Source organism: Camellia sinensis, chromosome 9 (assembly GCF_055761805.1).
Source record: "Camellia sinensis isolate YWXY chromosome 9, ASM5576180v1, whole genome shotgun sequence".
NCBI lineage: Eukaryota > Viridiplantae > Streptophyta > Magnoliopsida > Ericales > Theaceae > Camellia > Camellia sinensis.
The window spans coordinates 127,689,558-127,761,646 of NC_138969.1; the positions used below are offsets into that span (position 1 = coordinate 127,689,558).

General features: G+C 39.5%; 3 protein-coding genes and 1 pseudogene across 3 annotated transcripts; 2 read left to right on the forward strand and 2 right to left on the reverse strand.

Moving 5' to 3' along the window:
- Positions 1-12,146: 12,146 nt before the first annotated feature.
- On the reverse strand, positions 12,147-13,218 carry LOC145799742 (uncharacterized). Its single transcript, XM_082889373.1, has 2 exons — positions 12,832-13,218; positions 12,147-12,254 (listed from the first exon to the last, which is right to left on the reverse strand). The coding sequence occupies exons 1-2, from the start codon at positions 13,216-13,218 to the stop codon at positions 12,147-12,149; spliced, it is 495 nt and encodes a 164-aa protein (XP_082745499.1).
- Positions 13,215-17,335, reverse strand: LOC145799743 (uncharacterized). The gene is made up of 8 exons (XM_082889374.1): positions 17,303-17,335; positions 16,308-16,818; positions 15,707-15,768; positions 15,230-15,427; positions 15,079-15,119; positions 13,800-14,473; positions 13,382-13,720; positions 13,215-13,276 (listed from the first exon to the last, which is right to left on the reverse strand). The coding sequence occupies exons 1-8, from the start codon at positions 17,333-17,335 to the stop codon at positions 13,215-13,217; spliced, it is 1,920 nt and encodes a 639-aa protein (XP_082745500.1).
- A 9,576-nt stretch (positions 17,336-26,911) lies between these two features.
- LOC145799744 (putative pumilio homolog 8, chloroplastic) lies at positions 26,912-27,949 on the forward strand. Its single transcript, XM_082889375.1, has 2 exons — positions 26,912-27,137; positions 27,225-27,949. Exons 1-2 carry the CDS (start codon positions 26,912-26,914, stop codon positions 27,947-27,949), a joined length of 951 nt encoding a protein of 316 aa, XP_082745501.1.
- Positions 27,950-28,143: 194 nt separating this feature from the next.
- Positions 28,144-28,713, forward strand: LOC145799745 (putative pumilio homolog 8, chloroplastic pseudogene; annotated as a pseudogene).
- Positions 28,714-72,089: the final 43,376 nt, after the last annotated feature.

The window sequence follows — 72,089 nt, forward strand, 5'->3', positions numbered from 1 at the left end:
GGCAACGTTACGGCCACATCAGTATATCCGTCCTCGATATCCGGAATAGCCTTTACTCCTTGTGATTTCTTGAAAAGCTTCTCGAGCTTGCTCAGTTTCAGAGCTGTATGGTCTATTTCGAACTCGAAGGGAGAGTCCGGGTGGTTGGGTGTATGGATCTTGGACAGTTGAGGCGGAAGCGAGAGCGGAGCTGGCCCCGTTAGAAGGTCTGTGTCCTCTTGGATGTTCTGGACATTGGGTAAGGTGTTCTGGGTGTTTGACAGGGCATTTTGGACAGTAGGTGCCTGCTCGGGTAACGGGACCCCTGGTGGGGGAGGAACTTGATGTGAGGCAGATGCTGCATTTTGCTGTTGCAGTCTAGTGATTAGCTCGGCCTGCTGACCCATGACTGTGGCCTGCTGTTTAGAGAACTCTGTTTGGCGGGCAGCGTCCTCCTGCATTTGTTTCATGCTCTCTTGGAGCTGGTGCATCATTTCTTCCATCCTGGTAGTATTCTGCTGATCTTGCTGACTGACTGGTATGTGTATCTCTATGGCAGAAACTGACACCTCAACCCGGCTATTCGCTGCTAGGGTAGACCACTGCTATGGTAGCCTTTGTTCAGACGCACTACGCCTTGTCGGCCTTCTCCTGACAACGGGGGGTAGAGAATGGAACACTGGCTGTCCATCAATCAGATCCTCAGATCGATTGAGCCGACGACCTCTTGTCCAAAGTGCTTGGGGAATATCTACTGGGTCGGAAGCAATTGTGCTAAAACTGCCCCTAGTAAAAAGATAAATAAACAGATAAACGGACAGTATAACAGCTAAAAATAAATACACAACACACGGCTGGACATAACAACACACGGTCGATAAGCTGAATACACACTGTCCTCAAACACTGATCATTATCCCCGAATCGCTGTCCTCGAAAACTGAATCTCTGATACCCGCAGATAACTGATTCTCAAACACTGACTGATGCCCGCAGGCCTGGTGCCCAAACTCATAAACTATACATGCATTTTCCCTGTAGAGGCGCACTCTTACAGCACATAACAGATAAGTGAGAGCCAAAACACCCCTATGTTGGGGTAGGGTTTCCCTGTCCTATTTTGTCAGGAGCTAGGGTTTCACTACACACGTAGCGGTTTCAAACAACCTAAATCGGGTAAGCAACCTGTCCTAGTTTGGAATGGTCACTATGGATTCCGAATATGCACTAGGTCGAATGGTCAAAAAGGGTGCCCCGGTAAAACCGGGGTTTGTGTTCCCATACTGGCAGAGCCCACAACCGGTCAGCCTTATGGTCATGTCTTGACAAGACAAGCCTCTGGCAAACCGTTCAGGAATAGCAGATGGCAAACACGGTGTCCTAGGCACACCAATGCAAATGCAATGTAAAGAAACACACAACTGTAGTAAAAAACAGATATCATGAGTTCGAGTCAAGTTCTCTAACTCCCCAGCAGAGTCGCCAGAAACTGTAGACGTCCCCGAACGCCCCGGGAGGGATGAGTCCCGTTCCGTTCGTATTGGGGTTCACTACAGTTCGGACTCTCAAATTGTCACGGTTCTAAATCTGAACCAAAGAGTCCAAATCCGGCAAATCGTTTTGAGAAAACAGATTTTGAAAGAAGTGCCAAACATGGACTGCTTTGCCAGATACAGAGTCGCCACCTAAATGTTTTATTTTGGGAAAATTTAGGAAACCCTGACTCATTTGCCTAAGGCCACGTGTCCGTCATTACCAAAGTTGTCTCGGCTCGGGAACTTGGGTACGATTGGGGAAGGTCACTTCGTGAGCACCCCAGCTCGCCCGATCAAAGATCGGCCTCTACTAACCATGATATCTATTTTTGAAAACATTATGTGTTCTTATTCCGGTTATTAGCCTAGATTACTATGTGATGCGCACAGCATACAAGTATAGACTGGATCGTTTGAATTGGAACAAAACATTTCATGTTTATTTTTGAAAGTGGTTTGATGGTGCTACCCGCAAGTAGGCTAAGACGTGGATTTGCCACCCTCGGATGGGCTTAGAAAAACATGATTTTGCCACTATCTAGTGGGCTTAAAACACACATTTGATGAATTGTTCCAATTCAAATAACCCAACCTTCACCCACAGGCATTCAGGCAGTTATATCACATAAGCATATAGCCTCATGGTAAGCATGCTATTCATGGCAGTCACTCACACGCATGCAAGGATGCTAAAGCATAAAAACTTACCGAGTACTCCAAGCCAAAACAGAAGCTAATTAGAAATCCATGCACGATCCTAATTATACGGAAATGCCTAATGCAACACAAGCAAAAATGCAACTATAGCAGGCTCAGCTATTCTAAACATGGCATATGAAATGCTACAGCTAACATGTATTCAACTTGGAATTGAAAATACAATGCAGTTAGTATGATGCGCCGAGCCCGGTGCATGCAAAACAGATGAATGAATGCAAACATGCTATCATATTGTATGCTAATCAAAACATGCCCTAATCTAACCATCATAAGCGGGTAAATAAAAGGGAGAAAGATGTGGGGTTGGAAGACATACATCACACACACGCACACTTATTACAATATTGGCCTCGCGCAGAGGGTCCTAATAAATAATATACAGTCCCAAATGAATAATTACAGTCCAAATATGTACAAAACCCTAATTAATTAACAAATTAAATTAGGAAAGCAATAAATTGGCATGCAAGCCAGGGACTACCTCAACTCTGATCCGGATGATGAATGATGCATGTTCGGGTTGCCTTGCGCGGAAATCCCTTGCGATGCCCCAATTAGCCTCTATTTGCAATTGCTCTTGGGATGCGTGCCAAGCTCTGGAAGGCTGCTGACTCTTGATTTACTGTAACAGAGAGCAAGAAAGGGGCATGGCAAAGTATTTTCACGTATGTATGCATGACTACCCTTCGGGGAGTGTAGTCCTCGATCCTCGTGCCACCAATCACGCATCTCGATGCATGATGGCCGAGAAATCGATTTGCACGACTTGATATGAAATGAATGCACATATAAACATAACAAGACCGAGGCTCCATCATGCATAATCCGGAGTGTCGGTGACTGGGAATTGAGACACGATCCGTCACTCGAAGTACGGAACGTCCCTTGTTTCCCGTGCTCGGGCTAACTCTTATCCCAAGTATGATGCAATATGCATGACATGCATTAAATGCAACTAAGATACAACCTATCATGCACAATGCTAGGAAATGGCATACACGATGCACGAGATAACATGGCATACACAATGCGCTAACATACGGCCTAGCATACACAATGCTATGAAATGAAATGGCATACACAATGCAATATGGGCTTACACCAACGTGAGTGGACCTCAGCCACACTCACATAGGAGGCCATACGATGAAAATGAGACAACTCGAAATGCGTACACACGTGCACGCAAACCGAGGACTGAACCTAAGGCACAAATGCCACTCTAACAAAACATGGCAGGGCATGGAATATGGCATACAAGAATTCAAATTTCAGTACCGAAATATGATGCAAAACACCCCCGAAACATGGAAATATGGTACCCGATGCATGAAATGAGACCCGAAACGCAAAACTAGGCACACGCAATGGCCTATAGCTATACAAAGAATGCATTATTTGAAAGTGAAGTGTAAGGACAGAATCAAGGCAGTCCCAAAACATGAATATTTCCAGTTTTATGCAAGGCCAAAAAGTGAACACAAATAGGGCTAAGTTAGCATGCAAAAATGGCCCCGTAAGAGAGATAATGAAGCAAGTAGCATCTTCTGGCCCTAAATGGCCAAGATACCTTCAATAAAGTTGAAGAGGGGCTCAAAATGATGCACTTCACAATTTACAACAAGCCACGAAAACAAACACAAGTATGGCTAAACTATTGTGCAAGAAATGGGCCAAAAGGGAGACAAAGAAGCAAGTGATGGTTGCTGGCCTCAAACAGAGGAGGGCCCTTCAACAAAGTTGAAGAGGGGCCCAAAACATGGTGTTTTACGGTTAGTGACCAAACCCAAAACAGTGCACATACAAGCTTAAAATACTAAGCAAAATAAGGCCTAAAAAGAGGTTTAAACACAAAGAGTAAAAAGGGAGCTTCAAACAGCAAAGGTCCCTTGATCAAACATGAAGAGGGGGTCAAAATAAGGCTATTTACAGTTTGGACTAGAGCCCAAAGATACAAGAACAAGGGGCTAACAAAACATGCAAAAATAAGGCCAAAAGAGGGATAAAGTGGCAAGTGACAAAAGGAAGCCTCAAATAGTGAAGATCCCTTCAACAATGTTGAAGAAGGGCTCAAAATAAGCCACTTTTCAGTTCATAACCAAACTCAAAACAGTTTACAAATAGGCCTAAAATACTATGCAAGAAAGAGGCATACAAGAGAGGTAAAGAAGCAAGTGGTTGCTAGAGACCTTAAACATGGAAGGACCCTAAAACAAACATGAAAAAGACCTCAAAATAATGCTATTTTCAGTTAGGGTCGGAGCCCAAATATGCAAGCAAGTATGGCTAATATATTGAGCAAAATAAGGCAAGAAAGAGGGAGGCGAAGACTTACCCTTGAAGACCAAATCTTTGACAACTCTTGGACCAAGTTTGGAGGCTCCTTAGCTCTGGAAACAGCTCCAAGTGGCTGGAATGGATGGTGGTGGTATGGTGCTAGGTGGTGGTGTAGAAATGGTGTAGGGTTTGGGAGGTTTTGAGGGTTGGAGTGTAGAGAGAGAGAGATACAATGTAAGAGCTCCAAACCAAAATTTCTAACCTCCCTAATGGGAGCTGGAGGGCCTGGATATATAGGCAAAAGAGGAGGGAAAATGGGGGGAATGGAATTCAAGTTTCCCCCCAAAAGTTGGCCCCCCCGGATACAAAATCTGGGGGGAAACAGAGGGCATTTCTGTAAAGTACCTGGAGAGAGGATCATGGCCGGCCGGTTTCCTAGGGTTTAGGTGGCCGGTCGGCCAAGGGTCAAAAGGGTCAATGAAGATTAATGGCCGGACATGCCAAAAAGAGGGCCTCTTATGTGTGCACAACACAACCATGTGGTCAAAAACTGGAGAGAATGAACCAGGAGAGAGAAAAGGCCACTTTTAGGAGGGGTTCAAAAGGGTTAAACACAATTACTGGCCGGCCATGTGATATTGGTGGCCTCCTAGGTGTGTACAACATAAATATGTGGTTTAGGGCTGGAAAAAGTGGCCTTAGGGTGGTCAACATTGGCTTTCTAGTGAGAAAAACGAGCGACGGAGGGCGATGGAGGAATAAAACTGGTTGTCAGAACAATTACTAGCCTCCCACCCTTCTACGACCTTCTTAACAAAGAAACAGAGGTCCTTGCCAAAAATAAACCCAAACCGATGCAAAATGAAGGTTTGGGGGCCGAAATGCGCAGCCCGAGGCCCCGAAAACTGACTGTTAGACACTGGAAGTGGTGTTCGACCACGAAGTTGGTTTTCGGACCTCAGTGTCCTTCAAAAGGGAGCAAATAAGATGCATGCCAAAAACTGGAGCAAACAGAGGTGGTTAAGCGGTCCCGAACCGAGGCACACGACCAATGGCTCCGAAAAATCGGAAACCGGACTCCAAACGGGCAAAATGGCCTACGACCACGAAACGTAGCCTACGGCCACTGAGAGATGATCTACGAGACCTCTCCCTCCCTTCGGGAAGAGAAAACAGAGAAAACAGAGCCTGGTTCGCAAACTGAGGCAAAACATGAAAGAGACCGGAAGTCCGGAGGCAAGGCTCGCAGCCGAGATTCTGAAACCTCTGAACGAGCACGACATGCAACATCACCAAGCGCTCAATCGGTAACGTCTGAGTCTTAAGGTCGGTCAAAAATGGGGTGTCTACAGAGAGTCTATTTATATAGGACTTCAGGAGTATTATAAATGGTTTAGTATTTGTGTTTAAATCCAAAACTTTTTAAATTTTATAGTCCTTTAAAAAATTGGAATTCCACTAATGTATTTAAAGTCAATTTTGATTGCTTAAAAGCCTCTATCACCAAACAAGAAGAGGATACGCCTTTAGTCACACAAACCTGTTTGATTTGAAATTATAATTGGAAAAATTGATTTTTTAAATTTTAAGTTACAATAAGAATAATAATAACAACAAATTATATTATGTTATACTTATAAATATTTAAATATGAATGAAATTCTATAATACAAGTTTAATGGCTAAAATAATTTTAAAAATTTTAAAGGTAGAATAAAAATAATAATGAACATAAAATTGTATTATATTGCATCCACACCTAATTGGCGGTGCCTGTTGTAAACTTTTTTTATTTATTTGTTTTGATTAACAAAAGTAAACAAATGATTTAAATTGAAAACAAATTAGAAGATTATAATTTAAATTAATAAAATTTTTATAATCACTCCAAATATTTATATGTTTATTATACATTAATGAAGAAAACTTGAAAATTTAGAGAGATTGGAATTGGTTGTTTTATTCTTATATTTTATTTTGTTTAATATGGTTGCTATAGTTTTATTTATATATATATTTGGTAGTGACATATTATATTTTTGTTTGTATTATATGATTGCTATAGGTTATATAATTGAAGTGTTAAGTATTTTTATTTCAACATTAGTTTGTTTTAAAATTTGATTTTACAAAGTGATTTTGAATCAAATAAAAATATTATATAACTCAATTTTCATACAATTTTTTGTCTTGAATTTTTTTTAGTAATGAAACCCATTGTATTCCCCCCCCTCCCAAAAAAAAAAACTAAACTCATTCAACTAATCAAACGGATTAATGGAAATTGGAGTTGATATTGCGCGAAACACCCATATTGTGAGAGTCAAAATTTTTGTTATTATAATGGTCGAATAATGAATTTTTTTTATTTCCCCTAACTATTTTGTTGCCTCACATGTATTATTGTTTGTGTAAATTTTTTTTTTAATTTTTATATATAGATCCTAGCCCAATTTACCCCCATGATGATCATGTTCAACGATGTACATAGGAGTTTGGTTTTTTTTTTTTTTTTTTTTTTTTTTTTTTTTTTTTTTTTTTTGGAGTTGGCTTTACAGAATTGAGGACAAAACAATATGTAAGACAAGAAATTAAGACTAATCCTAATTTGACAGATTTTCTAACAGTTTGTAAAATCAAAACATCAAAACAAAGAGATGTAATAACAGTTTAGAAAATCATAACATCAAAACAAAGAGAAAGGGTATGAAGATAGCTTGTGAAGAGATGCATGCATCTTGAGATCGAGAATAATGAGAACAGTGAAATCCACAATGCACAACTGTTGCAAACAAGATCCGAAGTCTTTGTTTTATGTGTTTTGATGATGAAAAAAATAGGAGAGGGGGAGTCTATTTATAGAGGACTTCACGAGTATTATAAACTGTTCACTACTTGTATTTAAATCCAAAACCTTTTAGATTTTACAAATGGTTTAGTATTTGTGTTTAAATCCAAAACTTTTCGATTTTATGATCCTTTAAAAAATTCGAATTCTACTAATGTATTTAAAGTCAATTATGATTGCTTAAATGCCTCTATCACCAAACAGGAAGATGATACATCTGGGTTCACACAAAGATGTTTGATTTGAAATTATAATTGGAAAAAATAGATTTTTAAGATTTTTAGAATAATAATAATAATAACAACAAATTATATTATGTTATACTTATAAATATTTAAATATGAATGAAATTTCTATAATACAAGTTTAACGGCTAAAATAATTTTATAAATTTTAAAGGTAGAATAAAAATAATAATGAATTGGAAATTATATTATACTTATAAATAATAAAATATACAGTTGAAATAGATGGAAATTGCAAAGTTTTAACATTTTTAGTATATTTTCCAAATTATAAACATTGTTTTCTTTATTGTAAACATTTCACTGTTTGTGTTTAACTATAAAACCTTTTACATACTATATGAGTTTAAATCTAAAACCTTCTAATTTTTTTGTCATCAATATATTTAAGTGTTTTGTATGACCTCGTGTTTCATATGAGAGAGAAAGGTGCACTTTGAAGATGTGTTTTTGCAATTATAGTTTGAAATCAAACAATGTTTGGTTAATCAATATTGTTTTAAATTGAATACTTGTATTATTTATTTATATATAAATAATAAAATATAAAAGATTTTTGATTGAAACCCATACATTCACTATAGGAAATATATGATTTAACGGCGTTTTTTTAAACGCCACTATTTATAATATTTAACGACGTTTTGTAAACATCGAATTTTGTTTTAATTAAAGCGGCACCGTTTTAAGTAATAGAAGTCGTTTAAAAAGCGCCTTCAAATGTGTTAACAGTGTTTCTCTCTCCAAACCCTCAAATCTCTCACCAACTTATTTCAATCTGAGAAACTCTACAGTCTCAGAGAAATCGATCCCCCAAATCTGACTCGCTCGCTCTCTCTCTCTCTCTCTCTCTAAGTCCTTCTGCTCCTTCAACTCGATTCAACCTTTTTTAGCTCGATGATTCATCATTCGGTCGATCCAATCTCAGAATGATTTTGATTTCGAAGCTCCACCGCCACCGCCACCGCCACCGCCACCACCATCTGCATCGTCTACTAACCATCTGCATGATTTCGATTTGAAGCCAATCTCAGTTTCATCGATTCTTCTCTCTCTCTCTCTCTCTCTCTCTCTCTCTATTCCTTCGGTCGATTCTTCTCCTAGGGTTTACAACGTTGAATCTCCTCCTGGGGTTTGGATCAACTCTCCTCTTGCCTGACTTGCCCCTTGCGATTTAATGTAGTAAATTCTCTCTCTGCTCATGAAGTTCATATTTAATTATAATTTTGTTGTGAGAGATTTGAATTTGAATCCATGTGTTCATTCGAATATGAATTTATAGTTATCAAATCGTGAATTCAATCTGTAATGCTATGATGTTGAACTTGAGTGATTGCTTCCTCATGAATTTGTTGATACAATATTAGCATTTTAGCATTGTTCATATTTTAACTACCTTTGATGTTTGCTCTAAGTTTCTATTGCAAGGCTTCCTATTCTTGACCAAAACAATGTAGACAGATTTTCATAGCAGTTTATATTGCTCATTCTGTGTTTTTGCTATTAGTGGATGCAGAATTTATTCTTTGTGAAACAGGGGCCTTTACCTTTATGATTTTTCTTTGTTCCAGCTGTTCATCTTTATGTATGGTATCCATCTTCATATACCCCTTTTCCCTCATCTATATTTGCTTTTATTTTATGGTGTATGCTTTTTGTACATAGTTTAATTTATTGGGACTAGTTTTTTTAAATTTTGAGTCTTTATTGTAACGACACCTATCAGGTTATGGTTAATATACACTACAGGCAATGAGTTAATAACAGTTTATGCTTATTTAGACAAATCACATAACAGAAATATAAATTGGTGTGAATTTTTTGTACATCATATCCAACATGAACAATATACAAAGTGCAATAAGAAATGATGGAAGTTAAGTTTTGTTTTTAATGTTATGATATCTTGTTAAGTTAAGTTTGTGTGTATTAGCTATGTGTGTATATATCTTTGTGTGTTCAAGAGTATTTGTGTCTTTTGTGGGAGTAGCCAAGGCAAGCAGAGTAGCTACGAAGCTGATGTTGAACTTAGCAAGGAATTGGTATTGTTTTCATGAAACTTTAATGGCCTTGTTTTTCTCTGATTTTTATGGTCTATTTATTTCAAATGGATTTATCTATTTTCTTGCATAGACTTTGTTACAAAATGTTTTTTGCCTAATTTGACTTTGGTCTCTTGAAGGTTTCAAGGAACATTGATCAGGTCTATGGAGGAGATAGCATAGGCCTCATGGTTTGTAAATAGTAATTGTTTAATTCTATAGAAAAATTGGTGGCTGCACATTTTTGACATCTTTTTCTTCACAAATGAAAGTTCTGCATCTAGTTTTTGTTAATTTATTTTGTCTTATTTTTGGGATTGGAGTAGGTAAGAATTTGGGCTCTGCATAAAAAGCTCTTTTCCTCACTTTTTTTAATGGCTAAAGATCTCTGTTTTTTTCCATAAGGTAATTCTGTTTCATTTACTAATCACCCTTTTTTTTTTTTTAAGTGCAGGGTTGTTCTTTGATATTGGAAATAAGATTTGTATTAGTAGATGTAGTGCACCCTACATCTAATGGAAATAAGATTTGTATTATTTATTTTTTTCCCCATTGCAAGTTTGGTTAAACTTAGTAATAACATTCTATACATTCACTATTGCAGGGTTCGGTGAATTACGTATGTCTCCATTGTGTTAAACCAAGTATGGCTATGTCTACCGTTGCAATTCACATCCTCGGTGATGTGTCTTCCTCTCCACTTGTTGGGATTCTCTAGGTTTGCATTCATATCCTCAATAGCTTCCATCTTGCAAACAGCATTACGTATTTGTTTGCTAAACCAATACTCTTTATATTGTTGAATCTTGTTTCATGACTCCCTTTCTTGAAGTAGTGGGGTTCACCAGTAATGACTTAGACGGTCACGATCATGGACACAACAATGGAATGTTTATTTAATTAATGGAAGTTCTATTGCAACTCTTAAGTTTTGACTTTTGATAAGCCATCTATAATTTCTTTGTTTAATTTTATAAATTTCGTAAACTCTTTTTAGAAAATTATTTTTTAAAATTGTTTCAATCACATAAAATTAGGACAATCTTAAAAAAAAAAAAGAAAAAAAAAGAGAGAGGATATCATGGCATTTTGAGAAACGCCACCAAAACTTTAAAATTAATTTTTTTAAAAAGATATGACGGCGTTTTGAAAATGTCACTAAAAGACATTTGGCGGCGTTTACTAAAAATATAGTGACGCTTTTAAAGCGTCATAAAGCTATAGCGACTACCGCATCTTCGACGTTTGGTACTAAACGCCACAAAAACAATTAGTGGCGTTTTTTATATCTATAGCGGCGTTTTTAAAACGCCACTAAAAGCCTAATTTCCAGCAGTGATTATGTAACAGGTTATGGATTTAAACACAAACATTGAACCATTTACGATAGACATGAACTATAATTGCAAAAATATATTTTTTAATTTTAAATTTAGAGTAAAAATAATAATAATAAACGATAAATTATATTAGATATTATACTTTAAATATTTTAATGTAAAGGAAAATTCTATGATACATGCTTTGGAGTTTTTGCAAATATTATTTCTGTGAACAATAATATCATATGCCTTTGTAAGGTCAATTAAAAATTATGCAGTTGAAATGAATGGAAATTGCAAGGTCAATTAAAAATGCTGATATAAAATGGTTTTTAGAATCAACAATTACAGCAAAAACCAAATTTTGATATGTTTAAACTAGCTATATAACAAGAACTAGATAAAAAAACAAATGATACTTAATCCATGATACAATCCTGACCTTTATCAATTCACGAAGCTCATCCAATTGGGATTGTGCTCCATTAAACACACACTGATTCCAACATTTAAGAATTGCATTTTAATCCTGATTATGAACAAATTTAGGCCATGTTTGTTTGGGCGGACTGGATTAGCATTCCCATGACTAATAGTCCTAGGACTATAAATTTGTTGGATTATGTATCCTATCTTAACTAATAGTCAAGTTTAAAATAATTAATTCCTACTTCAATTGTTTAACCAAACATCGGATTAATAATTTTATTGGACTATTAGTCCAATCCCAAGCTGATGTCTACCCAAACAAACATGACCTTAGTTGACATGTATAGAAAAGGCCATATACTTAATACTATCAAGATCTCAGGGAAGCAGCACAAATGGCTGCACATGGTAATTGCCTTCAATTCCCGAGCATGTCAACGAACTTGTTAGGAAAGAAGAATGAGCCATGTGCCTCCACCAAGAGTTTACTCTTTACAGGAATGAACATGAGGTTGCCAATACCTTTCTTTCCATGCGTCAATTGTTCAATTCCATCTTAGAACAAATGAAGTACAACAAAACAATTTTTAAATGACGTGTTACATTAATGTTGGCAAACATATGCAGTACATGAATTAACATTATTGAATTCCAAGGCAAAAAAACTTACAAATGTTTGATTCTGGAGAAAATGTAGATGTATAACTCCCTATTCAAAATTAACAATGCGAACAACCACAAAATATACATCAATAAACTAAAGGCTTCCCCTGCCCTTCCCTTCCATTCAAATCATGGTAGCAACCGTACAACAACTCACAGTAGCAGCCATGGGCTGCCATTGATCCTTCAAGCCACTGCTCCATATGAAAATCATAGCAGGGACACCAAATCATGTTGACAATACAATAGATCAGTCATAGATAGATTCGATAACTCTTGTTTCAGCTTATGTCAAAAAATAAGTCAAGATTTGATACGATCAAACAAGACATCCCAGTTTGGTTCTGTTTCAGAAAATACACTTTCAACTTCAAATTGGGATATGTGAATGTACCTTCATGAAATCAAAACTTCTTTGTAGACTACATTTTTTGTGCAATTCCTTTGAACTTTTTTTTCTGATTCCATTTTAATAAGGATTCTAGTTGTTCCCATTGAAGTTCCATGAGATAATGCAACATATAGTTGGCTATGAGAGAGCATGTGTACAGGTAAATATACTCCTACATAGGGTATAGTTTGTCCTTTTGCCTTGTTTATCGTCATTGCAAAACACAAACGAATTGGAAATTGTGTACGCTTGAATTGAAAAGGATAAGAATCATTCTCAACTGGTAAGAGTGGAATTCTAGGGAATAGAACCTGTTTTCCAGCATGTTGTCCTGAAGTTATTTCTGCATGAATTATATTTGGCTCAAAACCTTTACATACCATTCTTGTCCCATTACATACGCCATCTGATGGATTCAAATTTCTCAACAATATTATGGGGCAATTAAGTTTAAGAACTAATTCATGTGGGGGAAGTCCATCTAGAATTAATGTATTAAGGAACTCCTGTGGATAATAATTATGAGTATCATCAATTGCCTTATCATAACTGGAATATCTCCAATCTTTACCTCGAAAGTTTGATACAAGTTTCTCATTGAGCATGTCAACTGATTCATTCCTTGTAGCTAGGATAGCACGCTTGGGTGTGTGTTCTGTTGAGTATGCATTTTCTTCAAGTAATGGGAACATGGTTTCCATTAAGCTACTTTCACAACAACTACTATCTCCATGGTTAATAAGCATTTCTTTTGGGATTTCTATCATGTCTTCATTTTTGTTGGTTCATCACCATTTCCAACACATAGAAGAAAGTCACTAAATGCTGAGACAAATTGTGCTCACATATTAGTTGATAGATTTAGTTTCTGAATTTAGGGCCAAATATATGATTTAACAAGACTTGCATTTACTATTTTAGCTCTTGTACCTCGTGGCACAACAGGAAGAACTTGACAGAAGTCTCCTCCAAATACAACTTCCTTACTTCCAAATAACATATTGGCAATCATAACATCTTTCAAGCTTCTATCCAATGCTTCAACAGCCCATCGTTTTGCCATTGGTGCCTCATCCCATATAATTAACTTTGCTCTCCATAACAATTCTGCAGTGCCACTATATTTAGGTATATTACATACACTTGATTCATTTAAATCAATCGACATTTTTAATCTGGAATCAGATGTTCGTCCACCAAGCATGATTGAAGCAGCTACACTTGATGTCGCAGTTGCAGTGGCAATCAACCCTTTTGACCTGATTGTACCTAGTAGAGCATGATACAAATAAGTCTTACCAATTCCTCCCGGTCCATCAATAAAAAACAAAAATGCCATTCTTGTTACAGATGACATGATCAAGTCTAATGTTATATGCATTCTTTTTCTTTTCATTTAAAGTTGTCGATGCTAAACAATCTTCTAAAGGATTTTGTATAGCCAATTCATCAAGTACTTCCCTTTTTTTCATTATTTCCAATCCCAGTATATTTGTCTTCAAAACTGGTAAGTCATAATCATTTATACTTCTTCCCATGCTATCTAAGAAATATTCAACACTTTTAAGTGTTTGTAACTGTCGTGGCTCAACAGTGAGGCCTTCAATGTATGAAAAATCTTCAAACATAGCTTCAAAAGTTGCATCCCATAACTTTCTTACATCACCAGGTTGACAATATACTAAAATAGTTGCAAAAAGCCTATGCAAAGCTAATGGCATTTGAAAAGAAGAAGCTTCAACTAAACAATCTAATATCCAATCATCTCCTTGAAACAATCCTCTCTTTTGAGGAGCTTCTTTAAATGAAGAGAATTGAATACCATTACAGCTTAATAAATCAGCAAAAGACGTTGGACTCCTAACATGGTTTAACAAAAGCCTCAAGTAATATATCTTAACTTCAGATGGGTTTGCTCCATTTATACGACCAATAACCTGTATTGTTTTCCTTTCTTTCCAATGCTTCCCTTGTTTGTTCCGTAAAAAATGCTCTGGGAATTCTCTATAAATATTGCCTTTTCTGTTTATCATTCAAACAAAATGTAAAAAGTTCTGTAAGCATTGTTTTTGAAGCTGTTTTAGAATAAATAATGTTCTCCAAGTCTTGGTTTTCCCAATAGGAGACAAATTGATTGGTTGGCAAATGTAGTTGCAAATTTATAATTGCTGGGTATATTTCATTTAGATCAAATTCAAATATCCTCCATATATGGCTTCTTGTGCTGATACCCACTGAGCATCTTGGAATTGTTGTATTTAATCAATAATGATATCTTCATCATTTTGACTAATGTTGACTACAATCTTGTCATGGCCCTTATAAATGTATTTATAAAGACACTTAATTGCTTTCACCCCTAAGCATATCTTAACATTAATATGACAATTATATCGACTCAAAAGATAAGGATTATAAGGTACCATCCATCTATTATCCAAAACAGCATTCTGCACATTAATAGTAAAACTTTCTTCACTTCTCTTATAAATTCGATAATTGTCTTTGCCTTGCATTGTTTTCGGTGAAAAAGAGCGGGGATAATGATTTTTGCATTTCCCTTCGCGCATACAAGGATTTTTTTGATTCAAAATTCCACAGGGCCCATGCATCATATGTTTAGCAACCTTTTCATATAAATCAGGAAACTTTTCTGGATCTGGAATTTCTGCACAAACAATTTTGTCATAATCATCTGGATTTGTAATCTTGCAATCTGCCTTGAAGATGATTAACATGTGTGCATGGGGTAGGCCTCTTTTTTTGAAACTCAATAACGTGAACGTGTGCTGCTACTTTTTCAAAAATGTGCTTCTTAAATAGTTGTTGTTGTATGTCATGTAACTTTGCTTGAAAAACTCTTGCAGTTAAATCAGGTCTATCTTGTGCTACCTGTCCTTCCTTTAATGAATCCCTAATCTCTTTCCAATCAGGATTACATGTCATTGTGATAAGAAGATCTGGCTTTCCAAGCCGCTGTACTAATGAGATAGCATCTAAATACCTCATGCGCATATCGCTTGGGCCTCCGACAAAGGATACTGGTAATACTATTCTTTTTCCCACTTTGTTGCCCCTGTTCTCTCCGAATAATACACTATCTACAATCCCTTGGTAAAGTTCAGCCCTTATTTTTGATTGTTTCTTCCAATAAAAGCCCAACCTTGTACTCTCAAGTTTTATATACATGTCGACAACAAATTGCTGTAATAGTCACCCAGATAGTAGGATGATTGAGTGGTCATCATCTCGTACATGCAATTTATAAAAATAGTATTGCCGACACGATATATTCTTTCTGCCACTATCATCAACATCTGCACCAAACATTAAATTTACAATAAGAAAAAATGAGACATTATAATAGTATACATGAAAAATATGTAATGAAATCACAACTAAATAGGCACAAAGAATTCAAACAATCCAGAACATGCACTTTTTCTTGCCTATTCATTGCAAACTGTTTATACAAATGTAAAAGTAATAATAAATATCAAATTTAGTGTATAAAAAAATAACTAATATTAAATTGTTATCTGAACATTTTTAGTATTTTTAATGAGAAAAGTATTTATATATTAGCAAAATTTAGGATGTAATTATGGTTGCTTTTCATGTCAATCTCATCATAGATGTAAAGTGAATTGGAATGTTCAAATATTTTTTGACAATCTCATCAAATATCTCATTTTTATTTTGGTTCTTGGACTATTCAAAACTTATCATTTCTATTAATTTTCTTATTAGTCCTTTAGTGTCTTGTTCATAAAAATCCAAAAAAATGAAAAATAAAAAATGATAAAATAAAAAATATTAAAAATAAAAAATGATTTCATTAGAAAAGAGTAAGTACCTTCTTGTTCTTGGCTAAAAATGTCTTCAGCTGATGTAAATGAATGCATATTTGAAATTTGTTGCATGTTAATGATACCATTATCTACTCTGGCTCTATTTCTTTTAATGATATTTTGATGCCATCCAATCCCTCCTCTAGGAAATAATAATGGGTATTGCAATGGATCGTAACAACCATGATAGTGTCGCACTCTATGCTTATGGACCGAATTTGAGTGAATTGTAGTATCACATTCATGAGGTACATTTCGGTTATTTCCTTCAATCCAAATTGTAGCTACCTGATCAGCTGATGGTGAGTTGTAAACCTTTTGATCCAACCTCACATCTGTACTTATATGGATTTGAAAAGTATCAATTGGAACATGTTCTAGAGTATGCAAAAACTGAGCATAAGGATTTTCTGAAAGTATCTCAATTAGTTTACCAACAACAACCATACAAAGTGGTGCATCGTTTAGTTTACTCAATCTATTCTGCAGCTCATTGTCTGTATCATAAAAGTACAACTGGAAATAACAAGGATCCTTACTAGATGGAATCAAAGTTGGCAAATCATAGTATATTTGACCTTATGCATGAAATGTATAAACACCTCATCTAGAATTTGCCAATTCCTTGTCTAACTTCATGGCAAATGATGTGAATGCAAAAATGCTATTATATGCTCGTATATGTCTACGAAATTCAACAACTTCTATAGTTTGAGAAGTAAACAAGGTTCTTAGATATTCTGGGAATTCAAGGTTTGCAAGCACTACTTCTCTTTTATAGCAACAAAAGCTCGGAGGTTCATATTCAAACCTTTTAGCTTTACAAAAGGTACAAGGTGTGATTTTACATAAATCATGCAATTCATGTGTCAATGAGCAAAAAATTTGCAATGATGCATCACCTGTTTTTCATATACATTAAATAAATTACATGCATTAGAATTGTTAAATATAATAACTATATAGTCTATTTATCATACTTACGATATATCTATATTACCAAATTAGGCATTACTATATTGTGCATTACCATATTCGCTTATCCTTTTCCTATATAAGGAGTCTTGTATTCACTCATATTAATTATTGAAATATAGAGAGTTATATTCTCTCTCTCTCTCTCTCTCTCTTAGTTTCTTTATTCTCATAACATGGTATCAGAGCCAGGAGGGGCGGCTTAGGTGGTTCACATGGTATATCTCCGTGCTCACCATGATATAGGGATAATAACACTCCTCAAACTCAAATATGGTGGAAGATAGAAACCTATTTGAGGTTCAGGCACAGGGAAAGACGGAGTGCGGCAGAGCTTTGAGGGGTATAATATTTTTGGTGGCTAAGGATAAGCGCGGTTGCCTTTACTTGCAAAAGAAAATCGAGGAGACTGAGATGTTGTTCTTCGAGCTCAAAGATCATGTTCGCGAGTTAATGGTACATCAATTTGGAAATTCTCCCAATCAGAAGTTTTTTAGAGTTTGTAATTCAGATCAGATTACTCAAATTCTTCTTCTGGTGATCAGTGAGGAGCGTTACTTCATGACTATATGTTGTGACACATATGGAACTCATGCAATGTAGAAATTGCTAGAATATCTAACCACCCAAGAGAAAAAATACAGACTTATGTCTGTTCTAGGGTGGTTCACTGTCCACTTGACCAATCACATGAATGGCAATCACGTCATTCAACTTTGTTTGAAAATCTTCTCTGATGAGGATAATATGCATATTCTACATGAATTAGCAGATAACTGTCTAGACATAGCCATAGAAAAATCAGGGTGTTGTATGTTGCAACATTGTCTTGCACATTCTTAGGGAGAGCATGTCAATCGTCTCATTACTAAAATTGTTGCCAACGCACTTGTCCTCTCTAAAAGTCGTTATGGGAACCATGTTATGCAGTTTATACTAGCAATAAAGGAACCATATGTACAACATGCCAAAGCAGACATATTTGCAAGACTTACAGGGAACTATGTCAGCCTCTGCTTTAAAAAATACAGGAGCAATGTGATAGAGAAGTGTTTGAAGATCAAGCCGCGCAAATCATCAAGGAGATCATTAACAATCAGAATTTCTTGATGCTTGTTCAAGATCCTTATGGGAAATATGTCTCTCAATCTACTGTGATGGTATCAAAGGGATGCGTTTGCCAAATAATCCTTACCCTGATTGAGGTTGAAGGAGAGGGAAAGATAGAAAGGAGCAGAGCTCTGAGGGGTATAGTATTTTTGGTGGCTAATGATAAACGCGGTTGTCTTTATTTGCAAAAGAAAATTGAGGAGGCTAACCCCAAGGAGACTGAGATGTTGTTCTTCGAGCACAAAGATCATGTTCGCGAGTTAATGGTACATTAGTTTGGAAATTCTCTCATTTAGAAGGTTTTTGGAGTTTGTAATTCAAATCAGATTATTCAAATTCTTCTTTTGGTGATCAGTGATAAGCGTTACTTCACAACTATATGTTGCGACACACAGAACTCATGCAATGCAGAAATTGCTAGAATATCTGAACACCCAAGAGCAAAAATACAGACATATGTCAGTGCTAGGGTGGTTCACTGTCCACTTCACCAATCACATGAGTGGCAATCACGTAATTCAATATTGTTCGAAAATCTTCTCTCACGAGGATAATAGGCATATTCTACATGAATTAGGTAGATAACTGTCTAGACATAGCCACAGAAAAGTCAGGGTGTTGTGTATTGAAACACTGCCTCACGCATTCTTAGGGAGAGCCTGTCAATCGTCTCATTGCTGAAATTGCTACGAACGCACTTTTCCTCCCTGAAAGTTATTATGGGAGCTATGTTATGCAGTTTATACTAGCAACGAAGGAACCATATGTACAACATGCCAAAGTAGACATATTTGAACAACTTGCAGGGAACTATGTCAGTCTCTCCTTTAATAAATACAGGAGCAATGTGGTGGAGAACTGTTTGAAAAAGGCTGGAGAAGATCAAGCTGCGGAAATCATCAAGGAGATCATTTACAGTTCCGATTTTTTGATGCTTGTTCAAGATCCTTATGGGAATTACGTCACTCAATCTGCTGTGATGGTATCAAAGGGATGTGTTTGCCAAATAGTTCTTACCCTGATTGAGGTTGTAGCATAGGGAAAGACAGAGTGGAGCAAGGCTCTAAGGGGTATAGCATTTTTGGTGGCTAAGGATAAACGTGTTTATCTTTACTTGCAAAAGAAGATTGAGGAGCCTAACCCTGAGGAGATTGAGATGTTGTTCTTCGAGGTCAAATATCCTGTTTGTGAGTTAATGGTACATCAGTTTGGAAATTCTCTCATTCGGATGTTTTTTTGGAGTTTTTAGTTCTGATCCGATTATTCAAATTCTTCTCCTGGTGATCAGTGATGTGTGTTACTTCATGACTATATGTTGTGACACACTTGGAACTCATGCAATGTAGAAATTGCTAGAATATCTGACCACCCAAGAGGAAAAATGCGGATTGATGTTTGTTCTAGGGTGGTTCACTGTCCACTTAACCAATCACATGAGTGGCAATCACGTAATTCAATATTGGTTGAAAATCTTATCTCACGAGGATAATAGGCATATTCTACATGAATTAGCAGATAACTACCTAGACATAGCCACAAAAAAATCAGGGTGTTGTGTATTGAAACACTGCCTCGCGCATTCTCAGGGAGAGCTTGTCAATCGTCTCATTGCTGAAATTGCTACCAACGCACTTTTCCTCCCTGAAAGTCGTTATGGGAGCTATGTTATGCAGTTTATACTAGCAATGAAGAAACCATATGTACAACATGCCAAAGTAGACATATTTTCACAACTTGCAGGGAACTATGTCAGCCTCTCCTTTAATAAATACAGGAGCAATGTGGTGGAGAAGTGTTTGAAAAAAGCTGGAAAAGATCAAGCTGCGCAAATCATCAAGGAGATCATTAACAGGCCCAATTTCTTGATGCTTGTTCATGATCCTTATAGGAAATATGTCGCTCAATCTGCTATGATGGTATCCAAGGGATGTATTTGCCAAATAATCGTTACACTGATTGACGTTGAAGTAGAGGGAAAGACAGAGTGGAGCAAAGCTCTAAGGGGTATAGTATTTTTTGTGGCTAAGGATAAGCGTGGTTGACTTTACTTGCAAAAGAAGAATGAGAAGCCTAACCTTGAGGAGTCTGAGATGTTGTTCTTCGAGCGCAAAGATCATGTTCGCGAGTTAATGGTACATCAGTTTGGAAATTCTCTCATTCAGATGGTTTTTTAAGTTTTAAATTCAGATTGGATTACCCAAATTCTTCTTCTGGTGATCAGTGATGAGTGTTACTTCATGACTATATGTTGTGACACACATGGAACTCATGCAATGCAGAAATTGCTAGAGTATCTGACCACCCAAGAGCAAAAATACAAACTTATGTTTGTTCTAAGGTGGTTCACTGCCCACTTGACCAATCACATGAGTGGCAATCATGTAATTCAATATTGTTTGAAAATCTTCTACGCGAGGATAATAGGCATATTCTACATGAATTAGTAGATAACTGTCAAGACATAGCCACAGAAAAATCAAGGTGTTGTGTATTGCAACACTATCTCGCATTTCTCAAGGAGAGCCTGTCAATCATCTCGATGCTGAAATTGCTGCCAACGCACTTGTCCTCTCCAAAAGTCGTTATGGGAACTATGTTATGCAGCTTATACTAGCAATGAAGGAACCATATGTACAACATGCCATAGCAGACATAGTTGCACAACTTGCAGGGAACTATGTCAGCCTCTTCTTTAATAAATATAGCTGCAATGTGGTGGAGAAATGTTTGAAAGAGGCTGGAGAAGATCAAGCTGTGCAAATCATCAAGGAGATCATTAATAGTCCCAATTTCTTGATGCTTGTTCAAGATCCTTATAGGAAATATGTCGCTCAATCTACTGTGATGGTATCAAAGGGATGTGTTTGCTAGATAATCCTTACCCTGATTGAGGTTGAATCAGAGGGAAAGACAGAGTGGAGTAGAGCTCTGAGGGGTATTGTATTTTTTTTGGCTAAGGATGAGCGCGGTTGAGTTTACTTGCAAAAGAAGATTGAGGAGCCTAACCCTGAGGAGGCTGAGATGTTGTTCTTTGAGCTCAAAGATCACGTTCTCGAGTAAATGGTACATCAGTTTGGAAATCCACTCATTCGAAAGTTTTTTGGAGTTTGTAATTCAGATCAGATTACTCAAATTCTTCTTTTGGTGATCTGTGATGAGTGTTACTTCATGAATATTTGTTGTGACACATCTGGAACTCGTGTAATATAGAAATTGCTAGAATATCTAACCACCTAAGAGCAAAAATACAGACTTATGTTTGTTCTAGGGTGGTTGACTGTCCACTTGACCCATGAGTGGTAATCACGTAATTCAATATTGTTTGAAAATCTTTTCTGACGAGGATAATAGGCATATTCTACATGAATTAGTAGATAACTGTCTAGAAATAGCCACAGAAAAATCTAGGTGTTATGTATTGCAACACTGTCTCGCACATTCTCAGGGAGAGCCGGTCAATCGTCTCGTTGCTGAAATTGCTGCCAACGCACATGTCCTCTCCAAAAGTCGTTACGGGAACTATGTTATGCAGTTTATACTAGCAATGAAGGAACCATATGTACAACATGCCATCGCAGACATATTTGCACAACTTGTAGGGAACTATGTTAGCCTCTTCTTTAATAAATACATCAGCAATGTGGTGGAGAAGTGTTTGAAAGAGGCTGGAGATGATCAAGCCATGCAAATCATCAAGGAGATCATTAACAGTCCCAATTTCTTGATGCTTGTTCAAGATCCTTATGGTAAATATGTCGCTCAATCTGTTGTCATGGTATCAAAGGAATGTGTTTGCCAACTAATCCTTACCCTGATTGTGGTTGAAGTAGAGGGAATGACAGAGTGGAGCAGAGCTCTGTGCGATATAGTATTTTTGGTGGCTAAGGATATGCGCGGTTCTCTTTACTTGCAAAAGAAGAATGAGGAGGCTAACCCTGATTGGACTGAGTTGTTGTTCTTCAAGCTGAAAGATCATGTTCGCGAGTTAATGGTACATCGATTTAGAAATTCACCCATTCAGAAGTTTTTTGGAGTTTGTAATTCAAATCAGATTACTCAAATTCTTCTTCTGGTGATCTGTGATGAGCGCTACTTCGTGACTATATGTTGTGACACCTCTGGAACTGATGTTATATAGAAATTGCTAGAATATCTGACCACCCAAAAGCAAAAATATAGACTTATGTTTGTTCTAGGGTGCTTCACTGTCCACTTGACTAATCACATGAGTGGCAATCACGTAATTCAATATTGTTTGAAAATCTTCTCTAACGAGGATAATAGGCAAATTCTTCATGAATTAGCAAATAGCTGCCTAGATGTAGCCACAGAAAAATCAAGGTGTGGTGTATTGAAACACTGTCTCGGATATTCTCAGGGAGAGCCTGTCAATCGTCCCGTTGCTGAAATTACTACCAACACACTTGTGCTCTCTGAAAGTCGTTATGGGAACTATGTTAGGTAGTTTATACAAGCAATGAAGGAACCATATGTACAACATGCCAAAGCAGACATATTTGCAAAACTTGCAAGGAACTATGTCAACCTCTCCTTTAATAAATACAGGAGCAATGTGGTGAAGAAGTGTTCGAAAGAGGCTGGAGAAGATCAAGCCGCAAAAATTATCAAGGAGATCATTAGCAGTCCCAATTTCTTGATGCTTGTTCAAGATCCTTACGGGAAATATGTCGCTCAATCTACTGTCATGATATCAAAGGGATGTGTTTGCCAAATAATCCTTTCCCTGATTGAGGTTGAAGTAGAGGGAAAGATAGAAAGGAGTAGAGCTCTGATGGGTATAGTATTTTGGGTGGCTAAGGATAAGCGCGGTTGTCTTTACTTGCAAAAGAAGATTGAGGAGGCAAACCCCAAGGAGACTGAGATGTTGTTCTTCGAGGTCAAAGATCATGTTCGCAAGTTAATGGTGCATTAGTTTGGAAATTCTCTCATTTAGAAGGTTTTTGGAGTTTGTAATTCAGATCAGATTATTCAAATTCTTCTTTTGCTGATCAGTGATGAGGGTTACTTCACGACTATATGTTGTGACACACATAGAACTCATGCAATGCAGAAATTGATAGAATATCTAAACACCCAAGAGAAAAAATACAGACTTATGTCTGTTCTTGGGTGGTTCACTGTCCACTTGACCAATCACATAAGTGGCAATCCCGTAATTCAATATTGTTTGAAAATCTTCTCTCACGAGGATAATTGGCATATTCTAGATGAAATAGGCAGATAACTTTCTAGACATAGCCATAGAAAAACCAGGGTGTTGTGTATTGAAACACTATCTCGTGCATTCTCAGGGAGAGCCTATCAATCGTCTCGTTGCAGAAATCGCTGCCAACGCACTTTTCCTCCCTAAAAGTCATTATAGGAACTATGTTAAGCAGTTTATACTAGCAATGAAGGAACCATATGTACAACATGCCAAAGTAGACATATTTGCACAACTTGCAAGGAACTATGTCAGCCTCTCGTTTAATAAATACAGGAGCAATGTGGTGGAGAAGGGTTTGAAAAAGGCTGGAGAAGATCAAGCCGTAGGAATCATCAAGGAGATCATTAACAGTCCCAATTTTTTGATGCTTGTTCAAGATCCTTATGGGAAATACGTCACTCAATCTGCTGTGATGGTATCAAAGGGATGTGTTTTCCAAATAATCCTTACCCTGAATGAGGTTGCAGCAGAGGGAAAGACAGAGTGGAGCAGTGCTCTGAGGGTTATAGCATTTTTGATGGCCAAGGATAAGCGCGGTTGTCTTTACTTACAAACGAAGATTGAGGAGCCTAACCCTGAGGAGACTGAGATGTTGTTCTTCAAGCTCAAAGATCCTATTTGCGAGTTAATGGTACATCAGTTTGGAAATTCTCTCTTTGGGAAGTTTTTTGGAGTTTGTAGTTCAGATCAGATTACTCAAATTCTTCTCCTGGTGATCAGTGATGTACGTTACTTCATGACTATATGTTGTGACACACTTAGAACTCATGCAATGTAGAAATTGCTAGAATATCTGACCTCCAGGAGGAAAAATGCTGATTGATGTTTGATCTAGGGTGGTTCACTGCCCACTTAACCAATCACATGAGTGGCAATCACGTAATTCAATATTGTTTGAAAATCTTCTTTGACGAGGATAATTGGCATATTCTACATGAATTAGCAGATAACGATCTAGACATAGCTACAGAAAAATCAGGGTGTTGTGTATTGCAACACTGTCACGCACATTCTAAGGGAGAGCCTATCAATCGTCTCCGTGCTGAAATTGCTACTAACGCACTTGTCCTCTCTGAAAGTCGTTCTGGGAACTATGTTATGCAGTTTATACTAGCAATGAGGGATCCATATGTACGACATTCCAAAGTAGACATATTTTCACAACTTGCAGGGAACTATGTCAGCCTCTCCTTTAACAAAATACATGAGCAATGTGGTGGAGAAGTGTTTGAAACAGGCGAGAGAAGATCAAGCTGCGCAAATCATCAAGGAGATCATTAACAGTCCCAATTTCTTGATGCTTTTTCAAGATCCCAGTAGGAAATATGTCGCTCAATCTGCTATGATGGTATCAAAGGGATGTGTTTGCCAAATAATCCTTACCCTGATTGAGGTTGAAGGAGAGGGAAAGACAGATGGGAATAGAGCTCTGAGGGGTATAGTATTTTTTGTGGCTAAGGATAAGCGCGGTTGACTTTACTTGCAAAAGAAGATTGAGGAGCCTAACCCTGAGAAGACTGAGATGTTGTTCTTCGAGCTCAAAGATCATGTTCGTGAGTTAATGATACATCAGTTTGGAAATTCTCCCATTCAGATGGTTTTTGAAGTTTTTAATTCAGATCAGATTACTCAAATTCTTCTTCTGGTAATCATTGATGAGCGTTACTTCATGACTATATGTTGTGACACACATGGAACTCATGCAATGTAGAAATTGCTAGAATATCTGACAACCCAAGAGCAAAAATACAAACTTATGTTTGTTCTAGGGTGGTTCACTGTCCACTTGACCAACCACATGAGTAGCAATCACGTAATTCAATATTGTTTGAAAATCTTCTCTGCAAGGATAAGAGGCATATTCTAGACATAGCCACAGAAAAATCAAGGTGTTGTGTACTGCAACACTGTCTCACACATTCTCAGGAAAAGCCTGTCAAGTGTCTCCTTGCTGAAATTGCTGCCAACGCACTTGTCCTCTCCAAAAGTCGTTATGGGAACTATGTTATGGAGTTTATACTAGCAATGAAGGGACCATATGTACAACATGCCATGGCAGACATATTTGCATAACTTGTAGGGAACTATGTCAGCCTCTTCTTTAATAAATACAGCAGCAATGTGGTGGAGAAGTGTTTAAAACAGGCTAGTGAAGATCAAGCCTTGCAAATCATCAAGGAGATCATTAACAGTCCCAATTTCTTGATGCTTGTTCAAGATCCTTATAGAAAATATGTCGCCGAATCTGCTGTGACGGTTTCAAAGGGATGTGTTTGCAAAATAATCCTTACCCTGATTGAGGTTGAAGTAGAGGGAAAGATAGAGTGGAGCAAAGCTCTGAGGGGTATAGTATTTTTTGTGGCTAAAGATGAGCGCGGTTGACTTTACTTGCTAAAGAAGATTGAGGAGCCTAACCCTGAGGAGGCTGAGATGTTGTTCTTCGAGCTGAAAAATCATGTTCGTGAGTTAATGGTACATCAGTTTGGAAATTCACTCATTCAGAAGTTTTTTGGAGTTTGTAATTCAGATCAGATTGCTCAAATTCTTCTTCTGGTGATCCGTGATGAGCGTTACTTCATGACTATATGCTGTGACACATCTGGAACTCATGCAATATAGAAATTGCTAGAATATCTGACCACCCAAGAGAAAAAATACAGACTTATGTTTGTTCTAGGGTGGTTCACTGTCCGCTTGACCAATCACATGAGAGGCAATCACATAATTCAATATTGTTTGAAAATCTTCTCTGTCGAGGATAATAGGCATATTCTTCATGAATTAGCAGATAGCTGTCTAGACGTAGCCATAGAAAAATCAAGGTGTTGTGTATTGAAACACTGTCTCGCACATTTTCAGGGAGAGCCTGTCAATCGTCTTGTTGCTGAAATTGCTACCAACGCACTTGTGCTCTCTAGAAGTCGTTATGGGAACTATGTTATGTAGTTTATACTTGCAATGAAGGAACCATATGTACAACATGCCAAAGTAGACATATTTGCAAAACTTGCAAGGAACTATGTCAGCCTCTCCTTTAATAAATAGAGGAGCAATGTGGTGAAGAAGTGTTCGAAAGAGGCTGGATAAGATCAAGCCGCACAAATTATCAAGGAGATCATTAACAGTCCCAATTTCTTGATGCTTGTTCAAGATCCTTATGGGAAATATGTCACTTAATCTGCTGTGATGGTATCAAAGGGATGTGTTTGCCAAATAATCCTTAGCCTGATTGAGGTTGAAGTAGTGGGAAAGACACAGTGGAGTAGAGCTCTGAGGGGTATAGTATTTTGGGTGGCTATGGATAAGCGCAGTTGTCTTTACTTGCAAAAGAAGATTGAGGAGCCTAACCTTGAGGAAACTGAGATGTTGTTCTTTGAGCTCAAAGATCCTGTTTGCGAGTTAATGGTACATCAGTTTGGAAATTCTCTCATTCGAAAGTTTTTTGGAGTTTGTAGTTCAGATCAGATTACCCAAATTCTTCTCCTAGTGATTAGTAATGAGCGTTACTTCATGACCATATGCTGTGACACACTTGGAACTCATGCAATGTAGAAATTGCTAGAATATCTGACCACCCAAGACAAAAAATACTGACTTATGTCTGTTCTAGGGTGGTTCACTGTCCACTTGACCAATCACATGAGTGGCAATCACGTAATTCAATATTGTTTGAAATTCTTCTCTCACGAGGATTATATGCATATTCTACATGAATTAGCAAATAACTATCTACACATAGCCACAGAAAAATCAGGGTGTTGTGTATTGCAACATTGTCTCGCACATTCTCAGGGAGAGCCGGTCAATCATCTCGTTGCTGAAATTGCTACCAACGAACTTGTCCTCTCTGAAAGTCGTTATGGGAACTATGTTATGCAGTTTATACTAGCAATGATGGAAGCATATGTACAACACACCAAAACAGACATATTTGCGCAAGTTGCAGTGAACTATGTCAGCCTCTCCTTTAATAAATATAAGAGCAATGTGGTGGAGAAGTGTTTGAAAGAGATTGGAGAAGATCAAGCCGTGCAAATCAGCAAGGAGATCATTAACAGTCCCAATTTCTTGATGTTTGTTCAAGATCCTTGTGGGAACTATGTCGTTCAATTTGTTGTGATGGTATCAATGAGATGTGTTCGCCAAACAATCCTTACCTTGATTGAGGTTGAAGTAGAGGGGAAGACAGAGTGGAGCAGAGCTCTGAGGGGCATAGTAGTTTTAGTGGCTAAGGATAAGCACGGTTGTCTTTACGTGCAAAAGAAGATTGAGGAGGCTAACCCTGAGGAGACTAAGATGTTGTTTTCGAGCTCAAAGATCATGTTCGCGAGTTAATGGTACATCAGTTTGGGAATTCTCTCATTCAAAAGTTTTTTGGATTTTGTAATTCAGATCCGATTACTCAAATTCTTCTTCTGGTGATCAGTGATGATCGATAGTTCATGACTATATGTTGTGACACACATGGAACTCACGCAATGCCGAAATTGCTAGAATATCTGACCACCCAAGAGTGAAATTATAAACTTATGTTTGTTCTAGGGTGGTTCACTGTCTACTTGACCAATCACATGAATGGCAATCACGTAATTCAATATTGTTTGAAAATCTTCTCTAACGAGGATAATATGCATATTCTAGATGAATTAGAAGATAACTGTCTAGACATAGCCATAGAAAAATCAGGGTGTTGTGTGTTGCAGCACTGTCTCGCACATTCTCAGGGAGAGCTTGTCAATCATGTCGTTGCTAAAATTGCTGCCAACACACTTGTCCTCTCTGAAAGTCGTTATGGGAACTATGTTATGCAGTTTATACTAGCAATGAAGGAACCATATGTACAACATGCCAAAGCAGGCATATTTGCACAACTTGCAGGGAATTATGTCAGCCTCTCCTTTAATAAATATAAGAGCAATGTGGTGGAGAACTGTTTGAAAGAGGCTGGAGAAGATCAAGCCGCGCAAATCATCAAGGAGATCATTAAGAGTCCCAATTTCTTGATGCCTGTTCAAGATCCGTATGGGAACTATGTTGCTCAATCTACTGTGATGGTATCAAAGGGATGTGTTCGCCAAACAATCCTTACCCTGTTATGAGAACAAAGAATATTATCCTTAGATCATGGTGAGCATGGTGATATACCATGTGAACCACCTTAGCCCTATATCATGGTGGGCATGGTGATGTACCATGTGAACCACCTAAGCCGGCCCCTCTGGCTCTGATACCATGTTATGAGAATAAAGAAACTAAGATAGAGAGAGAGAGAGAGAGAGAGAGAGAGAGAGAGAGAGAGAGAATATAACTCTGTATATTTCAATAATTAATATGAGTGAATAGAAGACTCCTTTATATAGGAGAAGGAGAAGGTAATATGGTAATGCACAATATGGTAATGCCTAATATGGTAATATAGATATATGGCAAGTGTGATAAATAGAATATATAGTTATTATATTTAACAAGAATCAAGTCTATATAGTAAAGATGTCAAAAATAATTATTAATGTTGCGTGTTTACCATTCGTTGGAGTTGTCTTGTCATGCCTTTCCCAAGAATAAGTTGTGTTGTTAAATGTGTTTGGATCTTTGTTTTTTCTTTTCCTATTATTTGAAATATTTTAATATCTTGTTTTCATTGTTGAGGTGTAAATCTGGCATATCGATTGTTTTGTCAAGCACGACGTTTAGATATTGCATTTGTGATAAATCCTTTGATTAGTAGCTGTAATAAATCATTGACATTTTTTTTTATTTGTTCATCGAAATTGACATACAAGTTCATAGCATTGATATTGTCCATTTGTTTTTGTTGGTGGAGGAGTATTTTCTGTTCGTGTTTTGATCAATAATCTAGGAAAAAAAATAATTAAAACCTAAAGGAAAAAAAAATTAATTTGAGCTACACATGAGAAGAGGAAGTGCCTATATTGAACTATTTGATAAAAAATAATAATTAAGAGGCATCAATTAATATGGTTTTCTGGATTGAAAAAATATAAATGGATCGTGTCTAAACCCGGATCGCTATAATGATTATTAAAATAAATAATTAAAATTACGCTTTAATTTTAAATTTAAATTAAAATTTTTGTAACACATACGTTGTAATATAAAAATATTATTTGAAAAAAAAAACCTGTATATCACAGGAGTCAACCATTAATTTATCTATAATGATATAACATGATAAGTATAATTTTTTCAACATGCCAAGAAAATTTACCTTATATGATGGTGCGAAATTAAAAAGTTGACACCTACCTTGTGTATTAAAATGATAGAGATTTGGAAATTAAAAAACAAAAATTAAAAAAAAATTCAAAAAAAAACTAACAATGGCGTGCCCCTATTTTTAATTAGTCAACAAAAAAATAAAAAAATAAAAAAAATGATATAATAACTTAAAAACGTAAAAATAATACTAATAAAATTTGAGTTCAGTTTTTTTTTTTTTTTTTTTTTTTTTTTCTATCTGATTCTATGATACATATTAATATTTTAATTTAATATTAATAATTAATATTTTTGTACATAAATTATTAAGTCAATTAACGATTTTTAATGATATGAGAAATATTTTTCAATGAACAATTTCGATAATTTTATTGTTGCATAGGATAGCAGTTTTAGTTTTTTTTTTTTTTTTTTTTTTTTTTTTTTTTTTGAATAGTATAATTGATTACACTATTATCAGCTAACCAAACTTTAGGTGACAACAAATATTGTATAGTTCAACACCCACAGCCCATGAGTCTCTAGATACACTAATGGAAAAAATATATATATTGACAAAGCGATAGTATAATTGGATACCATGATGGTCTTGATACATAGAGAACACACAAAAACCAAAACACCGAAATATTTTGTAGAGTTGCTAGGGTAGATTTAAAACCTAGGATCAACATCACTAGACAAACACGAAACAAAAGAGATGCATACCTTATAAAATAACAAATATATGAAATAAAAGAGATCCATATCTTATAAAATAACAAATATAGTATGGTTCAACACCCAAATCCCATGAGCCCCTAGATACACCAAAGGGGAAAAAAAATATTAATGAAAGAAAATAAGATTAAAAGTTCTCCGAAATTCTCTAAGTAACCAAACAAGCAACCAAATAAACATTAATGCTTATGATTTACTATAAACCAAAATCTGCCAAAAACTAATTGGGGAAACCTTATGAAAGAAAATAAGACTCGAATTTTTCCTGAATTTTTTATTAACCAAACAAGCAACAAGTGGAATTGACAAAATAGGATCTTAAACAGTACATTAATCAAATAAACATTAATTCTTATGATTTTCTATCCTTATATTAGATTTTCTTAGCAACCAAACAGGAAGAGAGTAAAATTAACACCTATAGGAGGTTCTTGGCGTAGTGAGAGACGCCATCGGAAATAGCAAATATATGAAATAAAATAGATGCATACCTTATAAAATAACAAATATAGGATGGTTCAACACCCAAAGCCCATGAGCCTCTAGATAAACTAAAGGGAAAAAAAAAAAAATATTGACAAAGTGGTAGTATAATTGGATATGAGTCATGAGTCCAAAACATTCAAGGTATTTGATTGATGGTAGATTGTGATGTTTTAAGGTGTGTGGTTATTTTAAGGTGTTTGATGTTTGAAGGTTTTTGAATTTCGAAAGATGTCTATGTTGTTTGTGGTTTTGTTGATGCTTAATTCAATAAGTTTAAGAGGGTATTCTTGGAATACACAAACAGTAGAAAACACCCAAAGCCCATGAGCCTCTAGATAGACTAAAGGAAAAATATATATATATTGACAAAATGATAGTGTAATTGGATATGAGTCATGAGTCCAAAACTTATTAATTTATCTATAATGATACAACATGATAAGTATAAATTTTTCAACATGCCAAGAAAATTTACCTTATATGATGGTGCGAAATTAAAAAGTTGACACCTATCTTGTGTATTAAAATGATAGAGGTTTGGAAATTAAAAAGAGAAAAAAAAAAAAAAAAAACTAACAATGGTGTGCCCCTATTTTTAATTAATTAAGAAAAAAATATATAAAAAAATTATATAATAACAAATAATATTTTAATTTTTTTACTAAAATATTAATATCCGAGCGAAAGCTTGAATCGTCATCATCATAGAGTTGGAGTGGGTTTCATTCCACATGATTAAAAATGTAAAAATAATACCAACAAAATTTAAGTTCATTTTTTTTCCCCCATAATATTCTATCTGATTCTATGATACATCTTAATATTTTAATTTAATATTAAAAATTAATTTTTTTTAAATAAATTATTAAGTCAATTAATAATTTTTAATGATATGAGAAATATTTTTCAACGAATAATTTTGATAATTTTATTGTTGCATAGGAGAGCAGTTAGATTTTTTTATTTTTTATTTTTTGACGAGTAGTATGCTTGATTACACTATTATCAGCTAACCAAATTTTAGGTGATAACAAATATAGCATGGTTCAACACCCAAAGCCCATGAGTCTCTAGATACACTAACGAAAAAAAAAAAATATTAATGAAGTGATAGTGTAATTGGATACCTTGATGGTCTTGATACATAGAGAACACACAAAAACCAAAACACCGAAATATTTTGCGAAGTTGCTGGTAGATTTAAAACCTAGGATCAACATCATCAGAAAAACATGAAACAAAAGAGATGCATAACTTATAAAATAACAAATATATGAACCAAAAGAGATGCATACTTTATTAAATAACAAATATAGTACGGTTCAACACCCAAAGCCCATGAGCCACTAGATACACTATAGGGGAAAAAAAATATATATATTGATGAAAGAAAATAAGATTAAAAGTTCTCCGAAATTCTTTAAGTAACCAAGCAAGCAACCAAATAAACATTGATTCTTATGATTTACTATAAACCAAAATTTGCCAAAAACTGATTGGGAAACCTTATGAAAGAAAATAAGACTCGAATTTTTCCTGAATTTTTTATTAACCAAACAAGCAACAAGTGGAATTGACAAAATAGGAGCTTAAACAGTACGTTAATCAAATAAACATTAATTCTTATGATTTTCTATCATTGTATTAGATTTTCTTAGCAACCAAACAAGAAGAGAGTAAAATTAACACCTGTAGGAGGTTTTTTGTGTAGTCAGAAGCGCCATCGGAAATAACAAATATATGAAACAAAATAGATGCATACCTTATAAAATAACAAATATAGTATGGTTCAACAACCAAACCCATGAGCCTCTAGATCGACTAAAGGAAAAAATATATATTGACAAAGTGATAGTATAATTGGATATGAGTCATGATTCAAAAACATTCAAGGTATTTGATTGATAGTAGATTGTGATGTTTTAAGGTGTTTGGTTATTTTAAGGTGTTCGATATTTGAAGGTGTTTGAGTTTCGAATGATGTCTATGTTGTTTGTGGTTTTATTGATATTTAATTTAATAAGTTTGAGAATGTATTTTTGGAATACACAAAAAGTAGAAAACATGGTTGTTTTAAGGTGTTTGGTTATTTTAAGGTGTTTGATGTTAGAAGGTGTTTGAATTTTTAAAGATGTCTATATTGTTTGTGGTTTTGTTGATATTTATTTTAATAAGTTTGAGAGGGTATTGGCGAAAGTTTATGAAAGAAAATAAGGCTCAAATTTTCCTTGAATTTCTTATTAACCAAAGAAGCAACAAGTGGAATTAACAAAATAGGAGCTTAAACAGTACGTCAATCAAATAAACATTAATTCTTATGATTTTCTATCCTTATATTTGTAGACACCCCATTTTTGACCACCCACAAGGCTCGAGTTCTTTGCCCGGTACACGTGATGATGAAAGTGGTGCTGTGCGTGGTTCGAGGTCTCAACAAAGGGGCAATTTTTAAGCTCCGAAACAATTCCAAATCTTCCATATTCCCATTGTTTATGCCCCATAAATCCATTTTTACACATTGTGTCACCCTATGTTAAGTCTGAAGCAGAGAGACAAGGGATCACATTGAGGCCTGGCCGTGCCTTATTGAGAGCTGCCTGTGGCTATTTATGGCCGGCCGGCTATGCCTTGGTAGCAAGAAACACTGTTTTGGGCAGGAGCCATCCAGCTGTCCATTTTTGAAGATATTTATGACCCCTCTTGCTCAAATTCTATAAAAACAAAGTTGTATCTCTGTTTGGAGGGTTGAAGAATTTCTAAAAAGCTTATACATCTTGAGAACTCCTTCTTCTTGTGCAGACAACCTTTGAGCAAGCTTACCACCTTGAACCTATATCCATACACCATACACACCTTCACACCTTAGCCTTGAAACCTTGGTTGAGCCTTGACCATCACAATTCAGGCTTGAGAGTGTGTTTGGACTTAGTTTGATTCACAAACAAAGAGCTTACCTTCTTCAAGAGGTATAAGCTTACTATTTTCTCTCTTGGTTTCATTCCTATCTTTTACTATCAAGTTTCTTGTATTTTTATATTGTTTTGATCCTCTTTCAAGTTCTAAGTTCGGGTTTGGATAGTTACCAAAGGGTAGAGAAAGTTAACACTCTTTCTTCCACCTTCACCTATAGCTCAAACCCTTGTTTTACACCCTTTTTCTTTTCTTTCCAAATTGATTTTCAAAGTTTAAAAGAGGCTAAAAATCATGTTTTGACGTTTCAAAAGTGGAGGGCTTAGCCACTCCTCCTTGTTCTTGCTTACTCGCCTTATTTTCTTTATTTGTTGTTTAGCTTTTTAGGCTCTTTTCGTACACTTTAAGCCACTATTTTTTTACCTATTAAAGGATGTTTTAGGGCTTTCTTAGGTTGTTTAATTAATTCATACTTTGATTACTTTGCTTGTTGTCTCATATGTCCGCATACATAGTTTTTTGCATGTTGTTCTAGCTTTTCTTTAATTAATTTCCATGTTAAGAACCTCATTTTAACAAGCAACCTTTCATCTATTTCTTTCATTTAGTTGTTTTAACCGGTTGATGGTTGTTCAAAACATGAGCTAGAAATTTATGCTTAATGGCTTAATCTCTACGGAGGTTTATTGCCAATGGTATAGTCTCTCTTTCATGTTGAGAATCACTTCCTGTTTGACACGCTTCGCATTTAGTGGACGTAATCATCACCTTGGACTTAAAGGACTAAAGAATGGAAAGGACAAAGAAAATTGGCTTAAAATGAACCAACCAACATAAACAAAATGAGTCATATTGTTTAGGTTCGGCTAGGCGTTATGCCGAGTCCAATGTGTCAAGGGTTATCTTACATCAATTCACGATGTTTCGATGAGCCTTGAAGCGTCTCTACCTTCCCCTTTGAGTTTACTCTATGATTGGAGAGAGGGGTGGTTGTTATTCATTGCATTCATTGATCTTTATCCAAATTGTGTCCGAAATCATCAAGTAATCCACTTGCTCATTGATGGTTTTGGAAATGACTTCGTTCTTCTCCTAAGGCCTTCCATGACAGAGAAGGGCAGAAGGATCAAACAGGGCTTGACATTGCTCTGTCTGCACTATTTTCACTTCAGAGCACAAAAACAAGATTTTGCTTGAAATTGTGGCATGGTCTGCCCTTTTTGGACTTGGTCGGGCTTCATTGGGGGCCGACCACCCATCAATGTTTGTTCAGCAGTATGTTTTGCAGAAAAAAGAGGATAGTGGCTGAAGATGAAACAGAGTAGGCCTAGGCAGATAGAGCTGTTCTTGGACACTGTGCATGCAACCCTTGTGCATCCTCGCTTACATCAATGTTGTAAATTAATGCTCCGAGTATTGTTGTAATTAATCATTATTGTTGTAGTTATCTTGTTGTAATTATTATTGTTTATTTGTAATTGTTATAGCTATTTAACTCAGATAGCTAGTTTGTTTCTCATTATTATCCTTGTTGTAATAAAGTAGCTAACTAGTTAATTCTTTAATTCATTCATTCGGATTTGTAATAGTTAGTTTATTCGGACATTTGGCCACCCATCCATACCCTCTTATGTGAGGGATAACATGTCATAAGTTGTATGTCTTCCAACCCCATATCTTTCTCCATTTTACTTATTTGCTTACGATGGTTAGTATAGAACATCATTTTTCAAATTAGTATTCTTATGATTTGCATCCATTGTCTTGCATGCATCCAAGGTTCGGCTCATCATACTAACCCAATGTCAATGTTTGAATTCATTGCTTATATACGTGCTTTATCTCATGTCTTGAATTGTAATCATATACCATGTTCATAGCCGAGCCTATCAATTACATACTTGTGTGCGTTGCATTTAGTCATATTGCATTAGAGGAGCATGCATATTTTCTAATTATTTTGTTTTGTTTTGGCTCGGAGTACTAGGTGAGCAATTTTGAGTTTTAGCATCTTGTATCGAATGTTTGTGTTGCCATGTCTAGCATGCTTTCCATGAGGCTAATTGCTTAAATGATATACCTGTTTGAATGCTCATGGATGGAGGCTAAAATTCGAAATTGGGATAAATACATTAATGTACATACAAACTCACATTTTTAAGTGACATGTATCAAAAACAATTTTCAAACCAAACATGAAATCAAAGTGTTCCAACTTTTGTAAATTAGTCTATACTTATGTGCAACACATAGTAAAAATAGCTAATAACCGGAACAAGAGCATATAATTTAAATAGAAGACACAACATGATTAGTAGAGGCCGATCTTTGATCAGGCGAGTGGGGTGTTCAATTCATGACCTTCTCCTCTCCTACGTAAGTTCTCGAGTTGAGACACTTTGGTGATGATGGCTAAGTGGCCTTTGGCACGAGTCTCGGGTTTCCTAAATTTTTCTAAAATATTTGGGTGGCGACTTTGTAATCTGGCAAAGCAGTCCATTTTTTCAAACATCGATTTTCCAAAAGAATTGCCGAATTTCGATTCTTTTTGTGTTTTCACTATTTCACATTTCACATTATACTTGTGAAATCAGATTTAGAACCATGGAAGTCCAAACTATAGGGCTAGTCATATCCGAAAGGAGCCCAAAAAGTAAGCTACAGTTTCTGGGTACTCTACTAGGGACGTTACGCCGATAATATCTTTTACAGACAATGAGTTGCCACCAGAGGGTGAAAACCCCAACTGGCCCTTATATGTAACCTTGGAAAGTCAGAAAAAGTGGATTCTTGTGGTATTAGTAGATACCGGATCGTCGATCAATGTATGTCCAATGAGGACTGCCTATGCCATCGGTTTGAGGCCGGTTTAGTTTACACCTACGACTCAGGCCGGCCGGGCATAGGACATTACAAGCCAGGTTGTTATGGGAATGTTCAAGAGCCATATGCTAATCGGCCCATCTAAGCATGAGGTGGAATTCCATGTCATGAACATTCTGACCACTTTTAATTTACTATTGGGAAGGCCCTGGCTACATCAGATGAGGGCTGTATCATTAACAGTCCATCAGTTAGTGAAGTACCCCTTCAAATGCGGGATTGCCACTGTGTACAGTAATTCTATGATCAATCCTCTCCAGGGAACCATTGTGCCATTATAGGAAATCACACATGGAGAGGACGACGTGTTCCTTTTTTGCTTCTCTTTGGTAGAAGCTCGGGTGGTCCAAACCATCATGGCAGAGGGTGATAAGAACTACGTGAGTGCGCAATCCATCTACATGATGAACAAACAAGGGCATATGCCCAGATCAAGACTAGGCCAAAATGGTAGGCAGATAGGTACTGTTGCTAAGGAGATAAGTCATAACCCCCATGCTTTTGGGCTGGGATACAAACCTACCACTTCAGATTGACAAAGAAAATAAGAGGAGTTGCGAGGAAGGCTGAAAGCAAAGAGGACTGGGAGGTAGTACGAGTTAATCCACAAACTAATACGGCGGACCTTGAACGGATGTTTTGTCGTTTAAGGGGAAGACTTCCCCTTTTGTGGATTCCTAGAGCCTTGGTTTGACAAGGAAAGAAAAACAAGGTATCCAGGGTTCGAGATCTTCTTCGGACACCAATTACCAGAAGAGGAGGATGAATAAGCAGACCTAAGCCCTAGCACAGATCAAGGTGGGACTGCAAGTCTGGATATTAAAGAGGAAGAGCTGTTGGGGAAAGCATTGGCTGACCTACTGTTAAGTTCTATTGTTGAAGCTGAGTTCGTTAACTTGGGGGATAGTTTTACTATCTCAATGATCGGGGATAACCCGACAGCAGATTTCTCCATCTTATCGTGGATGCGTCTGAGGCCCCACACCTGGTCTGGAAATTTGAGCAAGGCATCATCGGCAGTTCGAAATTGGATAGTGAGTCCGAATCTGATTCCACTGAGTCTATGGAGTCAAAGTCAAATTCGAGTTCCTCTGAGTTAGGTACTTCTGGGAGTGGTAACCCGGATACCAAGGTCTTGTCTAGGTCATCTTTTAGCTTTTCTTTCGAGTCTACTGTAACCGAAGATCCAGACTTTTTGAATGGAAATGTTGTGAATTTTACCTACTTCTCTGTGCCTTTGGTTTGTTGTACTAATCTTAATTTTCAAAATTTTGACATAAACGAAGAGGAAAATATCACTTCGATTTTGAAAATTTTGGTTGATCATGAGAAGGAGAGGCCTGTTAAGCCCTGGATGGATAAAATCATATCAATTAATGTACGTACTGAGGAAGATCCTCGCTTGGTCCAGATCGGGTCCACCATGTTTTCGGAGGAACACGATCGTTTAATTGCTTTATTAAAAAAAATTCAAAGATGTTTTCGCATGGTCCTACAAAGACATGCCTGGAATCGATCTTGAGATTGTATAGCACCGGATCCCTCTTGACCCTAAGGCCCAACCAGTTAAGCAAAAGCTGCGTAGAGTTCGCCCAGATTGGGTTTTGAAGATCAAGGAAGAAGTTACCAAACAGATTGAGGCAGGTGTAGACGTCCTCGAACATGAACGGCTTTGCTACAGTTCGGACTCAATGTTACGGTTCTAAATATGATCTCGCAAAGTGCAATGCGAGATTGATAAATCACCAAGGAGTCCAAATCCGACAAATCATTTTGAAAAACTGATTTTTAGAAAGTAGTGCCAAACATGGACTGCTTTGCCACATACAGAGTCGCGACCTAAATGTTTTATTTTGGGGGAATTTAGGAAACCCTTACTCGTTGCCTAAGGCCATGTGTCCGTCATCACCGAAGTTGCCTCGGCTCGGGAACTTGGGTACGATTGGGGAAGGTCATGCAATGAGCACCACCGCTAGCCCGATCAAAGATCGGCCACTACTAAACATGATATCTTGTTTTTGAAAACACATGCGTTCTTATTCTGGTTTATTAGCCTAGAATTACTATGTGATGCGAACAACATACAAGTATAGACTGAATTGCCTAAATTGGAACAAAACATCTCATGTTTGTTTTTGAAAGCGGTTTGCTACTCGCAAGTAGGCTAAAATGCGGATTTTTCCATCCTCAAGTGGGCTTAGAAAACATGGTGATTTGCCACTCTGAAGTGGGCTTAAAACTCGCAATCAACGAATTGTTGCAATTCAAGTAATCTAACCTTCACCCACAGGCATTCAAGCAGTTATATCACATAAGCAAATAGCCTCATGCTAAGCATGCTATCATGGCAGTCACTCACACACATGCAAGGATGCTAAAGCATAAACACTTACCGAGTACTCCGAGCCAAAACAGAAACTAGTTAGTAATCAATGCATGATCCCAATTCATGTTAAGATGGCTAATGCAACACAGGCAAAAAAACAACTAGAAATAGGCTCGGTTATTCTAAGATGGCATATGAGATGCTACAGATAACATGTATTCCACTTTGGAATTAAAATACAACGCAGTTAGCCCGGTGCATGCAAGACAGATGAATGAATGCAAACATGCGAACATAAGGACGCTAATTGAAACATGCCCTAAAACTAACCATCATAAGCTGGTAAATAACAAGGGGAAAGAAATGGAGGTTGAAAAACATGCATCACACACACGCACACTTATTAAAAAATTTGCCCTCTCGATGGAGGGTCCGAATGAAAAATACAGAACCAACTAGCTAATCTAGGCTAATCTAATGAAACTAGTTATTATACAAACAAAATGAATAACAAATTACAGCTAATTATTACATAACCCTAATCAATTGACAAACTAACTAAGTAAGCAGTTGCACTAGAATGTAAACTACATAGAATGGGCTGCCTCAGCTCTACTTTAGATGACAAAAGATGCATGCATGCTCGAATCGCCTTACCGGAAAATCCATCGCAACGCCCCGACTCGCCTTTGTTTGCAATTGATCTCAGAAACTTGCACAAAGCTCCAGAGAGATGAAACTGCACCCTGGGAATCTGTGAGAAGGCTGTCGAGTAGCTATTTGCCTTGGAGACCACCTGCCGACCACCTTTTGTGGTGAAAACCAGAAAAAGTGGTCGGCCTGCCACTAAATCCGATCGGCCGACCAGTTTCTTCTCCTAGTTTCTGGTTTTTTGCAATAGAGGGCAAGAGAGAGGCATGGCAAAGTATTAAGCAACAAATGTATGCACAACTATCCTCCCTATCATTACATAAGCTCAAGGGGGTATAGCTCTCGACCCTCGGGCCACCAATCACGCATCTCGATGCATGATGGCCGAGGAGCCGAATTGTACGACTCAATGTAAAATTAATGCACATACAAGCACCTAAAGCCAACAACTCTGTCATGGGTAGTCAAGAGTGTCGGTAATCGGGAATCGCGGCACGTTTCATCACTTCAAGTACGAAACGTCCCTCATTTCCCGTGTTCGGGCTAACTCCTATCCCAAACACAATGCAAGAAACAATGCATGCACAAATGCAACTCTAGCATGCAATCTTAATGCAATGCAACTAAGTCATGCAAACATGCAAGGGATATCATGCAAACATGCAACTAGTATACACAATGCTATGAACTAACAATGGCATACTCAATGCACATGACACTTAGCATACACAATGCACGTGGAAACTAACATAGACAATGAAATGAACAAGGCATGCGCAATGCAATGATCAATCATGCGACAACATGGCATACTCAATGCTATGAACTACAATAGCATACTCAATGAAAAATGGACTTAAACCGAGATGGATAGGCCTCAGCCATGTCCAAATCAGTGGCCAAAGATGATGAAATCAAGGCAACAACACACATGCAAGCATGCACAATGCAAGGGCTCCAAGCCTAAGGCACAAGATACAACTCTCCAAGAGCATTGAAAAGGTTAAACATGGAATGCAATGGCATATGTTCCAGCTCTGAGATGGCATACAAAATAGCTCCGAATCATGCAAACAACTCATGCAATGCATTTTGAAAGACTCAAGCACCGAAACTAGTGAAGTGCATCATACTAGAGGTATGCAATGCAATGTCCATATGACCAAACCAATCCCAAACAGACCCTATGCAGGCCAAAATAGTAGCAAAAATGAGTTGGGATGATGGCTTGAAAGGTACAAAAATGAAGCTCATGCAATGGCTCACAAATAGGGCATACAAGCACAACACTCAAACACATTGAAGGAGTGATAAACATGAGAATAGTACAACCTTATATGCTCTGAAATATCATGCTCAATGATGGCAAAACATGAAAAACACCTCAAGTTAAGCATGCAAGGGACCTCAAAACTCGAAGCTAGTCAAAGCTATTACACTACAACCATGCTTGGCAAGCATCATTCGACCAAGGGACCTCAAAATAGAGCTAGGGCAACCCAAAATATGAACAAAATCATGTTGGAGCATGGCCAAAATATGCTAGCATAGCGAGCCAAAACATCATGCATTCTAAGCTGGTGAACATGATTTGCACTACAAGGATATGAAGCATGTGAGAGACTACCAAGCCAGCTAAAAAAAGAGTCATGGCATGCCAAATGATGGCCAAAAACCCACTGAAACATAGTCAAAACATGCTAGAATGACATGCTCCTTTGATAGGCCAGAAAGGGGGTTACTCTACACATGCAACAGGGAAACTCAAGGTGACCAAACCAACCCTGGACAAAGTCTAGGAAGGCCCTAAAAGTCACCAAAAAGGGCCTGAATCAAGCCTTGGAAGTATGAAAATATATGCTCCTTTGATAGGCCAAAAATGCAAGTAAATGAAGCAAGAAGAGAGGGAGTCACCCCTCTCGGATTTAGGGCTTCAAAACTACATGGAAACCACTGAAAATCCACAGGATTTCAGTGGCTAAAAGAGCAAGCAAAGATTAACTCAAAGGCCTTATGGCATGGTACAAAACAAGGCCAAATAAAGCATGCAAGAGGGTAGAAGACCCTTAACACCAAAAGGGCCTTAAACAAACATGTTAAGTACCCAAAAATAAAGCTTTTTTCAGTTGAAAGTTAATCCAAAATATGCATGTAAATATGGCTAAGAGTGTACTCAAAATAGAGCTTAAAAAGGGAAAAATGAGGGTTACCCTTGAAGCAGTGCAAAACCAGCCCAAAATCTGAGCCAAGACCAACTTTTGAAGCTCAAAATGATCCTCAAAGAACCTTAGCCCAATGGTGGTTAACTTTCATGAAGGATGCCTAGGCAAACTAGAAGCACTTCTTCACTTTCAAGCACTTCTATGCAGAAAATGGGCAAGGGAGTGGAGTATATAGAGAGAGGGGTAGAGATTCAGGCCTAGAAGTTGTAGAGAGAGAGAGCCTTTTTAGAGTGAGAAGCTCCCAAGCTTGTCCAAGAAGATTGTCCATTGAAAATAAGAGATATAGCCTCATATATAGCAAAAATGAGAGTTGGCTCGAAAATATCTGTCTATGGGACAGCTGGAGGATAAATAGCTGAGTTTGGGACCTGTAGACCACTTCTCTGGTCGGCCGACCACTCTTTCTGGTCAGCCAGCTAGTTTTTCTGGTCGGTAGGAAAATTCTACTTTTTAGGTCCAACTTCAAATGGCCATAACTCATTCATCTAAACTCATTTTCAGCTTATTCTTGTGTCTAAATTGAAGCCCCAGAAGTTATCTTTCCAATGGAATCGGCCTTGCATCCAAATTCCAACCATGCAAAAAAGTTATTCCTGTTTTAGTGAAGCTGCACAGTTTTGGTCCTACCCGAATTCATGCCGAACTTCTCCCAAACTAGTTTTCTTCTCTCCTTTCCTCTTTTCTTCAAATCCAAACCCCTATACAATGTGTTTTGAAAGATTTTTCAATGATTTTATCTCTCTTTCATTCATTTCTACCTTGTCCTTGCTCGGTTTACCGAAAGTGCAACATTTAACGAAATGCTAGCGTCGGAACATCATAGGAACTTTATCTTTAAAACATTTTGAAAGCGAGGGTTTCAAGGTCTAAAATCTTTTGATCAAGATTGTTTTGGTCCAAAAGGGGTATGAAGTTGAGATTTGACTCTCTCCTAGCTGAAGAAACTGAACCTTTACCTTGCGCACATTCATCACCGAGTAAACCATTAGTAGTGCGCAAGTCTTAAGGGCGGTCAAAAATGGGGTGTCTACAGGTGCCGCTCTTTGACAGAACTCGTAAGTCAAGAAATGATGGGAGTGAATGTCAAAGCCTAGAGACGACCCATTTTTGACAAGGCCGAAGACTTAGACAAATAAATAAAATGCGGATGTAGTTGGTTGAACCCGCAAGCTGCCTACGTATCCCTTTGCAAAGAATCAAACCAACGTAGTTCAGGGGCAAGATTCAAAATGTTATGCAGGAAGATTTTGATAATTGGACTTATACGCTACGCGAAGCCGGTTTGAAAATTGGACTTATGCGCTACGCGAAACCAGTTTGAAAATTGGACTTATACCCTAAGCGAAGCCGGTTTGATAATTGGACTTATACGCTGCGCGAAGCTGGTTAGATAATTGGACTTATACGCTACGCGAAGCCGGTTTGATAATTGGACTTATACGCTTTCACTTAGCCGGTTTGATAATTGGACTTATACGCTAAGCGAAGCCGGTTTGATAATTGGAATTATACGCTACGCGAAGCCGATTTGATAATTGGACTTATACTGTCGCGAAGCCGGTTTGATAATTGGACTTATACACTTTCGTGAAGCCAGTTTGATAATTGGACTTATAAGCTATGCGAAGCTGGTTTGATAAGTGGACTTATACGGTGTTGCGAAGCCGGTTTGATAATTGGACTTATAAACTTTCGCGAAGCCGGTTTGATAATTGGACTTATACGCTACGCGAAGCCGGTTTGATAATTGGACTTATGCTCTTTCGCGAAGCCGGTTTGATAATTGGACTTATACGCTAAGCGAAGCTGGTTTGATAATTGGACTTATACGCTGCGCAAAGCCGGTTTGGTAATTGAACTTATACGCCACGTGAAGCCGGTTTGATAATTGGACTTATACGCTGCGCGAAGCCGGTTTGATAATTGGACTTATACGCCACGCGAAGCCGGTTTGATAATTGGACTTATACGCTTTCGCAAAGCCGGTTTGATAATTGGACTTATACGCTACGCGAAGCTGGTTTGATAATTGGACTTATATGCTGTCGCAAAGCTGGTTTGATAATTGGACTTATACGCTAAGCGAAGCCGGTTTGAAAATTCAGGATTTATGCAATGCACTGTAATGTAGTGGCTAAAATGCAATGTAATAGCTAAGAGGTGAAGGTACCTTACAGGGGCAATTGGCAATGACTTACCACGGCAATGTCCTACCTCATGCTGATGTTAGAATCTTCCCCTTCTTCTCGGTTGAATCGCAGGTACTACTTTTCTCCCTGACTACGGTCACAGCTTTCCCTATTCTCCAACAGGGTGACAGACTAGGTTGGTTCAGTATCCAGAATTGAGGCGCATACACATGCTATCTCAATCTATGGGGCTGCCATACAGATTTCAAGCCGAGGATATACCCCTGGGTATTTAAACCAGACTGTAGTCTCGGAAATCCCGAACCTTTGCATTCTAGGCATGAGCCATTCAAACTCTAGTTTCCACCATCTCAGTTGGTCTCCTAAGAACACACCGCAAACACAGGCAGGTGGCTATACCAGACCACTGGAAGTCATTCAGGCATGACAAACACCAAAGGAATTGTACCTTTAGAGGATTTAAGGTCTCCTAGACCAAAGAGTGCACAAGACAATGCGAATAAAGATATAGAATTTAAGTTCTCCTAGACCAGAGAGTGCACAAGACAGTGTGATGCTATGCACTAACAAGTGCAAGTGAGGTGCGTAAGAAAGCGCGAGCAATGCACTAACAAGTGCAGGTAAGATGCGCACGAAAGCGCGAACAATGCAATGCACTAACAAGTGCAGGTAAGGTGCGCAAGAAAGCGCAAACAATGCACTAATGAGTGCAGGTAAGGTGCGCAGGATAGCACGATGCAATGCATGCAAAATGCAATGGTGAATGCAAAGAGGAAAATACTCCAACCATGTTGGAATCATGAGAGGAGGAAAAACAAACAATCAGGCGCGCATACGACACAACCTAAGTTAAATTCCAAACACGCCGAAATCGCGTGAGGAAAGGGACACTCAAACCACGCTGAAATCGCGAGAGGAGGTCAAAAACAAACTGCCCAGCGCGTCTACAATTCAACCTGAGATAAAACCCGCCCAGGCCCGTACATCAGGCGTCCTGTGATAAATTCTAAACATGCTGAAATCGCGTAAGGAACGGGACACTCAAACCACGCTGAAATCGTGAGAGGAGGTCCAACAACCCGCCCAGCGCGTCTACAACGCAACCTGAGATAAAACTCGCCCAGGCCCGCACATCAGGCATCTTGAGATAAATTCCAAACGCGCTGAAATTGCGTAAGGAACAAGACACTCTAACCATGCTGAAATCGTGAGAGGAGGTCCAACAACCCACCCAGCGCGTCTACAACGCAACCTGAGATAAAACCCTCCCAGGCCCGCGCATCACACGTCCTGAGATAAATTCCAAACACGCTGAAATCGCGTAAGGAACGGGACACTCAAACTACATTGAAATCATGAGAGGAGGTCCAACAACCCACCCAGTGCATCTACAACGCAACTTGAGATAAATTCCAAACACGTTGAAATCGTGTAAGGAACGGGACACTCTAACCACGCTGAAATTGTGAGAGGAGGTCCAACACAACCCGCCCAGCGCATCTACAACGCAACCTGAGATAAAACCCGCCCAGGCCCCCGCATCAGGCATCCTGAGATAAATTTCAAACACGCTGAAATTATGTTAGGAACGGGACACTCAAACCACGCTGAAATTGGGAGAGGAGGTCCAACAATCTATCAGGTGCGTGCTCGGCGCAACCTGAGAAAGTCCCGGAGGACAACGATCCTAAACGCAGCTCGACGTAAAAGGATAAATGATACAAGGTAACACAAGATGCAAATAAACGCAATAAGTGCGATGATACAGTACATGTTACAAGCAATATAGAGCATGATGTTTAGGGAATGCAATAAACAGACAAAGCGGCAGTTTAGAAAGCACCTCATGGAGTGAGTGGCGATAAACCGCTTTACTCTGATGGGGACCTCTTCTTGTATTCTATGAATACTTACCTTTAACTCACAGCATAAAGGTTCTGAAATGCTGACAAGGAGCAACATCTGCATGTAGAAACCACAAATGCCATTTTTCGTCCTGATCATATTCATAACTTTCCCTAGGAACTCATTGCAAACACAGCCAAGATGCCTCCAGCAGGGAATGGTACTCAGGAAGAGCACATCTAATTGCCATTCTGGCTTTGAAACAATTAACACAGTATTTTGTTCACTCTGAACACACAGCTCATACAACACACTGCTCATTCTGAACACACAGCCTGTAATACTGTACTCTGTTTCTTTTGAACATACAACTCATAACACAGTATTCTGGTCATTTTGAACACACGGTACGTAACAGCACACTGCTCACTCTGAGCACAGCTCATAACATAGTACTCGGTTTATTCGGTACATAGCTCATTCCGAACATATGGGATGTAGTGACAGAACTTACAAAAGTTAAAATAAGCTTAGGCGCTCCAAATTTTCCCTTTTTTCGTTTGCTTTGCAGGCCGAAACTTTCATAGCTTTAGATGGGTCCTGGTTTTTACTGTTCTCATATGACTTGGGTTGAACCCTGCGATTTTACGAAAGAAAAAATCTGTTTTGCACAAACGTGGAGAATGACACGGCACTCTGAGCACAAAACGATTTTTTTAAAGTGAGATGAGATAAGGGTTCTCAACCGGGTATTGAGCCTACAACTGACCACAGCCAAAACGACTCAACAACGGAAAACAAAAGGTAAAACAACCTAAACACAACTCAACAAAGGAAAAACAAGGTAAAACAACTTAAACACATCTATTGACACTCAAACGACTCAGAACAAGAATCGAAACAAACAAAAACACACAAACACAACACTCAGCTGTGTTATAAAGGCAAGAAACCTCTCGGTGCACGAGGAGCCAGTTTCCCCAGGTATTGTTTCCCACCCTTTCTCACTTGTGATTCTCACATCACTCGGCCCTCAAGCTCTGTTTTTCTGAAAAAGCCCTTTTTCCTCGCTTTTTCTCTCAGCGCACATCTCTCTATTCTTCAATCTCTCTTTTTTTATCCCTCCCCTGGGTGGTTGATGGATAAGTAGGAAGTTGTGGGCTCTTGCCCCTGGTATTCTACCATATTCTTGTTCTTGTTCACAATAGTGAATTTCTCCCACAGAGGGGTTACGCTACAACTGGGTGTATAGCAAATCTGCAGCTAACATCGGTTGATGATGCTCTCCTGGGGAGTTTGGATGCGATCAGATCTATCCAGATGAGGGAGTGGAATATCTTGATCTATTCTAGTTCGTGCTTCGCACTTGGCTCGATACCTCACTGCTTAGAGGATGTGAGAGCTTTCTGCCTTTTTGCGGTTAGCTTCAATGGTACCCTTTTCCGGCAGGTATGAGTGCCCTTCTTGGCGAGTATGTTGGCAATGGGGAAAAGACAGAAAACTTGGCTCAACTATGTCCCTAGTTCATCATTTTGACCATTTTTTGTTTTTGGCTTTCTACTAAAACAATTTTGACCAAAATGAGAGTTAGATTAACATGCTTGTTCGATTTTCTAATTTGAAATCATGCAAGTCAGGTTATGAACACTGAAAAATTTCCTTTTTTGGGTCAAAAAAATGGTCCAGTTTTGGAAAAAATGGAGTGATTTTCGAGAAAATTAGTCAACTTCATTAAAAATTCTCAAAACTGTTTTTACAAATGGTCACTACTCAACGAGCCCAAAATTTACTCTTGAGATGCACAACCTCTGATCCAAAATAATGAAAAATTGCCCCTTGTCTGAACGGAACTGCATGGCAACTGAAAGTTACCCCTAGTCTGAATAGCATCGTAGCACTGCACGGCAACAGAAAGTTGCCCCTAGTCTGAATAGCGCCGTAGCACATGGCAACCAATCCTCACAGTGACAATTACAACCAAATTCTCGGATACAGAGAAGACAAAGACCAGAACCGTCACATGGACACAGTCAAGTTTGAAGTGTTTTACGGTTGGACTTCAGAATGAAGTTGCCTACGTATTCCAAACATGGGAATCAAGCCTTGCGTAGTTCCGGGGTTAAGGTACACTCGGGTATTAACCTCTCATTGTGCGCTCTAACTTTTGCCAAGGCCGCCCTTTTTGGGTTTTCAACATTGCGAGCTTTGTTCTTCTTTTCTTTTCAATTCTTTTTATTTCTTTTCTTCTTTTTTCCTTTTCATCTTTTCTTTTCATTTTCTTCATTTTTCTTCTTTTCTTTTTTTCATTCTTCGCATTTTTCTTTGTTTTATTTTTTTTCTTCTTTTTCTTGCTCTAACTTTTGCTTGGGTCGCCCTTCTGAGTTTTCGGTCCAGCGAGCCTCTCAAGGGTAAAAGTGTAGCTTTGTCCATGTCAAATGGTTTTGAGATCCTGAAGTCATCTGAATCTAGGAGAGTGGCTGCTGTTCGTTGACGATGTAGGAGTCCATCCAATGGGGGGCTGAATTTGCCCTAGTGTTGTGGATAGGAACTCGGTTATCCTTTAGCAATACTTTCTTCTTTCATCCCTTCTGGGATTTGGCATTCTTGCCGATCTTCATTAGCTTGAGCAATGACCCCATTTTTGACTCTTCGAGCACATCTGACATTTTTTGCCCCTAGTTCGAGGGGTGCTTCTTATTTGGCTTTGCGAGCTTTCTTTTGATTATTTCTGACCTCCTTGGCCCTAGTTCATGGGCTGCTCAAATCTGGCCACACAGGCTTCACATTGTGTTTGACCGTTGAACATTCTGAGTCCGAGTTCGAGGTTTGAAAGAAAGGGGTTGAGTCCCGAGGTTAAGAGCGATCCAAAGCTGCACAATCTCAAGAGCGATTCCACACAGGTCTTCGCAAGATCGTGCAAAATATTTTTTGAAATTTTTTAAGAAAGCGACAAATCACTCGCGCTGAAGACAGTGTAGAACCAATCTGGATCAAGCCAGGATCCTTCTTCGTACTCACACTAACAAACATGATCTCATTCATTAAGGGCTTAGCATGCCTTTCTTTCTCTCAATTGATCAAATTTTGCAAAACCCGAGGAATTCCTCCCTCTTTGCTTTCACCACAGTGTTCAAAAAGTTTTGAAAAACTTAGGTCAATGCAATGATTTTCAAGGCACAGAAGAGTAGGGGAAAAACACTGTCATTTCATTCAATTCTGTTGGCACATCTGGCTCTAAGGCAGAAACAAACACAAAAGCGTGGAAATCACTGCTGCTTCATTCAAATCCGTTGGCACAACTGGCTCCAAGGCAGAAACAGACTCAAAGGAAAGCGAAGAGACAAACACAAAACAAGCAAGTGATGTCTGAGGTAACACCCCCGAAATCACCCGACTCCAATGCAGCAGGACTGACTCGATACAACAAGACAGACCTGACTAACTCAGTACAAAAAGACTGACTATATACACAAAACAACAAAATTGACCCAATACCCAAGTCAGGAAGCACAAAAGCTAGCATTTGTAAATGCTCAAAATAGTGCATGCCATACGCTACATCTGGAGTAAACTGAGCGCTGCCCACAGGTGGTTCATCCCCCGATCACATCACATTATCCCCCAAGTTCACTGATCCAGTGGCGATAGACTTTGCTGAGCTAGTGCGACAATGACCTTGTTGTCAAACAGATCTTGTACATCGTGGCGAAGACGAAAGCAACTGTCAGTGTCATGACTGGTGTGTTGATGGTAGGCACAGTACTTAATTGAGTCATGCTTTGGAGGGATAGGATCGGGTAGAGGCCGCTGTTCCAACAGTTTCAGATGTCCTTTCCGGAGTAAGACCTCTAGAGCCTTTGACAAAGGCATATAAAGTGGGGTGAAAACCCTCTTGACTTGAGGTGGATATTTGGTTTTTTGTGAGCTACTTCAGGATGCACCAGTGAATGGGGTAGCTGTTTTTGATGTGGTGGTGGTGACTATGCCCACTTCAGAAGATCTTGCAGCTGCTTTACCACTAGTGGTCGCATTCGAACTGCGGGAAAATGCCCTCCTGGGCTGCTCCTTCTCCTGGTCAATGAGGCCCTGTTTCAGAGCGTCCTCGATCTGTACCCCAATCTCAAATAGATCTACAAAGGTGGGGAGCGGGAGAACGATCATCTTCTGCCTAAGCTTGGGCTGGAGGTTGCGCACAACCATTCGAATATGATCTTTGTCAATAGGCCTGATGGTCATCATCGAGGCCTTAGCCCTCCACCGGGTTACAAAATTGGAGAAACTCTCCTTCGGCTCTTGCCTAGTGGTCTGAAGATCATGGGTTGTAATCTCAATCTACGTGTTATAGGAGCATTGAGCTATGAAGGCCTCAGCCATCTCCTCTCAATTCCTCTTGACGGAGTCCTCCAGTTTTGCATACCAAATAGCCGCTACACTCGACAGGGTCCAGCCAAACAAGGAACGCTTCTGTAATCTGGAGAGGCCCATCGACCTTAGTATGTCTGAAAACAGCTGCAGATGCACCAAAGGATCTCCAGACCCGTCAAAGTGGTCTATGTGTGGCATCTTAAACCGGTTTAGTAGCGTCATGGCCGAGTCAGTGTACCCATCCTCAATATCTGGAATGGACTTGACACCCTGAGAATTCTTGAACAGCTTTTCAAGCTTGCTCACTTTTAATGCTGTGGGGTCCACCTCAAACTCAAAGGGTGAATCTGGTAGGTTGGTTTGTACTTTGGATAGCTGGGGCAGGATTGGGGGCGGAGCCAGCCCTGTGGGAATATCCGTATCTTCCTGGACATTAGCTGTCTCCCCGAGTATTGGCACTCTTGGCGGGGGAGGAGCTTGGTGTGAAGCGGATGCTCCAGTTTGCTGTTGTAGCCTGGCAATTAACTCTGCCTGTTGAGCCATGACCTCGGCCTATTGTTTGGAAAATTCTTCTTGACGGGCAGCATCCTGCTGCATGGTTCTCATACTCTCCTGGAGCTGACGTATCATCTCTTCCATTCTAACTGAAAACTGCTGATCTAACTGAACAAGTGTGTATCCCCTTTTTGAGGTGGAAACAGATATCTCAGCCCAAATGCGTACAGGTGAGGTGGATAATGACCGCTGAACTGGGGACTGTTGAACTGATGATCTGCGCCTGACTGACCTTTTTACCCTGTCTCTGGCAAAGGAACACTGATTTGCCCTTGAACTGAATCTCTGACCTGACAAAGTCTATCAACACAAGTCCAACGTACCCATGGATATTGGAGCCTTCTGAAGCTATGGTTCCAAGACTACCGCCTAGCAAAAGAGAAAACAGACAGCATCTCAGCCTAATTTCACCAGAATAGATATGAGCATAGCTGAATGACTGCACTCTCTACTGGATTCTACCCAAAATTCTTCCCTGTAAACTGATACCCTCAGGTAAAACTGATTCTCCCAAATACTGATGCTCTCAGGCTTGATACCTAGACTTGCAAACTGATACATGCATTCCCTGTAGAGACACACTCTAAAAGCACATAGCAAGTGAGAGCCAAAACATCCCTATGCTGGGGTAGGGTTTCCCTGTCCCATTTTGTTAGGAGCTAGGGTTTCACTACGCACGCAGCGGTTTCAAACAACCTACAATCGGGTAAGCAACCTGTCCTAGTTTGGAATGGTCACTATGGATTCCGATATGCACTAGGTCGAATGGTCAAAAGGGGCGCCCCGGTAAAAACCAGGGTTTGTGTTCCCATCGTGGCAGAGTCCGTAACCGGTCAGCCTTATGGCATGCTTCTCAAAGCGAGCCTCCAGCAAACCGTTCAGGAATAGCAGATGGCAAACACGGTGTCCTAGGCGCACCAATGAACATGGAATGCAAAGAAACACAAAAGTGTGAACAAAACAAGATATCATGATTTTAAGTCAAGTTCTCTAACTCCCCAGCAGAGTCGCCAGAAACTGTAGATGTCCCCGAACATCCCATGAAAATCCCGTTTTGTTCATTGGGCTTACTACAGTTCGGACTCAATGTTATGGTTCTTAATATGATCTCGCAAAGTGCAATGCGAGATTGATAAATCACCAAGGACTCCAAATCCGGCAAGTTATTTTGAAAAACTGATTTTTAGAAAGAAGTGCCAAACATGGACTGCTTTGCCAGATACAGAGTCGCCACCTAAATGTTTTATTTTGGGGGAATTTAGCAAAACCCTGACTCGTTGCCTAAGGCCACGTGACCGTTATCACCAAAGTTGCCTCGGCTCGGGAACTTGGGTACGATTGGGGAAGGTCATGCAATGAGCACCCCCGCTCGCCCGATCAAAGATCAGCCACTACTAAACATGATATCTTGTTTTTGAAAACACATGCGTTCTTATTCCGGTTTATTAGCCTAGAATTACTATGTGATGCGAACAGCATACAAGTATAGACTGAATTGCCTAAATTGGAACAAAACATCTCATGTTTGTTTTTGAAAGCGGTTTGCTACTCGCAAGTAGGCTAAAATGCGGATTTTTCCATCCTCAAGTGGGCTTAGAAAACATGGTGATTTGCCACTCTGAAGTGGGCTTGAAACTCGCAATCAACGAATTGTTCCAATTCAAGTAATCTAACCTTCACCCACAGGCATTCAAGCAGTTATATCACATAAGCAAATAGCCTCATGCTAAGCATGCTATCATGGCAGTCACTCACACGCATGCAAGGATGCTAAAGCATAAACACTTACCGAGTACTCCGAGCCAAAACAGAAACTAGTTAGTAATCAATGCATGATCCCAATTCATGTTAAGATGGCTAATGCAACACAGGCAAAAAAGCAACTAGAAATAGGCTCGGTTATTCTAAGATGGCATATGAGATGCTACAGATAACATGTATTCCACTTTGGAATTAAAATACAACGCAGTTAGCCCGGTGCATGCAAGACAGATGAATGAATGCAAACATGCGAACATAAGGACGCTAATTGAAACATGCCCTAAAACTAACCATCATAAGCTGGTAAATAAAAGGGAGAAAGAAATGGGGGTTTGAAGACATGCATCACACACACGCACACTTAGTACAAAATTTTCCCTCTCGATGGAGGGCCCGAATGAATAATACAGAACCAACTAGCTAATCTAGGCTAATCTAATTAAACTAGTTATTATACAACCAGAATGAATAAAAAATTACAGCTAATTATTACATAACCCTAATCAATTGACGAACTAACTAAGTAAGCAGTTGAACTAGCATGCAAACTACATAGAATGGGTGCCTCAGCTCTGCTTTAGATTAGAAAAGATGCATGCATGCTCGAATCACCTTGCCGGAAAATCCATCGCAATGCCCTGACTCGCCTTTGTTTGCAATTGATCTCAGAAACTTGCACAAAGCTCCAGAGAGATGAAACTCCGCCCTGGGAATCTGTGGGAAGGCTGTTGAGCAGCTATTTACCTTGGAGACCGCCTGCCAACCACCTTTTGTGGTGAAAACCTGAAAAAGTGGTCGGCCTACCACTAAATCTGGTCGGCCGACCAGTTTCTTCTCCTGGTTTTTGGTTTTCTGCAACAGAGGGCAAGAGAGAGGCATGGCAAAGTATTAAGCAACAAATGTATGCACAACTATCCTCCCTATCATTACATGAGCTCAAGGGGGTATAGCTCTCGACCCTCGAGCCACCAATCACGCATCTCGATGTATGATAGCCGAGGAGCCGAATTGTACGACTCAATGTGAAATGAATGCACATACAAGCACCTAAAGCCAACAACTCCGTCATGGGTAGTCAAGAGTGTCGGTGACCGGGAATCGAGGCACGTTTCATCACTTTGAGTATGAAATGTCCCTCGTTTTCCGTGTTTGGGCTAACTCCTACCCCAAACACAATGCAAGAAACAATGCATGCACAAATGCAACTCTAGCATGCAATCTTAATACAATGCAACTAAGTCATGCAAACATGCAAAGGATATCATGCAAACATGCAACTAGTATACACAATGCTATGAACTAACAATGGCATACTCAATGCACATGACACTTAGCATACACAATGCACGTGGAAACTAACATACACAATGAAATGAGCAAGGCATGCGCAATGCAATGATCAATCATGCGACCACATGGCATACTCAATGCTATGAACTACAATAGCATACTCAATGAAAAATGGACTTAAACTGAGATGGATAGGCGTCTGCCATTTCCAAATCTGTGGCTAAAGATGATGAAATCAAGGCAACAACACACATGCAAGCATGCACAATGCAAGGGCTCCAAGCCTAAGGCACAAGATACAACTCTCGAAGTGCATTGAAAAGGTTAAACATGGAATGCAATGGCATATGTTCCAGCTCTAAAATGGCATACAAAATGGCTCCGAATCATGCAAACAACTCATGCAATGCATTTTGAAAGACTCAAGCACCGAAAACTAGTGAAGTGCATCATACTAGAAGTATGCAATGCAATGTCCAAATGACCAAACCAACACCAAAAAGACCCTATGTAGGCCAAAATAGTAGCAAAAATGAGTTAGGATGATGGCTTGAAAGGCACAAAAATGAAACTCATGCAATGGCTCACAAATAGGGCATACAAGCACAACTCTCAAACACATTGAAGGAGTGATAAACCTGAGAAAATGGCAGCCCTATATGCTCTAAAATATCAAGCTCAATGATGCCAAAACATGAAAAACAACTCAAGTTAAGCATGCAAGGGACCTCAAAACTTGAAGCTAGTCAAAGCTATTACACTACAACCATGCTTGGCAAGCATCATTCGACCAAGGGACCTCAAAACAGAGCTAGGTCAACCCAACATATGAACAAAATCATGTTGGAGCATGGCCAAAATATGCTAGCATAATGAGCCAAAACATCATGCATTCTAAGCTAGTGAACATGATTTGCACTACAAGGATATGAAGCATGTGAGAGGCTATCAAACCAGCTAAAAACAGAGTCATGGCATGCCAAATGATGGCCAAAAACCCTCTGAAACATAGTCGAAACATGCTAGAATGACATGCTCCTTTGATAGGCCAAAAAGGGGGTTACTCTACACATGCAAGAGGCAAACTTAAGATGACCAAACCAACCCTGGACAAAGTCTAGGCAGGCCCTAAAAGTCACAAAAAAGGGCCTGAACCAAGCCTTGGAAGCATGAAAAAATATGCTCCTTTGATAGGCCAAAAATGCAAGTAAATGAAGCAAGAAGAGAGGGGGTCACCTCTTTCTGATTTAGGGCCTCAAAACTACATGCCAACCACTAAAAATCCACTAGATTTTAGTTGTTAAAATGGAAAACAAAGATTAAATCAAAGGCCTTATGGCATGGCACAAAACAAGTCCAAATAAAGCATGCAAGAGGGTAGAAGACCCTTAACACCAAAATCAGCTTAAACAAACATGTTAAGTACGCAAAAATAAAGCTTTTTTCAGTTGAAAGTTAATCCAAAATAAGTATGTAAATATGGCTAAGAGTGTAGTCAAAATATAGCTTAAAAAGAAAAAAAGGAGGGTTACCCTTGAAGCACTGCAAAACCAGCCCAAAATCTGAGCCAAGACCAGCTTTTGAAGCTCAAAATGATCCTCAAAGAACCTCAGCCCAATGGTGGTTAACTTTCATGAAGGATGCCTAGGCATACTTGAAGCATTTCTTCCCTTTCAAGCACTTCTATGCACAAAATGGGCAAGAGAGTGGAGTATATAGAGAGAGGGGTAGAGATTCAGGCCTAGAAGTTGTAGAGAGAGAGAGGCTTTTTAGTGTGGGAAGCTCCCAAGCTTGTCCAAGAAGATTGCCCATTGAAAATGAGAGATATTGCCTCATATATGGCAAAAATGAGAGTTGGCTCGAAAATATCTGTCTAGGGGATAGCTGGAGGATAAATATCTGAGTTTGGGACCTGTAGACCACTTTTCTGGTCGTCCAACCACTTTTTTAGGAAAAAGTGGTCGGCCAGCCACCTTTTCTGGTCGGCCAGCTAGTTTTTCTGGTCGGTAGGAAAATTCTGCTTTTCTAGTCCAACTTCAAATGGCCATAACTCCTTCATATGAACTCCTTTTCAGGTTATTCTTGTGTCCAAATTGAATCCCCGGAAGTTAGCTTTCCAATGGCATGGGCCTTGCATCCAAATTCCAACTGTGCAAAAAGTTATTCCTGCTTTGGTGAAGCCGCGCAGTTTTGGTCCTACCCGAATTCATGCCGAACTTCTCCCAAACTAGTTTTCTTCTCTCCTTTCCTCTTTTCTTCAACTCCAAACCCCTAAAAAAAGTGTTTTGAAAGACTTTTCAAAGATTTCATCTCTCTGTCATTCATTTCTACTTTGTCCTTGCTCAGTTTACCGAAAAGCGCAACATTTAACGAAATACGAGCGTCGGAACATCGTAGGAGCTTTATTTTCAAAACATTTTGAAAGAGAAGGTTTCAAGGTCTAAAATCTTTTGATCAAGATTGTTTTGGTCCAAAAGGGCTATGAAGTTGAGATTTGACTCTCTCATTGCCGAAGAAAGTGAACCTTTACCCTGCGCACCTTCATCACTGAGTAAACCATTAGTAGTGCCCAAGTCTTAAGGGTGGTCAAAAATGGGGTGTCTACAGCAGGGTTCTTGCTTGTATCTGAGTATCCAGCCTGGTTAGCCAATATTGTTCCAGTTCTAAAGAAGGATGGCAGAATCAAGGTCTGCGTCGACTTCAGGGATTTGAATAAGGCTAGTTCGAAGGATGATTTTCCATTGCCACACATAGACGAGTTGGTAGACTTCACCGCCGGCCATGTGTCATTATCATTCATGGATGCATTTTTCGGGTATAACCAGATTCTGATGGCACCCGAGAATATGGAAAAGATCGTATTCACTACTCTGTGGGGTACCAACTACTACCAAGTCATGCCGTTTGGGTTAAAGAATGCTGGGGCTACCTATCAGAGGGATGAGACCACCATTCTGCATGATATGTGGACGACATGATTATCAAGTCCAAAAATTGAGAGAGCCACTACACCACACTGGAGAAATTCTTTTAACGGATCAGAGTGTATAGATTAAAGTTAAACTCGCAGAAATGTACTTTTGGGGTAATAGTAGGAAGAATGTTGGGATTTCTGATCATACAGAGAGGAATTGAGGTAGATCCTTCTAAAATCAAGGCCATCTTAGAAATGCCACAACCATGAACTGAAAAGGAGGTGCGTGGCTTTCTGGGTAAAGTGCAATTCATATGACGATTTATTTCAAAATTAACCTTGACTTGTGAACCACTATTTGGTCTCTTGAAGAAAGGAAAGAAGTTCTAATGGGACGATCGCTGCTAGTTTGCTTTTGAATAGGTCAAGCAATACCTGCAGAGTCCACCTATGTTATCACTGCCAGAATCGGGAAAACCATTGATTTTGTGCCTGTCGGTGACAAACTCAACCATGGGGTGTATGCTAGCTCAAGAGTCAGAGGCCAAGGTGGAGAAAGCCATTTACTACGTGAGAAAAAAAATGCCGGATTACGAGACCCGTTACATTCTTCTCGAGAAAGCTTCCCTAGCCTTGGTATGGGCTACCCGAAAGTTGAGGCACTACCTGTTAGCTCACTCTGTAATTCTGGTTTCGAGATTAGATCCCATCAAATATCTCTTTTAGTGATTACATATAGGCTAGCCTGTTGGTTGCTTCTTCTCTCTAAATTTGATCTCAAATATGTTACACGCAAGTCGGTTAAAGGGAGAGTTGTAGTAGAATTCTTGGCAGATCACCCAGTAGAGGGGGATGAAGCGGTGGAGTACTTTTTCCCAAATGAAGATATTTTGCAAATAAAAGAGAAAACATGGATGATGGACTTCGACGGAGAAGCCAATCAATACGATTATGGGATTGGTGTGTTATTGATAGCACCTAATGATTCCCATATACCCTTCGCCTTCAAACTCTAGTTTAAAGTATCTAACAACGAAGTAGAGTATGAGGCATGTATTGCTGGTTTAGAAGCCGCCCTGGAACTAGGGGCAAAAAGGTTGGACATCATCGGGGATTCGAACTTGGTTGTGTCTTAAGTCAACGGAGATTGGCGGGTTAAAGAGAAGAAAATAAAGGTTTACCATCAGGCCTTGGATATGTAATTATGAGGTTTGAAAAGCTAACGTTTACCCATCTGCTAAGGGAGAACAACCGGTTTGCTGATGCACTAGCAACTCTATCTTCTATGGTAAACATTCCGTTGGGAGTCAGGATGCGTCCGATCATTATTGAACAGAAGTACACACCAGCTTATGAGACCATTGCCGCGTTAGATAAGGCTTCAGACAAGAACCCCCGGTATCATGACATTTGGAATTTCCTGGAAAAGAGATGTATCCACCAGGAGCAAATGCCAAGGACAAAAGGGGGATAGAGCGTCTGGCCGTCCAATTTATCATCTGCGGAGGCAAGTTGTACAAAAGAGGCCATTTGGGAATGCGTAAACTATGTGTTGAGGAAGAGGAATCAAAGTGCCTTATGGAGGCCATTCACGGAGGAAAGTGCAGAGCCCATATGAACTGTGTGATGCTCGCTCGAAAAATCCTTAGACAAGGCTACTACTGGTTAACCATAGAAGAGGATTGTATTAGTTTTGTACGGTGATGCCATAAATGTCAAATTCATGCCAATCGCATGAACATACCACTGTCTAAACTCTACAATATGACTTCACCATGGCCATACTCTATTTGGGGGATAGATGTTATCGACGCAGTTATGCCAAAGGGGTCAACGGACATGAATTCATCTTGGTGGCGATCGACTACTAAACCAAATGAGTGGAGGCCCAGCCTTACTCTATGCTAAAAGCGTCGCATATAGCTAAATTTATCAAGAACAACATCATCTGTAGGCATGGGGTGCCCAACGAGATCATCTCAAATAATGGCTCGCACTTGAAGAAAGAGGTGATAGACTTGCTTGAGAAATATAACGTGGCTTTCCACAAGTCATCAACCTACAGGCTACAAACCAATGGAGCTGTCGAGACCACCAACAAAAATATCAAGAGAATTCTGCACAAGATGGTGGAGACTTACAGGGACTGGCCGGATAAACTACCATTCGCACTCGGGGGCTACAAAACCTCAATCCAGACATCTACAAGTGCAACCCCTTATTCTCTCGTCTACGGGATGGAAGTTGTTTTACCAGTTGAAATTGAAGTCCCATCGCTGCGAGTTATGGCTGAGTGTCAAATAGCGGAGGCAGACTGGCAACATAGCAGATTTGAGGAGTTAATGTTGTTTGATGAGAGAAGGCTAAAGGCATTGTATCGTGTTCAGGGCTACCAGCGTAGAATTGCCAGGGCTTTTAACAAGAAAGTTAAGTCCCGAAATCTCAAGGAAGGAGATATGGTATTCAAAGACAACCGAGCTCCCATCCATGACCCAACGGGCAAGTTTCGACCCAACTAGACTGGTCCTTACATCATCAAATCAATCTAGTCAGGCGGGGCAGTTATTCTCATGGACTTAGATGGCCTGGAGTTTTCACAGTAGATCAATATGGATAAGTTGAAGAAATATTACTCTTGAGAGGCTTGCTAGGCCGAAAACCCGAAAGGGTGACCTAGGCAAAAGTTAGAGTATAAAAAATTAGAAATAAAGAAAAATAGAGTTCGCAAGGTTGAAAATCCTAAAGGGCAACTTTGGTAAAAGTTAGAGTGCAAAAGGAGAGTTTTAATACTCGAGTGAACCTTAGCCGAACAACGTAACGCCTAATTCCCATTTTTGGGATACGTAGGCAACTTCACCCTGAAGTTCGACCGTAACTATCGCCAACTCAACTGTCCTGTCCGTGTTCCTGATCAATTTGTCTTTGTTCATCATCTACTAGCTCGGTTGTGATCTTCATTTTGTGAAGAAAAGCTAGTTACAATACAGAGCAGCAGTGATATGCAATCAGGGCCAATTATGATCTTTTGATTCGGGATTGTGCATCTTGAGAATCGATTCTGTGTATATCACATGGTGATCATTTTCAAAAATTGTTTTGAAGAGTTTTAATAAAAGTTGATTTTGTTCAAAATTTACTCTTTTACAACTTGGACCATTTTGGGACCGAAAGGAAAAGTTTCCGTACTCGCAACTTTAATTTTATTGATTTCAACACAAGTACATTCTCCTTCATTGATTTAGATCAAAGTTGCTTTTACATCTTAAAACTTGAAAAGAAAATATCAAAGCAGTAAAACTAGGGGCACAGTTAAGTTAGGTGGTTATATATCTTCTACTCGTCTTCGTGGAGGATTCTGCTGCCAAAGACAGCCCAACCTCTGCCTTATCTTTGAGCAAAGCCAAACACTTCTCAGACAGGGTGTAACTGAAACTAATAGCAGGGGCTAGAATCTCTCTCATCTTCCAGGCTGCGAGATATCGGGGCAGGTGTAACGCATGAACTGGAAAAGAAGTTATATATTCCACTCCTTTATTTGGACAAGTCTGATCATGCCTGAACTAGCGTCTGAGCCGGAGAGGGAAATAGAATACGCAATGTGTGGGGCCAATTAACTCTACACCCGATTCTCAGGACATGCTGTAGCTCATCTCAGCCGAATTAAGCCCGGGGCAATGCCAAGTTATGTCAGCTGCAGATTTGTTACACATCCAGTCACACCACAACCCTTCTGGAAGGAAATCTACTAGCTGTTGGCGAAAGAAGTTGGGGACCAAACTTGTTTAAGGGGGGAAGAGTGTAATAACCCGACCCTCTTGTATGCCTTATCCCTAGTTCCATGAGAAATTGCATGTTTAATGTGAAATCCCATGTAGAGTTATGCTTATACGAATGAATTATGTGATTATGTTTTCTATCTGTTGATTATTGGAACACATCTATTAAAATTAAAATGTTGACTTGGAAATTTAAGGACGAAAAAGCGTAGTAAACTGAAATTGAGCATGTGAACCTGCTAGTGGGAATTTTTAAAGCTACCAGGGAGGTTTAATTGAAAATTTATTTTGTCTAATTCGATAAGGCTCGTTTGGCAAGGTTAGAAGCCAAAAACCTATATGTGTTATATATGTCTATCCTTGAACTCATTTTTTTACATATATGTTGAGTGGAAACTCTAGAGACCATGAGGAAGAGAGAAAGAAAGGGAGAAGAGGACAGTCAGCAAGAGTTGGAGATTAAAGAATTTGCTAGGACCAATTGAACAATTCAACTTAAGGTGAGTATAGATCGTTAGTAAACCCTCAATTCCTCTTCAATTCGTTGAATTAAGCTTTGACTTGGAGTATCTTACCTCCATGAAAGCTAGGGTTATGATGAAATCTCATAAAGACCATGTACCTTTTGAATGTGTAGGAATGGGAAACTTAGTCACTTGATTTCTCTATGTCTTGTCTAGTCTCACTCTTTTGTATGTTCGAATTCACATAAATGAATACCTAGGCATTGTACAAGTATATTTACATTAGTTGAGTAAAGGAATCGTGGAAATCTTGAGGTGTAAAGGCCAAAGAGCAAAAATTACATGTTTATATGTTTATATGCTATATTTTTGATGTGCACCTACCTTGATTTTGGCTATGTGACTACCCCTTGAGCACTTGGGATGGTTGAAGATTCAGACAAAAAAACAGGGTAAACGATAGCACATGCGGGGTGCATGGCCGCACGTGCGGAACGCACAACCGCACGTGCGGGGCTCACAGCCGCACCTGTGGAAAACAACGGAGAAGATTATGAGGATTCTGCTAAAAAGGCACATGCGGGCCGTACGTGCGGCGCACCTTCCTGCACGTGCGGCGAGGACTTCCGCACGTGTGGCCTAGGCTGAAAAATTCTGGGACTTTCTTTCGCTCTTCTCGACCCTCTAAATGTGTTGTTATGTCCATTCAATGTTCCTAGAGTGTATTTAATTACATGTAACGTAATGAATCGAATAAATGAGAATTGAAAGGAAACTAAGAATAATGATGTGCTTATGACTTATGTGTTGTGTGTAGGGCATCCGCAAGAGGGAACCACCGTTCAGCCGCATCACAATGAGTGGTAGTAGCATAGTATGATGTTCTGTTCATGTATTACGTTATGCACATATTGTTTAAGATCCTATTCACTCTTTAGTGAATGCCTTATGTTACATGAAATATGTTGACATATGTTGAACTTTGGCATGTGTATTATGGACCCAAGATAATTCTGTTTGTTGATACGATGGGCCTAAGGCCGTTTTGTTACTATGATAGGCCTAAGGCCATTCTGTATTCTATTGGGCCTGAGGCCGTTCTGTATTATGATGGGCCTAAGGCCGTTTTGTATTCTGTTGGGCCTGAGCTCGTTTTTTTTATTCTGTTGGGCCTGAGGCCATTCTGTATTCCATTCGGCCTAAGGCCGTTCTATACAATATGAGCCCGAGGCCATTCAGAAACGAGAAAAATGAGTGGCATTATGAATTGTGAATATGAAATATTGACTCATGTTCGTACTATTAATTTATTTCTACTGCTATCATTCACTGAGCCTTGCTCACTCTACTTGCCTGGATATTTTGTAGATAACTAGCTTGCGGGTCAACCCTAGGTCAGCCCAGAAGCCTGTAACTGAACCCATTTTGCTGAGTCACCTAAAATGACTCTTGTGTTGTGTTTTGGAAATCCATATGATAGCAAGTGTTAGTAATTTTGGTAACAAAGGATATGTATGTGGATATTGTTAATACTTAACTTTCAAATGGATCTTTTGTGTATGACACACGGAATGTTATGTATGTATGGTAATGCTGCATGATCTTGGCATGTAGACACCGCTCAATGAATGTTTGTTCTTTTATTTTTTTTCGCGTCCGTTTAGGCCCGGAGATTTAATGACATTCAAGATAACTAAGTCTAGGCCTCAGATGAGGCCGGTCATGTCAAAACTTTTAGGGACAGGTTTGGGTTGTGACAATGAACTTGTTGAGGGTGGAGAATCAAGCCCGAGAGAAGACTGCAGAGTTCAAGTTTCCTTACTAGAGAGTTCTTGGGCCAAACCGGATGAGTTCCATGGTGGTCCCGAGCCTAAGAAAGTGAATGAGTGGCTCGAACAAACTGTGAAGACATTTGAGATACTTCACATCGAAGATAGTGAACTAAGAGTGACTCTAGTGAGTTACTACCTTAAGGGAGATGCGGGTCAATGGTGGAAATATGCCAAGGGAAGAGTGGAGCCGACATGGGAAGCCTTTGCGGTTGCTTTCCAAGATAAGTGCATACCTCCCACTGCTAGGGAGAGATTGAGGCAAGAGTTTAAAGACCTCAAACAACTTGATATGCCCGTGACCGAGCTTGAGGCGGTCTTCTCTAGCTTGTCCAGATTTGCACCAGAGTTGGTGGCAACTGAAGAGCGCCGTTGAATTGAATTTGAAAACAAAAGTTATGTTCAAGCTTGTCAGAAATATGATTCAGGAATATGACCGTCTTGTGGAGACGACGACACAAGTAGAAATTTCCATACAAGCCAAGGAGGAGAGGCTTTGGAGTTCGAGGTCTAAGGGCCAAGAGTCTCAAGGAGACTATAGGCAGAACAAGAAGAGTAGGAACATCTATCCATCCCAGTCCCAACCACAGCAATCTAGATCCACTTTTTCTTTCCCTAGTGCAGGTCCGGGAAAAAGTACATCAAGTAGCTTCTTGTGCTTCAAGTTTGGCCAAGCGGGTCACAAGGCCTTCTCTTGCCCACAGAAGGGAGGAAGGCAGTTAATGTTACCACCACCTAACCGATCTCAAAGTCAGTCTCAGTCTCAGAATAAAGGTCAAGGGTTTAATTGTTATTAGTGTGGTCAGCCGGGGCATATGAAGAGAACTTGCCCACAGTTAGGAGGTGCATCTAGCGCATCAGGGTCGAGGCAGACTTAGAGTCACCAGCATGCTCAATCAGTGCAAGTTTCGCTAGTTAATCAGGGAGCCACTTCGGCTCAGTCAGTACAATAGGCCTATGCTCCGAGAGGGGAGCTGTAGACTCGACTTTCTTCGCGCGCCTCCCTTTCGGAGAGGCGCAAATTGGTCTCCTACAGTTCGGACTCCCGTCATGGTTCTGAATCTAATCTCACAAAGTGCAATGTGAGATTGATAAACACCAAAGAGTCCAAATTCGGTAAATCGTTTTGAAAAATTGATTTTGAATCAAAAAGTGCCAAAAATGGACTACTTTGCTAGATTACAGAGTCGACACCCAAATATTTTGTTTTGGGAGATTTAGGAAACGCTGACTCGTGCCAAAGGCCATGTGTCCTTCATCACCAAAGTTGCCTCGGCTCAGGAACTTGGGTACGAGAGGGGAAGGTCATGACATGAGCATCCCCGCTCGCCTGATCAAAGATTAGCCTCTGCTGAGCATGATATGTTGCTTTATAAACCTCATGTGTTTTTGTCCGGTTATTAATCTAACTTTACTATGTGACGCACACAAGTATAGACTAAGTTGCAAGATTTGGAACAACTCAATTCATGTTTGTTTTCGAAAATGGTTTGAAGGTGCCACTCTCAAGTGGCTAAAACGCAGATTTGCCACCCTCAAGTGGGCTTAAAACATGATTTGCCACTTCGCAAAATGGGCTTAAAACTTACAATCGTCGAATTGTTCCAATTTAAGCAACCAAGCCTTCATCCACAGGCATTCATGTAGTTAATCACATAAGCAAATAGGCTCATGGCAAGCATACTATCGTGGCAACACTCACACTCTTGCAAGTATGCTAAAGCGTGAAACTTACAGTGTAGTCCAAGCCAAAACAAAAGCCAGTTAGAAAAATGCATGATCCTAACTATGCAAGATGCCTAATGCAACACATGCAATATGCATTTAATAGGCTCGGCTATCTAAGATGGCATATAAATGCAACGATTTGATACATGTATTCAAATAAGTATTGAAATATGATGCAGTTTGAATGGTGCACTGAGCCCGGTGCATGCAATACAAACGAATGATGCAAATATACAAGCATAAGGTATGCTAATCGAAACATGATCCCTAATCTAACCATTGAAAGCAGACAAATAAAAGGGAGAAAGAAGTGGGATTGGAAGACATATACACACACGCACGCTTATTACAATATTGTACCCTCTCGAAGGAGGGCGCAAATAATTAAGCTAAGCTAATTATTACAAACTAACTAATTAACTATTCTAACTAATTAAGTACAAACCGAATTGAATAACTAGCTATGCTAAGCTAATTAAAATATCACAACACTTGAATCGAATAATTAGCTACGCTAACTAATTGAAACAATTAGATGGCCTCGTGGGTGAGGGACGCATACATGCTCGGTTGGCTTCCTTCCAAAAATCCACCGCCTTGCCTTTGGATGCCTCTGTTTGCACTTTGCTTTGATCTCTAAACATTACACCAATTTCCAGACTGCTTCTGCTCCACCTCGAGAACACTTTGAACAACTTTTCCACTAATGGCCGATTGTCTACCATAGGCGGCTATCAACCACTACTACTGGCCGATCAGCCACTATTTCTAGCTGTCGGCCACCCTTTCCCTGGGATTCTCCTTTTTGTTGTTCAAAGTAGTGTATTCTCAAACAATATATGTACTATTACCCTCCTTATCATTTCTCAAGCTCAAAGGAGTTTAATTCCTGGCACTCAAGCCATCAATCAAGCATTTTCAATGCATGATGGCTAGAAAACCAAGCTTGTACAAAGTCAATGAATGTAGAAATAAGAGTCAAAGGACCACCACCCTATCATGCATGATCAAGGGTGATGGCGATCAAGAAATGTGACACGTTTCATCACTTTAAGTATGAAACGTCCCACATTTCTTGTGTTTGGATTAACGTCCGATCCAAACACATGCAATGCAACACAAATGCTTATCTTTTTCATGTTTTATTTTGCTCATTTTGTTTACACATTTTACATTATCGATTAATCCTTTAAGCAATTAAATCTAATGTGAAAGTCCTCTAATTGGAAAGATGGCCTAAGCCACAAGGGCTTTGAGCATGAAAGACGCCTCATGCTGTTGGTTAGGAGGAACCCTCAAGAGATAGTTAAAACCATTAGGCATGAGAGCCTCAAGTTCACACTCAAGCCAACAAGGGGCTCAAGACCACTTTCAAAGCAAAACAAGAAGTAAAGGATAGAGGGAGGTTGCAGACTTTTTAGTGCTGAAATGGCATGACAAATGATACTACAACATGCAAGCAACACATGTACAACACGTTCAAAGCCTCAAAACAATAAACTAGTGAAGAGCACTACACTAGAGGCATGCAATATCAAGCTCAAATGATCAAACCAGCTCAACACAGAGCTAAGACATGCCAAAACAGTGGCTAAAAATGCTGAGATTGAAGCATAAAAGGCAAGAAAAACATGCTCGCATGTTAGCCCGCAAACAAGGCTCAAGGCACAACTCTCAAAAGAAATGAAAGAGTGAAATAAGTGAGATTGTGACAAAGCCATACACACTGAAATCACATGTAAAATGATGCTACAACATGCAATCCTTTCAAGCAAAACATGTTAAAGGCCTTAAAACACTAAGCTAGTGAAGGCATTTACACTACAGCCTTGTAAGGCAAGGCTCATACGACCAAGACAGCCCAAAACAGAGCTAAATCATGCCAAATCAGAGGCTAAAACATGCTAAGATCAAGTCACAAAAAGGTAGAAAAACATGCTCACATGTTGGGCTGTCTACACTTACAAACTAGACACAAGGAGAGGAGGCCACCCCCTTCTATTTTGAACCTCAAAACAGAGTTTTTACAACTGAAATTCCCCTGGAATTCAGTAGTTAAAAGGCCAAATAAAAGGTTGTTTTAAAAGCTTGGAAAATGGTACAAAAGGCTTCACATGCCAAAGAGCAAAAGAGGAGACAACCCCCCTAACTTAACAAGGCTTAAGCCATCATTTTGGAACCTTAAAAAAAAAGTTTTTTTATTGTTGAAAAACCAGGTCAAAATAGTGTGAAAAGATGGCCAAACAATTGAATAAAACAAAGCTTTAAAGAGGTAAGCCTTATACCCTTGAAGCACAGCAACAAACAGTCAAAATTCTGAGCTACAACCAACCTTAGAACCTCAAACAAGGCCTCCAAGAACCTTAGCACCAAGATGAAGGTGTTTGGTCAAGGGGTTGTATGCAAATATGTAGAGAGAATTCCCACTTTCAAGCACAAAATAGGGAGACAGAGAGGATTCTAGAGAGAGAGAGAGGAAATTTGCTTACAAATTTTTGTAACCCCTCAAATGGGGAGAGACCCCCATTATATAGAAAAACAAGCCAAAGGTTTGCCTTCATCCCTCTATACACGTGTATGGAGATGAGCATTAGTGGTCAACAGCTGGCACAACTAGCAAATAAATATCTAAAAAAGGAGAAAAATGGTCGCCGGCCATCATTAGTGGCCGACCGGCCACCACTGATGGCCGACAGGCACAAGCCATGGTCAATGGACACTGGGGATGGCCGGCAAGCCACCCTCTCCTCCAAATTCAAAGCAACAAGCTCTTGGTCCACAACCAAGCACAAAACAGACAAGATTAGAGGCTCCAAGGCAAGGCGCTCAGCCGAGACCTTTAGAGACTCAAAATGAACACGAGCGAGCACAATCATCGGGCGTTCAAACGATGACGTCCAAGTCTTGAGGACGGTCAAAAATGGAGTGTCTGCAGTTGCCCCTCTTTGACAGAACTAGGAAGTCATGAAATGATGGGAGTGAAGGTCAAAGCCCAGAGACGACCTATTTTTGACAAGGCCGAAAACTTCGACAAACAAGCAATCAAAACAAAGAACGGTTGCACCCACAGGCTGCTTACGTATCCCTTTGCAAGGAATCAAGCCAGTGTAGTTCTGGGGCAAGATGCAAGTGATATGCATGATGCAAAACATAACTTATGATCATGCAATGAGACTGTAATGAAACATCTAGATACAAATGTTATGCAAAGAAATGCTACAGCAAACTCATACACAGGCAAGTTAACATGAACCAAACCACATTTCATGCAGAAAGGATGTAAGAAAACTATGCAAGCTTAACTACACACCACGCTGGAAAGGTCAAGAACCGCAACCGTCGGGCACACCCGAGGTGGTAAACAAAATTCCAACACGTGGCACACACGAGGAAAGAAGTGGCGTGAACCTAAGGACACACCCTAAGGTTCCGGGCCACAAAGAACAATAATAACAGGTGAAACACATCCAACTATTACGCAATCGAAGCAAAGAGCGATATAAGCATTGGAATCCGTCCAGATGCATTTAACCAAAGCGTCCTAACGTGGCGAGCGAGAGGGAAAAAAGAGCGGTGCAAACACCAGAGGGTGGTATAAACATCAGAGCACATTCCAATGTTTCTAACCAAAACAGAGTGGTATAAGCATCAGGAGACGGTCCAAACACTTCTAACCAGAAGTGTGGTACAAGCGTCGTACACACGATCCAAATGCTTCTAACCATGGAAGGGTGGTGTAAGCGTTAGGTACACGGTCCAAGTGCTTCTAACCAGAGGGGAGTGGTATAAACATAGGGCACATAACCCAATGTTTCTAACCATAGAAGAGTATAAACATTGGGCACACAACCCAATGCTTCTAATCAAAGAGGCGGTATAAGCGTTCGACACATGTCCCAAAAGCTTCTAACCAAAGGGGTAGTATAAACATCGGGCACACAACCCAATGTTTCTAACCAAAGCAGAGTGGTACATGTGTCAGACACACGTCCCAAACGCTTGAAACGAAGGGGGTGGTGTAAACACCAGGCGTACCCGAATGTTTCTAACGAACAAAGAGTGGTGTAAACACCGGGCGTACCTGAGTGTTTCTAACCAACAAAGAGTGGTGTCAGCATCGGGCATACCCTAATGCTTCTAACTAACAAGGTGTTAGTGTAAACACCGGGCGTACCTGAATGTTTTTAACCAACCAAGAGTCAGTGTAAACACCGGGCATAGCCAAATGTTGTAACCAACAAAGAGTGGTGTAAACACCGGCGTACCCGAGTGTTTCTAACCAACAAAGAGTGGTGTAAACACGGGGTGTACCCGAGTGTTTCTAACCAACAAAGGAGTGGCGTAAGCATCAGGTGTACCTGAATGCTTCTAACCAACAAAGAGTTCAAAGGACAGGAATGATCTTACCTGGAATTCCTCTAAATGAACCATACATACAATATCTTGCCTGCACAAGAAAGAAACTTTGACAAGTACAATACAATAGGAATGCATGTTCTATGCAAGACGAATAACCATGATACAATGCTTAGAGAGGCATGATTCATGCACACCATGCGAGGAATGAAACAGAAGCATATTTTATGCAACAAAACATGGAACATGTTCTATGCAACACCGAATGCATGTCCAATGCAACAGGTACGGACAATTTCTATGCGAATGTAAGGGCATGCACAATGCCATAAAACGCGACATGCATATTCTATGCAAACATGAGAACACGTGTAGTGTAATGCAAAGCAGCATACACATTTTGTGCACAATAATCAATGCATATTCAATGCAACATCAATAACATGTTCGATACAAAACACCGTGTAAAGGAATGCGCGTCTTAACTAGACCGATTCAATTGTAGCCTCCGATTTACCTCCTAGAGGAGTTGCAACAAGTTAAAAGGATACACCTCGTACGTGCTGAGCATCACATACTGAAAACACAGTCCAAAGCTTCCGTGGAGGCCACTTGAGCTTAAAAATGTACTTCCCTTGCATTTTCTTTGATGGATCAAGGCACAAAACAACAAAACAACATCCAAGGAGAGCATCAGAGGCCTGTCGGCCACTCCGGAAAGCCATCGGCCACCCATCGGCCACAAAATAATGCCATCAGCCACAAATGTGGCCGATCGGCCAACACTGGTGGCCGGTCGGCCACCGATGGCAGATTCAGGGCAATTTTGGCATTTCACCACAAGTCCTTAAATATAGGGTTCCAAACCCTATTTCTTCACTTCTTCCTTGCCGAAAAACATTTCCCCTTTTTCTCTAGAGCATTTTCCCATTACGATCCGCATTTTATACACATTTTCAAACATCCCACAAACGTTCGATTCGCTAAAACTTCTTTGCACACTTCGTTTTGAACCGATTAAAAAGTGATTTCGGTGCTCTCTTCTTGATTTCCATCACTTGGGGTTTGTTTCCCCCAAGTTACCCTTGATTTTCGTTCCCTCTCCCCAGCCCTAACCTTTTCTTCAATCTTTCCTCCCTCGGAGTTGACTTTTTGTTGACTTTTGGCATTCCCGTCCATTTTCCACATTTTCGACCATTCTCTCAACATTTCTTGAGATGGCGGACGACATCCCATACGATGGAGCTCCTCCAGGGATGGAGAAGGACCGACAGTTTGAGCCATTGCCACTCAGCGTTTGACGTTTGACCCGGCAACTTACCATCCCGAGGTACACGTGCTACCTCCCGATAACATTCACCAATTCAGGGGGTTTGCGCGAGGTGCACCGGAGGACCTCCTACTACGCTAACCGGAGTCACGTTTATCCTGTGGCACTTCTGAGGTATACACTTTCTCTTTAGTTTCCGCAATGTAGGTTACATTTCTTGGATAGCCCACACTGCCTTTCACCTGTTCATCCCGAACACACTTGTGCACTAAATTTCTTACACTGCCTTGCATCTGTTTTTCCTGAACATACCCTCGCACTGTATTTCTTATGCCGCCTTGCATCTTCTTGTTCTGCTTACAAGGGGATTCACATGCCTTTCGCGGATACGGGACCCCCACTGCGAGGAAGTGGTAGATGGTGCTTCTTGACGCCATCCATCACATCATCGACAAAGTTGGCTTCAACGCATTTTGCCTGGGGCTCTCACGTCTCATCGCGAGCCGACCTCTACTGTGTGCTTTAGTAGAGAGGAGGTGGGATAGCACCGATTCCCTCCACTTTTCTACAACAGGGGAGATGACGATGACTCCCTTTGACTTCTCCCTGCTCATCGGCATAGCAGTAGGGGTCATCCGATTCCTTACGACACAAACATGGGCGAGTGGGAGGCCGCTCAGATCTACCTGCTAAGGATTCGCCCACCCATCTCCCAATCAGGGATGGTGTGATACACATGGTTCGCTGATTATTTTAGAGGGACGATGCTGATGACCCGTGAGGAGACCGACTACTATGCCCAAGGCTTCCTTATGTTTTTGTTTGGCACTACCTTATTCGCCGACCAGGCGAACACCATTGGGCTCTACCTCATGATTGCTCTGGTGGACCTGTCTCACGTTCGATTCTACGACTGGGGCGCCGCAGGTTTGGCCACACTATATGTGTACATGAGCTCCACCTCCCGCCGGAGCGGGCATCTGCTAGGAGGCTACTGGTGGGCCTAGGAGGTACACCCTACCCTTTTGCTTTACATTTCTGCTTCGCATTTCTTGTATACCACACACACCGTACACTACACTGCATACAATCTTCTTTCTACTTTATATTATCGGTACACTGCATACACTATACACTCTGTATTCTGCATTCTCTGCACATTTTATTTTTTGGACATAGCACACATACCCTACTTTCTGCTTTACATTATTTGTACACTGTACACACGTATGCTTTCTGCTTTATCTGTACTCATCTGATATATGCTCACTATTATCATTCTGCCTTCTGTAACTATCGGTGTATGCCTATTTTCCGTGGCTCGCCCCAGAGCCAGAGGTAGAGATACCTCTTATGGTACCGTACTCGCACATATATGACGAGAGATGCCAGCAGAGGCCACGAGAATCATTCTCATTCTTTTGCCAATTCTTCGACACCGTGACCGCACCAGAGGTAACTCAAACCTTGCAGTTGTTTCAACTTTACTTCATGTTGCATCTCTGATGGCAGCTGACAACCTGTATATTTACTATTTGCAGATTACCTGGCAGCCGTGAGCAGTGATGCCTGAGGGGGTTAGAGATCAGTTTGTCGGCACTTGGGAGGCTTCCTGATTTCAGATCTTGCTTGAGGGCCCAGTTTGTCGATCATGGTTCTTAGGGGAGCGATTCCTGCGACAGAGCCTCGGCTTGCCTGAGCCAGTAGTTCCGATGCCGCCTCCCACATATATGA

What these genes read in the sequence shown, in the direction of transcription:
- LOC145799742 (XM_082889373.1), bottom strand. Translation starts at nt 13,218, where the DNA reads ATGATAGAAATCCCAAAAGAAATGCTTATTAACCATGGAGATAGTAGT. An exon ending in TATGTAATGGGACAAGAATG is followed by an intron (nt 12,255 to 12,831) that starts GTATGTAAAGGT and finishes CATATGGAGCAG; the next exon opens with TGGCTTGAAGGATCAATGGC.
- LOC145799743 (XM_082889374.1), bottom strand. Translation starts at nt 17,335, where the DNA reads ATGGTAATGCACAATATAGTAATGCCTAATTTG. An exon ending in AAGTAGCAGCACACGTTCAC is followed by an intron (nt 15,120 to 15,229) that starts GTTATTGAGTTT and finishes TTGTTTGTGCAG; the next exon opens with AAATTCCAGATCCAGAAAAG. An exon ending in TTCCTGATTTATATGAAAAG is followed by an intron (nt 14,474 to 15,078) that starts GTTGCTAAACAT and finishes AATGATAAACAG; the next exon opens with AAAAGGCAATATTTATAGAG.
- LOC145799744 (XM_082889375.1), top strand. Translation starts at nt 26,912, where the DNA reads ATGGATAAGCGCAGTTGTCTTTACTTGCAAAAGAAGATTGAGGAGCCT. An exon ending in TTACTTCATGACCATATGCT is followed by an intron (nt 27,138 to 27,224) that starts GTGACACACTTG and finishes TGTCTGTTCTAG; the next exon opens with GGTGGTTCACTGTCCACTTG.